At 40.0% G+C, this 72,089-nt stretch overlaps 6 protein-coding genes across 6 annotated transcripts in view; 1 reads left to right on the top strand and 5 right to left on the bottom strand.

The window, feature by feature from the left end:
* Positions 1 to 452, bottom strand: part of LOC122033320 (uncharacterized GPI-anchored protein At4g28100-like) — a 3,289-nt gene extending 2,837 nt beyond the window's left edge. The window contains exon 1 of the mRNA XM_042592327.1: positions 1 to 452. This exon is cut by the window's left edge and continues 1,721 nt beyond it. The gene's annotated coding sequence lies outside the window, so the exon portion shown is untranslated.
* A 25,128-nt stretch (positions 453 to 25,580) lies between these two features.
* On the top strand, positions 25,581 to 38,459 carry LOC122034117 (uncharacterized mitochondrial protein AtMg00810-like). The gene is made up of 5 exons (XM_042593244.1): positions 25,581 to 26,080; positions 26,155 to 26,259; positions 26,552 to 26,615; positions 38,043 to 38,313; positions 38,383 to 38,459. Exons 1-5 carry the CDS (start codon positions 25,986 to 25,988, stop codon positions 38,457 to 38,459), a joined length of 612 nt encoding a protein of 203 aa, XP_042449178.1. The 5' UTR covers positions 25,581 to 25,985.
* Positions 38,460 to 39,305: 846 nt separating this feature from the next.
* LOC122035157 lies at positions 39,306 to 39,739 on the bottom strand. The gene has a single exon (XM_042594554.1). The coding sequence runs from the start codon at positions 39,670 to 39,672 to the stop codon at positions 39,412 to 39,414; it is 261 nt and encodes an 86-aa protein (XP_042450488.1). The 5' UTR covers positions 39,673 to 39,739; the 3' UTR covers positions 39,306 to 39,411.
* Positions 39,740 to 49,065: 9,326 nt separating this feature from the next.
* On the bottom strand, positions 49,066 to 50,158 carry LOC122035018. The gene is made up of 2 exons (XM_042594380.1): positions 49,669 to 50,158; positions 49,066 to 49,574 (listed from the first exon to the last, which is right to left on the bottom strand). Exons 1-2 carry the CDS (start codon positions 50,119 to 50,121, stop codon positions 49,215 to 49,217), a joined length of 813 nt encoding a protein of 270 aa, XP_042450314.1. The 5' UTR covers positions 50,122 to 50,158; the 3' UTR covers positions 49,066 to 49,214.
* Positions 50,159 to 50,748: 590 nt separating this feature from the next.
* Positions 50,749 to 53,544, bottom strand: LOC122034116 (receptor-like protein EIX2). The gene has a single exon (XM_042593243.1). It carries the CDS (start codon positions 53,542 to 53,544, stop codon positions 50,749 to 50,751), a length of 2,796 nt encoding a protein of 931 aa, XP_042449177.1.
* A 7,394-nt stretch (positions 53,545 to 60,938) lies between these two features.
* Positions 60,939 to 64,054, bottom strand: LOC122035323 (sugar transport protein MST3-like). Its single transcript, XM_042594735.1, has 4 exons — positions 63,853 to 64,054; positions 63,424 to 63,746; positions 61,733 to 62,362; positions 60,939 to 61,644 (listed from the first exon to the last, which is right to left on the bottom strand). Exons 1-4 carry the CDS (start codon positions 63,983 to 63,985, stop codon positions 61,171 to 61,173), a joined length of 1,560 nt encoding a protein of 519 aa, XP_042450669.1. The 5' UTR covers positions 63,986 to 64,054; the 3' UTR covers positions 60,939 to 61,170.
* Between the last annotated feature and the right edge of the window lie 8,035 nt (positions 64,055 to 72,089).

Genomic DNA, 72,089 nt, shown 5'->3' with positions numbered 1-72,089 from the left:
TTCCAGAAACGGAATAGGGAGGACTACGAAATAAGAAGAAATCCAGCCCCCACCAAAATCAGCACAGAAGGCAATCTCAGATCCCACAATTAATCACACGGGGCGGCTGTTTTGTGTGATTTCTCTACTCGAGATGCAGATAAAAAAGCAAAAGGGCATGTGGGTAGGGTAGGTGAAGCTGTAAAACAACGAATTAAACAAAAGGCAAAATAAAAAGAAAAGAAAAGAAAAGGTAGCACAAGAAAGGAGAGAAAAGTTCAATGACGGTTTAGCTCGAGATGCCCAGTGGATCAAGCCAAAAGTTATCTATTCTAAACTAACCTTGGGTGCATCCATCATCCATGGTCTATCTTTATCTCCTTTCTCTCCAGCGGTGAGTGGGTTTTGGTTGCAGGATAGCAGCTGCTTTTGTGCAGGTTGGGCGTCAGGTCATGGGAACGAATCCCTCTCGAGTTACTCCTTACGTAGTGCGTTGCACTAGTAATGAACATCCAACAGCAGGCCAACAAGACATATGCTTCGTACAAAGCAAAGGCACAGTGTGAAGTCTGCAACTCCATTCATCGACTCCATCATTTTGTCCTTTGCTGCCGCGCATCGCGTAGGCAGTGCATATGAAACCACGACAGGTGAGTGGCGAAGTGCAGCCCCACAACAATCATGCACCTGACCACTATGTACTATTCAGTAGAGGATCACCATCAACTAGAAAAGTCGGCATAACTTTATAAAATAAGAAGAAAAAAAATGAGCTGGATAAGAGTCGAAAGTGACAGCGATCGTAGGAAAGATATCTCTCAAAAGCTGAATTTAGTGTTTGGTAAAACTACAATCACAGAGTGCGTGAGTTATTTTCCTTAGTAGTCTAAGGTAGTATGGTTAGTTATCTATTTGTAACTCGATATACATTTAACTATAATGGTTCCTTCAAAGCTTCCATGGAGGAAAGAAGAATAGAATAGATAAATGGTAAACAAAGTGTGCAGAGTTCGTGTTCAACATGGCGGTGAATTCATTGCAAATTCAGATGCCAAAAGCCACTGACTGGACTCACTGCTATCTGAAGGAGACACACATAACACGATATTTCTTGTATTTATTGGTAATTTCTAATCTTTATTTTGTTCGTTCTCCCCTAGAGGATGTATTAGTTCAGTTGCTGACTGGAACTATAGAGGATGATGAGAAAAATAAATAAATAAATACAAGAGTCGAGAATACAAAAGGAAGTTAAAATAAATTTTCACATAATAGATTATAATATTATCCTATTATTTTTCCTCCACTAATATTAACATCATATTACAATCATTATCATATTATTTCTCCACCACTAACACTAACATCATATTACAAATATTATTGTCCTCTCAGATGGATCTAGTGGCTAGCACATGAGGTGTTGTCACAATGAGATCTGGGGTTCGAATCTCGGTAAAGCCGAGGTAAATACCTCCCTTATGTGCTAGTCACTATTCCAAAGGTTAGTAGCCGCCCGTGATTTACCTCCTCCGTGTTGGTCCTGGGACAAATTGACGGGGGCGCTCGGGGCGAGCGTATTCGCCTTTTGCCACAATATTACAATTATTATCCTATTATTTCTCCTCTTTTAACTCAATTACTAATTAAAACATGTCAACTCATCAATCCACTAACACACTAATTTTATCAACAATCTCTCCCTTAAACTAATATTCCAAATATTATAATCAATTTAAAAAGAGACAGACTTGTAAATTCCATATAGAAATACCAAGTAGCTTTCTAAGCTTTTGAAACATAAAAAAATTGAAAGACTTGATTAGAATATCAGCAATTTGATCTTTGCTTTTGTAGTAAACAAGATTAATAATTTCATCATTTGTGAGATTTCTCAAGAAATGATACCTCACATTTATGTGTTTACTTCGACCATATAGCACTGGATTTTTAGAAAGTTTTACTGTCAGACTATTATCACAATAAAGCAGAGTATGTACATCCTCTTTGAAATATAATTTTGTAAGAATCTTCTTTAATAAATAGCTTGACAAGCATCAGATGCTGCAGCAACAAACTTTGCTTCTGTGGATGATAATGTTGGTCCCTTGTGGGTGGCAAGAGGAGGTAAATTGTCTTGTAAAAAAAAATAGACACCTTCCTTAACTTATAGCTTGATTAATAAACACACTTGTATAAAAAAAACTAATTATCAAACAAAACAAAAAGAGGCAGATCCTTTATTAGGTTTGCAATCAGAGGATTGTTAATCCAAGACGTTGAAAGCTCACTATCAAATCTCTTTCAGACGGAGAAGCCTCTACAACAGTTAACACACTTAGTTACAAAACTAAATAGAAGAAGAATTGTTTACAAGTGTTTTGTCTAGCTACTGGGATCAGGGCTATACTTATAGCTCTGATCAGGGCGCCTGGAAGGGTTTCAAATGTCTGAATGTGGATAGAACTTTATCAATGTCGCAACGGGTTGTGACAAATGGGGTTTCGATAAATTTTTCGGTCCGGACGCCCGAACGGTGTTGATACAGCTCCCCCAGGGCGCCTAGGGGATCCGGGCACCTAGACTTGGTCCAAGCGCCCCGGAGAGTCAACATTTTGTTAACTGTCCGTTTTCTCCCTGATCCAGCTCCGTTCACTTGGATGATTTCAGCCATCCAGAATAGGGCTCACCTGAATCCATTTTCTGGCCTTCTAGAGCAATCTTCCACTCTAGTTTCTTGTCCCTCGGAACCGCTGCGCACTTCCTTTACATCTGCCAATGTAGTCTTCTGCAGTGCCTCGTCTCTCGGACGCACAAAGCCCCTCAACTCTCTTTCGTGTCGTTCTTCTCGCTAGCTGCATCTTTCACTCGACCTCCTATGCTACTAAGTTCCTGAACATTTAAACACAAGGCATGAAAACACAACAAGACCTAACTTGACTTGGTTGATCATATCAAAACTATCACAGGATATTTACAATCTCCCCATTTTTTATGTGAACAATCCAAGTTAAGTTAGGATAGAATTAAAAGCAAATAAGATGAAAAATGGAAAGTATAAATTTTGCAATTAAAAATATGCAAAAAATCAAGATATTACCCTCCCCTAGACTTAACTTCTACTTCTCCTATCACATTAAAAATAGGCGTAAACTATGTACATAACTTGAAAGAAATTTAAAACAAAGTCTAAGGGATAACACTACAGTGACTATCATCAAAAAAAAAATTTTAATTTTAAAAAATTTGGACTTGTACTAAAAAATTTAAATTTTGAAAAAAATTTAATTTTTATAGCGGTAAAATCGACATAATCAACATTGTGAAAAAAGATTTCACTAAGTTATGAAATTGATTTAAGCAAAAATAAAATATTTTCTAAAAAAGTTATATTTTCAAAAAAAAATATTTAAAAGTAGTTTCCAATCTCAAAAAATCATGAAAAAGTTTCTGAAAAAAATGTAATAGAGCAAGTATTTTTACTGAAAAACTAAATTTTCAAAAATAAATTTTAATATTAAAATTTTTTACTTGGATAAATAATTTATAAAAAAAATTCACAACGGTCAACAAATTTTAGAAAAAATTTCTTAGATAGAGAAAATGATAAAATTTCATAGAAAAATAAATTTTACAAAGATAACCCTGCGAAATAATTCTAAATTGAAAAATATAAATTTTGTTAAAAAATTCATAGAAAAATAATACTCATCCATAAAAAAAATTTTGAATTTTTTTTTCTGTAGATAAGTAACGAAATTCCCTTTATTGAAAAAAAAATTAAATTCTAATTAATTTTTAACAGAAATCATAAAAAAATAATTTATTTGATAATTCTAAGCAAACAACAAAAATTAAATCAATTAAAAGTATGATGTGCATCAAAATTTAATTTAAGCATGATTTTGCAACCCAATATAAGTTCCTACCAACTGGTTAATCAAAATTTTCCTAGGGATATATTTTAGTGATAATTTTCTAATTTGGCCCTTATAATATCTAAGATGTCAATTGAGTCCTTGAAAATTTCTAAAATTTGAAAGCATAACATTTGAACATGTAGAATTTTTCATTTTTTGTATTTGTTCTTTTAATTTTTTATTTTTAGTTTGTCGAAATCTTCCAATCGACAAGATATTACTAAGGTTCCTTTTAATTCATTATTAATTTCTTTTAAAAGCTTTTTATTATCATTCTCTAATTTACAAGAACTTTTCGACAATATTTTTATAAATATAAATAATTTATCAAGAGGAAGAGATCGTATCAAACTTACCTTGTCGATCTCATCATCTGAGACTCCCCCTGTAGAGCTGCTCTCCTCTGATGTTGCTCCCCTTCATCGATACTCTTGATACTCATTTCGGATGAGCTTACTTCATCTTTTTCTTCTTGGTGACTTGTCATCGGCGCAAGTACGGTGTAGTCTTTGATTTCTGATTTTGATGAAGTTTCATCTCATGTCGCTTTTAGGTTCTTGTGTCTTTTTTGGGTTGGTCTTTTGTCCTTACTCTTGTTCTTGTCCTTGTCCTTGCTCTTCAATTTTAGGCAGTTGTCTTTCACATGCCCTTCTTCATTGAGTGGTAGCATCTTACCTTTCTTTTCCTTCTTTTACCCTACACTTGATTAAACCTATTAGTTTTAATAAAACTTTTGAACTTCCTTCCCATGGATGTCGTTTCATTATCATCGTGAGAGTTTTCAGATTCTGATTCATCCACTTTTGCCTTTAGGACAATGTTATGCTTTGTCCTCATTTTCAGATATGTATTTCTATATTCATGAATTTCAAATGTTGAAAAAAAAACTCCTCTAAATCACTTACCTCTAAGTCCCTAGAGATGAAATATACATCTACTAGAGTTAACCATTCAGGAAGCTTAGGAAATGCATTAAGTGTGTGTCTTAGCGAATCTCGATTGGTTACCTTTTCTCTTGGATTCGTGAGTCTGGTGATGAGTTCCTTGATCCTTGAGTAGAGGTGTGCGACGATTTCTCCTTCTTCTAACCGGAGGTTGTAGATCTGGTTCCGAAGTAGGTCCCATCTCGCGAGTTTAACTTCAGACGTACCTTTGTGTAGCTCTAGGAACTTCTCCCAAAGTTCATTTGCTAATTCGTAGGCACCGATTATGTTGACTAGTTGTGTCTTTCGCTTGACCTCCTGCTCCTAAGTTCCTGCATACTTAGACACAAGACATCAAAACACAACAGTACCTAACTTGACTTGGTTGATCACATCAAAACTGTTGGATCGATATGCACATGAGGAGGAGTGAATCACGTGGTTTTTAAAAACTTTTTTTTCTCATTTTTAAAATCATGAGTGCGAACGCAGTGGAAAGTAAATAAGAAATCGAAAATAAAAATCACAAGAAAACATAGTCGGTTTACTTGGTTCGGAGCCTTCGGTAACTCCTACTCCAAGACCCAAGTCCTACGGACCTACCGATGGGTAATCCACTAAAAACCTCTTTCGGTACCTCCTAAAGAAGGAATCAAATACAAAAAGGATTAGAACAAGTGCAATACACTACATTTGTCCTTTTGTAAAAATTAAGTACACAAACAAAATTCGTTACCGACACTGAAGGATCTAAACAGGAGCGCTCGTGTGTCGTTGTCGGTCTACCGGCCGTGATCGGAAGTCCTTAGAACAGTCATCCGACTCAGTAGCTTTGCAGAAGAGTCGTATCAAAAGCCTGGAGCAGTCGGAAGTGTTAGGGTCGATTTGTGCTAAAGGAGGGGGGGCGGGTGAATAGCTCATCGCGCTTCGTTACTTACTCCTTGATGATGATATGCAGTAGAATGTAACTAAAACAATGCTAACACTAGGATTTACTTGGTATCCACCTCAAGATGAGGTGACTAATCCAAGGATCCACACACACGATCACTCTCCACTAAGAAAATACTCTTTCATGGTAACTACCGGAGGTGGAAAAACCTCGTACCAGACTCACACAACAAGATACACTCAAACAAGAAGAAAATACATAAGTGTATAAATAAAAACCTTCTCTTGCTTGATCTTGTTAATGTAGATCGCCCCTGGACCTTTTGGAAGTGCAACAACACTTCTCTTCTAAGCTTGAAGTCCGGTGGTGAGTGTCGGAGAGAATTGCAGTAAGATCGGGAAGAAGAGTTGCGGAGAAGAAGCTCGCCAAACCCATCCGATTGGGCATGCTCCCGATTGATTGCCACGTCAGATCCACACCATCTCAGTCGTCCATCGCTCACTACCTGCGCAACGATCACATCCCAATGGATCAGCTGATCGATTGGGGAGGCTGAATCGATCGACTGATCGATTCAGCCTTCTTCTGTGCTCTCGCGTCTGCGCGAGAAAACTTACCCCAATCAATTGGGGAGCCCAATCGATCGGCTGATTGATTGGGGAGCGATCTGTGCTCGTGATTTCACTTTCCAATCTATCGGTCGATCGATTGGGCCAGCCTTCTTCGCAACACACTTTCAATCGATCGGTTGATCGATTGAATCATAGTTCAATTGATCGGTTGATCGATTGACTTCCCTTTGACTTGCTTAACTCAAGTCTAGGGTCCCTAATTCTAACATCCAGTCAACCATGACCTGTTGGAACTCCTCATGCCTAGCATTTGGTCAACCTTGACCTGCGGGGACTTCTTCGCCAAGTGTCCTGTCAACCCTTTGACCCACTTGGATTTTTTTCCTCATGTCAAGTGTCTGGTCAATCCTTTGACCTATTGGGCTTCCCAACACAAGTTTTCGATCAATCTTGAACCACCTGGATCTCCACATGCCTGGCTTCACTCACCAGGTCTTTCCATCTACCTAGCTTCACTCACTAGGACTTTTCATCTGTCTGACTTCACTCACTAGGACTTTCACCTAGCTTCACTCACTAGGGTTTTCACCTGGCTTCACTCACCAATATTTTCCCACTACCCGGCTTCACTCACCGGGACTTTCACCTGCCTAGCTTCACTCACTAGGTCTTTCACCTGACTTCACTCATCAAGATTTTTCAACTGTCTAGCTTCGCTCACTAGGTCTTTCACATGACTTCATTCACCAGGATTTTCTCTTGTCTAACCTCCAGTTAGGACTTTTTCAGTCAAGTATCCGATCAACCCTTTGACCTACTTGATCTTCTTCACATCTAACTAGTCAGACCTTGACCAGAGGGGAATTGTATCAACAATCTCTCCAATCGGACGATTGCATCTACAATCTCCATGTATTGTCAAACATCAAAATCCAAACGTCAAGACTCAAGTTTGAGCCAACTCAAACTTAGTCAACCAGTTCAGCCTTGACCTAGGGATATTGCACCAATAGGAAGCTCAACGGATGCACAATAGCTCGTATATTAGTGTTCTTTAAAAGCCTTCTCGAGACTGCCTTAAATAGGGCTTGGAAAGGGCCTTCCATAGTTGTTGAAGGCGCCTTCAACTTGGTAAATTTGATCTCGAGTAGCCCGACACTTATCCGAGACTACGTCCAAAATTTATCCTGTGGAAGGCGCCTTCACTACTTGAAGGCGCTCAGACATTATTCATCCGAAGGAAAATTTTCTCCTTTGTCCTGCAAAATAATGTTGGTCCAAATAACCTGCAACACAAGGATAATAAGAATTAATAATAAAGAGTAGTAATTAGGTCCTTAGTCATCTCACCCGATCTAAGTTTTCAATCAAGGAATTCTATAATTTTGTGAGATAAGTTAATTTTGATTTCAGAGTTTGGTTTAACTTTATATTAGATTCAGGTTTAGCTTTGGGTTCAACAAATAGACATTCTTTAGATAAACTTATGGGCTATGGTGAGTCACCTGAACATCATTAGAGTAACCATACCTTTGAGGTTTTTCAAATAGTCTCATCCACTGAACTTAGTATAAAATCTTGGTGTAACTAGTTAGGATTCGTAAGGGGTAGCTTCGGTTAGTTCCACTAAGACAAATGACCAGGTTGAAGCCATATCTTCCTAGACATGCATAGACAGAGTTTTCCTAACCTATTATCATCCAAAACTTCACCAGTACATTTATCAAGTTAATCTGTTGTCCCTATTTTAGCTAGTCCTAATTACCCAGCCGAGTAAGTTATTATTTTGGAGGTGCCAACTAATTTGGAGCCTCCCCCTAAATTGTTGAGTTTGATTTTTTAAGTTTTGGGTTTGTGTTGATTACTTTTGTAATTATAGTGGACTTGATATTAATTTGATTTGTTTGATTTTATTTTATCTTCTGAATTTAGGTTTGATTTTGCTTTGTTTTTAAGTTTAGAATTTAGTTTTGAAGATTTATTTTGGTTTGAATTTAAGGTTTTAGTTGGATTTGATTTTATATAATGGATTTCATTCTTAGGTACATAATCTTGGTTAATTCCTACTTGTGTGGTTAGGCACGATTTTGGAACCCAAGCTTTAATTTGGGTCTTATTTGATTAACTAAGGATATAAAAGATTTGTTGGTTGAGCTGGACTTGTATCCGAGTCTGAACTTGTTGTACACAGTTCTTTGCGACCCAAGTATCATGTTGAGGTACTTGGATCTAGTTGTGAATTTTTATAGTAATTCTTTTAGTTCAATTATTTCACTTTTCAGTATGAATTATCCTCCTCAAGTTTTGCAACTTGAGTTGAGATTTCAACTTGAATTGGTTCAGTTGTTGAACTTGATTTTAATTGTTCATTAAGTTTGTTATTTTCTTTTATTAGTTAATTTATGTAATTTCCATATTTAGTTAATTTTATATTTAAACGTGCAATAATTTTAAAAAATATTTTGCTTAAAATAAAGCATACCTCATCGGAACCTTCAGAAATGAGTGCGGACTCGTGGCTCGATTCAGGTTCAGACTCGTCTTCCGATTCGTTCTATGATTCTAATTTGTAAGCCATCAGCGCGAGATAGTTGGTGTGCTTTGGTTCTCCGCCGTCCGATTCATCTCTGGACGATTCATCCCACATCGCTTTGAGGGTCTTCTTTTTCTTCAGATTCGAGCAGTCGTTCTTATAATGTCCCTTTTTGTTGCACCCGAAACATGTGACATTCATTTTGTTGCTATTTGATGTTGAGTTGATCTTCTGCGGGTCACTTTTTGAGAAATTCTTCTTTCTCCTGGTGAACATTTTTCTTACCAAGTTCACCAGGTGTTCTTCATCATCTGAGTCTTGGTCACTCTCAACTTCTGATTCTGGTTTGGTTCTAGTCTTCTCTTTTGATGTTCCTGCAATAAAAGCAATACCTTTCTTGATTTTGGCGTCAGTCTGTTCGTGTAGCTCTAATTCGCAAAAAAATTCATCTAATTGTAATTTAGACAAGTTCCTCAAAATCTTATAGGCATCCACGATGAATGCCCACAATGCATTTCAAGGAAACGCGTTTAGCGCATACCTTTTTAAGTCTCGATTCTGCATTTAATGGCCGATTGTATGGAGCCCGTTTAGGATATCTTTTATCCTTGCATGTAGTCGACTCGCAGATTCTCCTTCCTACATTGTTATGTTAAATAATTTATTCAAATAAAGGTTGCTTTTTATTACCTTTGCATCATTTGTTCCCTCGTACAATTCGATGAGTTTATCCCACAGCTCCTTCGCATTTTCATATTAGCCGACGCGGTTCAGTTCTTCCTTCGTTAACCCACACTGGATTGTGTTGAGAGCCTTGAAGTCGATCTGAGCCTTCTTCTTCATTTTCGGATTCCAATGTTCTGGGTCCATTGGAATTCCGACGTTGTCGATAGGAGCCTTGTATCATCTGGTGATGCTGAACCACTGATCAAAGTCGGTCTTCAGGTATACCTCCATCAGCTTCTTCCAGTATAGGAAGTCGTCACCGTTGAAGAGGAGAGAACGGACGGTGTTGTATCCCTCGTTTTGAGCCATGAATCTTGCACACAAAGAGAAAAAGAGAAAGAGGGTCCCAAGACTTGGTCTTGATTAGCAGTGTTTGAGATAAAAAAAAAAAATAGAAGAACTCGAGAGGTGTTGCACCAACTTTGAGTTAAAACCAAACGAGTGAAAAAAAATTATCTTAATAGGTAAAATTTTACCAATTCAAATAAAAAAACTGAAAACATTTTCCCCCTGCTTGATTGGTGGTTTGCACCAATTCAGAGCAGAACCTTGCTCTAATAATTGTTGGATCGATATGCATGTGAGAGGGAAGGGGGGGATGAATCACGTGGTTTTCAAAAACTTATTTTCTCATTTTTAAAATCATGAGTGCGAATGAAGTGGAAAGTAAATAAGAAATCAAAAATAAAAACCACAAGAAAACACAGTCGATTTACTTGGTTCGGAGCCTTCGGCGACTCCTACTCCAAGACTTAGGTCTCGCGACCTACTGATGGGTAATCCACTAAAAATCTCTTCCGATACCTCCGGAAGAGGGAATCTAGTAAAAAAAGGATTAGAACAAGTACAACACACTACACTTGTCCTTTTGTAGAAATTAAGTATACAAAAAAAATTCGTTACCGACACTTAAGGATCAAAATGGGAGCGCTTGTGTGTCATTGTCGGTCTACCGACTGCGATTAGAAGTCCTTGGAACAGTTGTCGGGCACAATAGCTTTACAACAGAGTCATAGCAGAAGCCTGGAGCAGTCGGAAGCTCAAATAGATATGTAGTAGCTCGCATATCAGTATTCTTTAAAATCCTTCTCGAGACTGCCTTAAATAGGGCTTGGAAGGCGCCTTCTATAGCTGTTGAAGGGGCCTTCCATAGCTGTTGAAGGGGCCTTCCATAGCTGTTGAAGGCACCTTCAACCTGGTAAATTTGATCCTGAGTAGCCCGTCACTTATTTGAGACCGCGTCCAAAATTTATTCTATGGAAGGCGCCTTCTATAAATAGTACGAAGGCGCCTTCAAGCAGTGAAGGCGCCTTTGAACACTGTTCATCCAAAGGAAAATTTTCTCCTTTGTCCTGTAAAACAATGTTATTCCAAATAACCTACAACACAAGGATAATAATAATTAATAATTGTTGGGATGTATACTATAAGCCTAACTTTTATATGAACATTTGTTTTGAAATATTTTGAAATAAGAATCACTTTGGTCAAATATTTACATTTTATATTTATATATATGTCAATCCAGTTATCCATTTAATTTATATTGTAGATAACATGGTGTGTGGTGCCACACAGAAGATCATGTTATCGGTTCCTTATAAATTATAAATAGTAGCTCACAACCAGGATAGATTGGGACAAACCATTGGAATAATTGTAGTGTAATTTAGTATTATTCTGTCTTGACTATAAAATTATACTAGTACACTATGTGTGTATTGAGCAAGACCATTTGAGGTTGTTCGATTTGTACTGACTACATAAAAGAACAGAACCTCTGTTATTATAGATGTGCGCCCTCTTAATCCCTATTAATAACAAGCACGTATACTTAGTATTTATTTCTTTAACTTATCAATGGGTGAGATTTATTCGTTAAATCAATAGGCCCGATGAGTTGGGAAATAGTACTATTTCTATGGTGTGTTGTTGATTATAGAAGAAATATGTGTCCTAATTATTTAGGTTAATGATGTCCCCTTGAGAAACTCATAAGAATTATCATGTAAACCCTGCAGGTGGACTTAGTCCGGCATGATAATAAAGTTGAGTGGTACTACTCTTGGAATCATATGTCAATTAATTGAGTTGTCAGTAACTCATTTAATTAATGGACATACGATATCTTAAACACGGGGAGATTAACGCACTCATGATAAGAAAGAGCCCATATTGTAATATGGGATTGGTGCGGTAGTTCAATAATAACCCTTTAGTGGTATGAGTTATTATTGATGGACTTGAGTTGAGTGTTCGGGCCGAACACAGGAAGCCCAAGCCCATCAGAAGGCCTAAACCAATTCCTCCTCTAGGTCCCTGTTGTAGCCTCTATATAAAGCCTCGCATCCACCCATCCAAGGAGTTGTTGGTTTTGGTTTTTCGGCACAACCTCCTCTTTGCTTTCTTAGGGCCGACGACACTTCTTTGCTTTCCTAGGGCTGACGATCCTCTTCCCTTGCTTAGGGACGGTGCCACCTTCACCCATTGCTAGGGTCGGCGGCAAGCTCTTCCTCACCTTGCCTAGGGCCAGCGGAAAATCTTCCCAATCAAGCTAGGGTCGGCGGTATTCTCCCATCTATTACTTGTGGCCGACGGCTTGGAGGAGAAGAGGAAGAGGAGAAGGTGCCCATTCTAGAGCCTCCTTTTGTAGCCGGCGGTTTGGAAACAAAGAAGAGAAGAATGGTGGTTTTGTTTTGGTAGATCATCGCTCATATGACATCCAAGAAGAGGAGAGAAATATAGCAGAAGATCAAGAGGTCTTTAACTACAAAGGAAAGGTACAACTAGTTCTTTAATTCCGCTACATAATTAGTTTAGTTTTCTTTGTATCGATCTTGAATACCAACACAAGAGGCCAACGATCTTGTACTTCGATCAAGGTGTGCTTTGATCCGTCAAGAACTTGCTTGATTGATCAAACACATGTCTGATTGAATATGCGAGTTGCTAGAAAAAGTTCTGTTCTTGTACAATTTTTGTACAGGAAAATTTAAACAGAACGAAATTCCAGCGCCTTCAATAATAAAGAATAGTAATTAGTTCCTATCCTCCCAGGATCATGAACTAATCAAGGTCTCAGTTTAGGGATCCTAAATGGATCTAAACTAGACTGACGCCTACTGTCCCTCAACCGGGACGCGTCCTCACAAGGTCACTCTTCTCTAGTGACTTACCTTAACTTATCAATTTGTCAAACATCCGGTCAGTCCGTCGACCTATCTGAACTTCATCCCAATTATCCAATCGACCCGTTGACCTAGCTGGACTTCTCGCCAGATATTTGGTTAGCCCGTCGACATATTTGGACTTCGTACCAGCTATCCGGTCAGCCCGTTGACCTAGTTGGATTTCCTGCCAGATATCTAGTCAGCCCGTCGACCTATCTGAACTTCTCCTGCACACTTAAGCAAGTGGTTAGATCACAACAAAACCTAACTCAACTTATTTATCATTCATCAAAACCTGAGTTAGACCGTTAGTACAAATTGCACCAACAAAAACTACCACGGGATACTTACAGATAATATAACAATTGAATATTTTTTCAAAGAACATGAAATAGCTCTTGTCCCCAACATGAAAATATACCCAGATGTACTTTTTTGATCATCTAGATCTCCTACATAATCACTATCTGTAAAACCAAACAAATCTGACATTTCTCCCTTTTTGTAAAATAACTCAAACTCATTAGTACCTTGTAAGTACTGAAAAATTCTCTTTACAGCTAAGAGATACATTTCTATAGCACAATCCATGTATCTACTAATCATACTTACAACATACATAATATCAGGTCTTGTCGTCTTTAAATACATTAAACTCCCCACTATTTGTTTGTAAAGTATGACATCAACCTTCTTTCTTTCAATATCTTTATGTAACTTCACTCCAAACTCAAATGAACTTTTTACAGGATTTCAATCTTTCATATGAAACCTGTCTAGAATTTCTTGCATTTATCTTCCTTAAGAAATAAAAATTCCAACAGAAGCTTGTACCACTTCAATACTAAGGAAATAATGCATTATAACAAGATCAACAATTTTGAATGCTTTCATGATATATTTTTTAAAATTTTCAAATATAGATGTACTATTTCCAATGTAGATTAAGTCTTCTACATATAAACAAACTATCAATAATTTTTCTCCATCATCAATTGAAATAAAAAGAGTATGTTTATAAGAGCATTTTTTAAAACCTTCCTTTCAAAAAATAAGTTTCTATACCATTATACCAAGCTTGTGGGCTTGTTTTAATCAATATAGAGCTTTCTTTAATTTATAAACTTTATACTCATTATCAAATTTCACATAACCGGGAAGTTGATAGATAAATACCATTTCTTTTAAATCTCCATGGAGGAATGCTAATTTTATATCCAATTGAAAGATAGGCCATGAATTTTGTGCTACCATCGCTATCACCACTCTGATTGTATCATGTCTTGCTATTGGAGAAAAAACTTCTTTATAATCAACACCAAACTCTTGCTTATAGCACTTTGCTACCAAGTGTGCTTTGTACTTGTCAATCTCACCATGTTTGTTTAGTTTTGTCTTGTAAACTTACTTTACACCAATTGTCTTTAGCTCTTTAGGAAGATCACATAATTCCCATGTATTATTTTTTTCAATTGCTGTAATCTCATTATCCATAGCATTTGTCCATTTTAATTCTTTAACAGTCACTTCAAAAATAGTAGGATCACAATATGAAAATAAAAAAAAATGATAAACTCATTTAGACTTATTGACTAGCCTTGTGGTGATCGGACCGGCCCTACGAAATTTTTCCACCTGCCATCAAGGTTAATCAGGAAGCGCGCGCGGCGGGCAGCCCAGCATTCTTTGGTTACTCACACCATTTGGAGAAAAAATTCCTGCAAATATGCTATAGTTGAGGATAGAACTATTGGTGCCTAGGTGACAACTTGAATGTCCTACCGTGACACCATAGCCCCAGGGATAAAGTAAAATATATAAGAGGATCATCACCTTGTTCAATTCTAGTCTCCTCATAATTAGACATCCATATTAGTCTTCTTCAACACATTGTGACCTTTGTGATTATGCTTCAACTAGACTTTAATATGCTATAGGAATATTTTTAAAGGCTTTCTTATGTTGCTCATCGTCCATATGTTGTTGTACTTTCTCATCATCATCAAAATTTTTAGGGAAAATTTTTTTAACATCATTTTGATTTCATGGCCAAGTGCCTTTTTTCATCAAAAATAATATCACAACTTAATGGTTTTCTTAGTGCAGGGATTATATAATCTATAAGCTTTTGATGAATTACTCAGACCAAGAAAAATACATTTTTCATCTTTGTTGTCTAGTTTCTTTCTCCTTTCATCTGAAATATGAGCATAAGCGATACACCCAAAAATTCAAAAAATGATCAACAGTAGGTTTTCTTCCACTCCAAGCTTCCTCCAATGTCATATTTTGAACAAACAATGTGGGACTACTATTCAATATATGGATGCTCTAATTAACTGCTTTTGGCCAAAAAATTTTAGGAATACCACTTGTCATCAGAAGACTTCGCACTATATTCATAATAGTATGGTTCTTCCAATCGCATACAACATTATGCTGGGGTGTGTAAGCTATTGTAAGTTGTCTCTTGATTCCATGATTCTCACAAAAATTTATAAATTCATGTGAGTTATATTCTCCACCATGATCTGTATGCAGAACTTTAATAGAGTTGTCAATTTCTTTCTCGACGAGTACTTTATAATTTTCAAAAGTTATAAAGGCTTCAAATTTTTCTTGCAACAAATAAATCCATATTTTGCGACTATAATCATCAATAAAGGTAATTATGTATCTTTTACCTCTATTAGAATGCGGTGTCATTGGCCCACAAATATCTGAATGGACAAGTTCTAATGTCGCCTTTGCTCTCCAAGATTTTTCTTGTTAGAATTGATTACAGTGTTGTTTGCTAGCAATACATTCTCCACAAACATGAGAAGGAGTTATAATTTAAGGAAGATCAATCATCATATTCTTTTGTTTTAATGTTTTCAATCCACCAAAATTTAGATATTCATAATGAAAGTGTCATAACCATACCTCATCATCAAATTTTGCTAAAAAAATATGAATGAGATGTAGTATGAAGATAAAGCGGAAACACAAGATTTGTGGTCATGTTAGCTTGCACAATTAAACCCAACTTTGCATCTTTATTCCAACAAACTTCTTCTTTAATAACAATTTTATATCCTTTTTCTTGTAATTGACTCACACTAAGTAAATTAGTCTTTAAATCTTATGCAAAAAGAACATTAGAGATAGTATGGGTAGAATCCTCTTTTGCTTGTATAGTTACCTTTCCCTTTCCCATAACAAAAATTATAGAGTTGTCGTCAAATTTAATAGAACTGCGAAAGGATTCATCTAAGTCTGAAAATGTATCCTTCTCTCTACACATGTTATTGTTGCAGTCTGTATCTAAATACCATATATTCTGTTGAGTTTTCTCTTTCTCGTGGCATATCATTAAAAGAGGCACTTCTTCTTCTTATGTAAAGTTAGTCTAATCTTCATTTTGTTTCTTCAAATTAGTATAACATTCTGATCTATAATGGGCATACCTATGATATCGGTAATATTCAACATTAGACTTATCTGCTGACTTTATTCTATTAGTTGCAGAATACATCCTCTGTAACGACCCGCTTTCTACTAACTAGGCTGTGAGGCCAATCGTTACATTAATTCATGTGCGGAAAGCTGATCTGATGAAAATTTTGCTGAACTAATGAATATGCTTCTGTTAATCGCTATACTATCTGAACTTAATGTTTAAACTACCCCTTGAATTGCTGTGGCTATGCTAGAAGGGGTGTTCTAGGTCTTTGCTGTCATCTGGAGCTTAACTAAAGTGTTTTCAGCTAGTACTAGGCCTCTGATCGATCCACGGATCGATCCAGCGTGCTACTGTGCACGGAGACTAATTTGGATCGATCGGCTGATCGATCCCGGTTGGGCAATCGATCCAGTGATCGATTCAGGACCCTACTGTACGCGGGAACTAACGTCTGGATCGATCGGCTGACCGATCTAGTATGTCCAATCGATCCAGTGATCGATTCGACGACGCGCTGTACGCGGGTTCAACTCGGATCGATCGGTTGATCGATCCACAAACCTTCTGTTCGCGATAAAACTCGGTTGGATCGATCGACTGATCGATCTAGACGCATTCTGTTCGCGGGGTAAGCTGCCCAATCGATCAGCTGATCGATCGAGAAGCCTCCAATCGATCGGCTGATCGATCGGGGTTTCTGATTTCATATCAGAACCTGATTTCAGCCCTGGTTCGAGCAGAAATCTCATATACCAACTCTAAACTAACTGAAACGCATTCTAACAACAATTAACTAGCATTCTAAACGTGGCATGGTGCATATTTCACTAGTTCATGACTTTTAAGCAAACTGAAATACGAAAACTAAAAGTAACAAGGTTCTAATAGTTAGACTTGCTAAATCCCTAAGATCTTCATTCCAAACTCCTTTTTCACATACACATCTTCGTTGCATTGCCCTCCAGCCTCCGCTAGTCCATCTTTCCTTTACCTTTATCTGCAGTATAAGGAAAAAGTATCTGTAAGCTTTCGCTTAGTAAGAAACCATCTATCTCACAAAACATGCATACGATGCAATTTATGATTTGAAAACATGCTATTTGAAATATACGCTGAACAGGTAAAAGCATGGCATGGTATCATACAACATAGAAACCAAAACTAATCATAGAACTATCACATATATCAATGATGAAACTAAGCTGAAGCATGAACTGAGCTAAAACTAAAACTAAGCTGGAACTGAGTTTTAAACTATATACACAACTGATTTGTGAGTTTTGAAAACTATTTATCATAGATAGATTAAAATACATAATCATGCTGCTGTTTGGGCCCGACAACTGTACTTGCTAAGCGAGCATCCCTAACTAGACCCGGGTTTGCAAGTCCCGAATTTAGTAGGGTTTACTAGGTTATCTAAACCTAGGGACGACTGTGGGAGCCCAACCCAATGGATATCTAATCCAGTACAGTGCCACTGCTAAAATAAAATACTGATTATAGCTGAGTTCTTCTTATATTGCTATTTCTAGGTTATCTGAACCTAGAGTTAGGTTATCTGAACCTAGAGGCGACTGTGGGAGCCCACCCATTGGACCGTAGTCCCATGTAAGCTGTACTAAGGTTAAACAAACTGAATGAATGCTTCTATCGCATTTAGCTAAGCTAGTAAAATGCTTAAGTTGCATTTTAACCGTGCTAATAATTTAATCGAACACTTGGTATGCGCTAATTCGCATCCTTTGTGCCGAAAATCTACATACTACTAAAATGAAGCATAAAATTCACACGGAAGCTACTTATACTGCAGGTGAGGGGTTTCTTACCTCCTGCGCTAGTTTTCTTACGAATCTAGTCGCTAATTTTCCGGTGGAGACGATCTTCTCGACGATCTCCTTGCGTCTACGTGTTCCTCTCGCGGAGAGAAGCGTCCTCGTGTCGGAGTCGTCGCCAGAAAGTCCTCCTATGGCCCTAGGGATGGAACCCTAGGCGTGCTTGTGGTTGGCGCCGAGAGAAGAAGGAGGAAGAGAGAGGGCGGCGTGACTAGGGTGAGGGAGGAGAGAGTTATGTTAAAATAAAATAACTCTTCACTTGATTCCCTATTTATATTAAGGAATTAATTCGCCTAACTCTAACTTAAATATAACTGATCCCCTTTCTTTTCAGCACGGCCCTGCTGGGTTCTCCTGGTTACTAGATTTCACCTTAAGTCATAGAACCCAATAGGTCTCGGGTTCAATTCCCGCTTAAGCTATTTTACGATTCTATTTATTTTTGCTATTTCTGCTATTCTAAAAATTCTGTAAAAATATCCTAAAATTCCAAAAAAATCATAGAATATTTCTAAAAGTATTTCGAGAATTTTCGGGCATTACAATCCCCCATACCTTATAAAAAGTTCGTCCTCGAACTTAGAATAACTCTGGGTACTTCTGTCTCATACTAGCTTCTATCTCCCAAGTTGCCTCTTCTGCTGTGTGATTTTGCCAAATAACTTTTACTAATGGTACCTCCTTATTCCGCAATTTCTTAACTGCTCGGTCTATTATCTGAATAGGCCGACTATCATACCTGAGGTCTTCGCGGACTAGTACCGACTAGGGCTCAATCACCTGGGTGACATCTGGGATATGCTTCTTCAGCATAGAGACATAAAATACATTATGGATGGCTGACATCTCCTGTGGTAGATCTAGCTCATATGCTACCTTGCCAACTCTTTTAGTGATAAGGTATGGTCCCACATATCTGGGACTTAGTTTGCCCTTCTTCCCAAAATGCATTACACCCTTCATGGGAGCCACTCTGAGAAATACTGAATCCCCAACTGAAAACTCTAAGGGTCTGCGCTGTGTATCAGCATAGCTTTTCTGGCGGCTCTGAGCTGTCTCTATCCTCTGGCGGATCTGCTGTATAGCTGCTGTGGTATCTGCTACTAGATCTGTCTGAAGTTCTAGTTCTTTCTGTTCACCACTCTCATACCAGCAGATTGGAGATCTACACCTCCGCCCATAGAGAGCCTCGTAAGGTGTCATACCAATAGTGGCCTGATAGCTGTTTGTATGCAAATTCTGCTAAACTCAGATATTTGCACCAACTTCCTTTGAAGTCTAGGGCACATGCTCGGAGCATGTCTTCGAGTACCTGATTTACTTGCTCCGTCTGACCATCTGTCTGAGGATGGAAAGCTGTGCTGAACTTTAACTTAGTGCCCAATGCTGTCTGTACACACTCCCAGAAGTGAGAGGTGAACCTACTATCTCTATCTGATATAATGGTCCGTGGGACTCCATGTAGTCTGACGATCTCCTTGAGATATAACTGAGCTAGCTGTTCCATGGAGTAGGATATCCTGATAGCTAAGAAGTGGGCTGATTTAGTTAACCTTTCAACTATTACCTAGATGGCATCGAAACCATTCGTGGTTCTGGGTAAGGCCACTATGAAATCCATGGAAATATCTTCCCACTTCCATTCTGGAATCTGAATAGGCTGCATAACTCCTCCTGGTCTCTGATGTTCTGCCTTGACCCTCTGACAGGTCAGACAGGTGCTAACATATCTAGCAATGTCTCTTTTCATCCCGGGCCACCAAAAACGTTTCTTTAGATCTTGGTACATCTTGGTGGAACCTGGATGCATCGCAAAGGGAGTCCTGTGAGCCTCGTCTAAAATCTTCCTCTTTAGTTCCTCCTGATCTGGAACACAGAGTCTGTCACCGAAGTATAACACCCCACTATCGGACACTCTGAGTTCTCTACTCTCTGATTCTGCTAACCCTTGCTTGATCTTCTGAATTTCAGGATCCTGCTCCTAAGCTGTCTGAATGTCACCAAGCAGGTCAGATGCTAATGTCATAGTAGAGAACTGTCCCACTATAAGTTCGAGACCAAAATCTGTAATCTCTTGCTGTAGGGGCGGTGACATGGCTGCTAGGTGTTGGTGCAGCGGAGGCCGACAAGAGGGGGTGAATTGCTGAAAACATAAGATAAAAATACCCTCCTCGGATTTCAACTCAGAAAAGCAATAGTAAAATAATAACAATTAAATTAACAGAAGTAAAAAGAAACTCAGCAATTAACCTGGTTACAACCAAGGAGGTTGTTAATCCAGGGCGATGAAAAAGCGCACTAGAAGAATCTCCTTCTCTAAAGGCGGAGAAGCCTTTTACACACTAACGGCTCAGAACTATTGCTAGGAATTAAGTACAGAGTTGATTGTCAAAGTTGTTATTGAATTCCTAACTCCAGGGGCCTTTTTATAGCTCCTGGAAAGTCTATCCTGAGGGTCCAAGGCGCCTCCAACAAGGTTTAAGGCGCCTCCAGCTCGGTCAGCGGATAAAACTTTATCCGCAGCGCAAACGGTCAAAACAGACTGTTGAAGGCGCCTTCAAGGGCGCCTTCAATGTGTTTAAGGCGCCTTCAAGCTTCTGCTACAGTAATTTCCAGCCTCTTTTGACTCCTTTTCTTCTTCGCTTTGACTTCCGAAGCTCCGTTCTTTTGGGTGATTGCGGCCAACCGGAATAGGGCTCACCCGAACCCAATTCTCGGCCTTCTCCTCGAGCAGCCTTCCGTCCCGGCTTAACGTCACTCGAACGCCGCGCACGCTCTTCACGCCCACCAGAGTACTCTTCCGCAGCTCTCTCGTCCTTCGGACGCACTGAGCCCGTCGGCTCCCTTCCCGTGCCGTCCTTCTCGCTAGCTGCGTCTTCTGCTCGACTTCCTGTGCTCCTAAGCTCCTGCACACTCAGACACAGGGATCAAACACAGCAGGACCTAACTAACTTGGTTGATCACATCAAAACTACCACGGGGTCCAACAATCTCCCCTTTTTTGATGTGCATCAACCCAAGTTCAAGTTAGGGTTAAAATAGACATAAAGAGTAATTTTAAAGAAAAAATTACTAAACTAACAAGTTAAGCATAATTTTTACAATTTGTAAAATTGCAACACTAATAATAAAAGAAATTTTAATTATTTTTTTTTAACTCCCCCTAAACTTGTACTTTTCTCTCCCCCTTTGATCACAGCAAAAATGGGGTCCTAATTAGAGGAAACTTTAAAACAAAATTCAAAGTAAATAAATTTTCAAACAGAACTTTCCAGGAAAAAATATTTCTAAAAATGAATTTATAAACAATATTTTCAAAAATGTTTGATTAAACTTTCAAAGCATTATTTAATTCTAATTTTTAAATATTTTTTCAGAAAGTTAATTAAACCTTTCATTTCAATATTTCAGCTTCCAGGTCGTGGCGAGGCACTAGGCCTTCTTGGTTATTGGAGCAACAACCACTTCCTTGACAAAACTTTATAAAGAAATTTACTGTTAAATTTTCTTCTCTGAAAGCGCTAAGTCTAATATTTCTACTATGATTAAATATTATGATTTTTTAAATTTCCATTTTAACTTCTCATAGGTTCTTAATTCATAGTTTTTTAGAATTATGGCAAAAAGTATTGAGCATGCAAAAAATTGTACATTTTCTATTATTAATTTGTCAAAATCTTTTAATTGACAAATTGTATCTTTTAACTCAATATTCTTTAATAGTTTTTCAGTTTTTAATTTAAAATATTCTTTCGACGAAATAATTTGTAATTCACGAAAACCTTTCGGCAATATTTCAATTGAAACAATTAATTTGCCAAGAGGTGGAGACCATACATGACTTACCTTGTCGGCGGTTGATTCTCCCCCTGTTGGGTTGTTTTCATCTTCTGATGTTTCTCCCCCTTCATCGATACTCATTTGTGATGAGCATTCTAGGTCTTCAAGTTGGAGTTCGGTTACTGGTTTTGTCTCGGCACTTACCTCAGTTTCGGACTCTTCTGACGTCGGATCAGTCTCCATCGAGGAGCCGGATTCAACTTCAATTTGTTCTTCGTGGAGTTTTAAGAACTTTTCCCAAAGTTCTTTTGCGCTATTGTACTCTCCGACTTTGTCGAGATCTTCATTTGGTATTGTGGTTAGAAGATGAAATTCAGCCCGTGCATTTGCCATAAACTCGTCACGTTGCTTCTCGTTCCAGAGGTATTTCTCGAGCTCTTCTCCGTTTGCTTTCTTTGTTGCTTCATAATTAGATTTCATTATTAAATAAATAGAAAAATCAGAGTTAAGGTATACCTCCATCTTTTGCTTCCATGAAGCAAACTCCCCCTCGAATGCAGGTGGGTATTCACTGTCTCCGGCCATCGTTTTGATCGTTGTGCGTTAGTCGACGGTTAGTCCTTCTGAGCGGTCTGGCTCTGATACCACTTGTTGGTGCAGCGGAGGCCGGCAAGAGGGGGTGAATTGCTGAAAACACAAGATAAAAATACCCTCCTCGGATTTCAACTCAGAAAAGCAATAGTAAAATAATAACAATTAAATTAACAGAAGTAAAAAGAAACTCAGCAATTAACCTGGTTACAACCAAGGAGGTTGTTAATCCAGGGCGATGAAAAGGCGCACTAGAAGAATCTCCTTCTCTGAAGGCGGAGAAGCCTTTTACACACTAACGGCTCAGAACTATTGCTAGGAATTAAGTACAGAGTTGATTGTCAAAGTTGTTATTGAATTCCTAGCTCCAGGGGCCTTTTTATAGCTCCTGGAAAGTCTATCCCGAGGGTCCAAGGCGCCTCCAACAAGGTTTAAGGCGCCTCTAGCTCGGTCAGCGGATAAAACTTTATCCGTAACGCAAACGGTCAAATCTGACCTGTTGAAGGCGCCTTCAAGGGCGCCTTCAAGCTTGTTTAAGGCGCCTTCAAGCTACAGTAACTTCTGCTACAGTAACTTTCTGCTACAGTGATCTCCTGCCTCTTTTGACTCCTTTTCTTCTTCGTTTTGGTTTCCGAAGCTCCGTTCTTTTGGGTGATTGCGGCCAACCGGAATAGGGCTCACCCGAACCCAATTCCCGGCCTTCTCCTCGAGCAGCCTTCCGTCCCGGCTTAACGTCCCTCGAACGCCGCGCACGCTCTTCACGCCCACCGGAGTACTCTTCCGCAGCTCTCTCGTCCTTCGGACGCACCGAGCCCGTCGGCTCCCTTCCCGTGCCATCCTTCTCGCTAGCTGCGTCTTCTGCTCGACTTCCTGTGCTCCTAAGCTCCTGCACACTCAGACATAGGGATCAAACACAGCATGACCTAACTAACTTGGTTGATCACATCAAAACTACCACGGGGTCCAACACTAGGGATAGTAAGGTAGCATCGGACTTTTTGCTAAGTGCGTCTGCTACCTTATTGGCTTTTCCTGAGTGGTAGAGGATATCTATGTTATAATCTTTGACCAGCTCTAGCCATCTACGCTGTCGCATATTCAGATCCTTCTGAGTGAAGAAGTACTTCAGACTCTGATGATCCGTATACACTCTGCACTGAGCTCAATACAAGTAATGCCTCCAAATTTTGAGAGCGAACACTACTGCTACAAGCTCAAGGTCATGAGTAGGGTAATTCTTCTCATATTCCTTGAGTTGTCTGGAGGCATAGGCGATCACCTTACCTTCTTGCATCAGTACTACTCCTAGTCCCAACTTAGAGGCGTCACTGTAAATGTCAAAGCTATCTGTGTTGGCTGGTAGAGTCAAAATGGGAGCACTGATCAATCTCCTCTTTAACTCGCTGAAGCTGTTCTCACAGTCCTCTGTCCACTGAAATTTTCTATTCTTCCTGGTAAAAGCTGTCAGTGGGGAGGCTATTCTGGAGAAATCCTCTACAAACTTTCTGTAATAACCTGCTAATCCCAAAAAGCTCCTGATCTCACTAGCATTCTTAGGTCTTTTCCAGTTACTCACAGCTTCTATTTTACTGGGATCTACCATGATACCATCCTTTGAGATGATGTGACCCAGGAAGGACACCTGATCTAACCAAAATTCACATTTCGTGAACTTGGCGTACAGCTGGTTCTGCTAAAGGGTCTGCAATACTATTCTCAGGTGCTCTGCGTGTTCTTCTTGAGTTCTTGAATAGATAAGAATGTCATCGATAAACACAATAACAAATTTATCTAGATAGTCCCTGAATACTCTGTTCATGAGGTCCATGAAAGTAGCTAGAGCATTTATCACGCCAAAGGGCATGACTACGAACTCGTAGTGTCTGTATCTAGTCCTGAATGTTGTTTTGGGTATATCCCCTTCTTTAACTTTCACCTGATGATAACCTGATCTGAGGTCTATCTTAGAGAACACTGCTGCTCCCTTTAGCTGATCAAACAGGTCATCTATTCTGGGAAGAGGATACCTGTTCTTGATGGTGACTTGGTTCAGTGCCCGGTAGTCTATGCACAGGCGCATGCTCCCGTCCTTCTTCTTCACGAACAATACAGGCGCTCCCCATGGTGAGTGACTAAGGCGTATGAAACCTTTGTCAAGCAACTCCTGTAGTTGCTCATGAAGTTCCTTCAGTTCTGCTGGAGCCATGCGGTAAGGTGCTTTGGAGATAGGATTTGTACCGGGAAAGAGCTCTATCTCAAATTCAATCTCCCTGTCTGGTGCTAGGCCTGGTAACTCTTCAGGGAAGACTGCTGGGTAGTCACGTACGACTCAGAGCTCTGCTAGCTGTTGGTCCTCGTCCTGACTGGCATTGACTACATGTGCTAGGAATCCCGTACATCCTGAATCCATTAATTTCTGTGCCTTCAGAGCTGAGAGAAATTTCTTCGCTTTTCTCTTTGGTTCTCCACTATACTCAAATTATACTCCTGCTTCAGGTTGAAATATGACTTTCTGTTTACGGCACTCGATAGAGGCACCGCATCTGATTAGGAAGTCCATTCCAAATATGACATCGTAATCAGTCATATCTAGCACTATCAGATCACAAAAGAGTTCTCTGTCTGCTATAATGACTGGCACTGCTCTGAGCCAGTGCATGGATGCCATAATTTCTCCTGAAGGTAGTGTTGTCAAAAACTGACTACTGAGTACCTCTGGGGGTATCGCTAACTTTTCGGAAAATGCCCTAGATACATAAGAATGGGTTGCCCCAGTATCGAATAAGACAGTTGTACTTTGCTGTAAAATACTAATCTGACCTGTAACAACTGTCGAGGCATTCGCTACGTCTTCTCTGGTTAAGGAGTAGATCCTTGCATTAGTCATAGCTGGAGGGGCTTCTAGTCTGCCCTGGCTGATGTGTGGACCATCTAACACGGCCTGCATCTGATGTAGCTGTGCTGGCTGTCCTCCATACTGTATCTGTAAAATACCGGGAAATGACGAATAATGCTAAGGGAATTTTCCGGAATTTTTAGAAATTTTTTTGGGTATTTTTCGAAGCTTGTATGGACGAGTTAACCGGGACAAAAATGGGGTCCGGAAAAGCCTGTTTAGGCTACCCATTTAAGCGAGGAAATGTTTTATTTCTTCTTGTTTTCTTTTCTCTTTTCTTTTATTCCCTTCGCTGTTTCTGCCCTGTCGCGACCCGAGCCCTAACCACCTCGCGCCGACGCCTTCCTTCTTATTTTCTTCCTCTGCCGGCACAACCACAGGTGGAGCTTCTCATCGCCGGCCGACGAGAGCCAACCGAGGGTCTCCGTTTCTCTCTTCTGGCCGACTCCGGGCTTTTACCCTAGCGCCGACCACTGACCTTGAGCCCTAGATTTGTCTCGGCCGTGGAGATCAGGACGCGCCGCAGCCATCTCGCGTCGCTCCGATCACTACAATTGGTGCCGACGCTTGCCGCCCATCCGAGGCCCTTCCTTTGATCACCAAGAAGAGCCCCTTCCTCTCCTCTTCCGCTCACCGATCAGCCGACCGAATTCTTCTGCTCTAGATCTATTCCGCGTGGTCTTCACTGTGCCCTGCCGATGCTGCCATCTCTTGACCCGAACAATGCCGACCTCCTCCATGCTGTGTTCTAGTTCCAGATGCAGAGTCTGTTCTTCCACTGATCTGGAACAAAGATTTGGGCTTTTTAGTTTACTGAGGTGGATCTTGATGAATTGTTGATTTGGTTTGCTTGTTCTAATTCCAGCAGCAACTATCTCTTGGCGTGGATCAGTGAGTACGAGGGTAGTCTTGTGCTGTGGATTTTGGTGGATCTGGCAGTCATTGACTTCAGCAAGTTTCAGCAACTTCTTGTTCTTGAACAAGGCTGTAAATTGAGGTAAGTGTAGGGATTTGATATGTGTTGTGGATAATGGATTGATTTAGGTATGATTTGATTATGTGGTCATGTGTAGTTTGAATTGGAGGTTGTAAATGGTTGTTGAGTATAAATTAGGTATGTGTTGAATTGGAGATGATATGGATTGCTAGATGGTTAGTATATCACTAGTCGATGCATGATTAGTGTGATTAGATTTAATTGCTTAGAATCTAGTCTTGTGGATTTTATTTAGCTATTTAAATTCTTATGAATTGTAGCTAAATAAAATATATTTATATTGGTGACACAGGACTTTGACGCGAGACGAGTATCTTGACGTCGTGTTCGGAACAGATTGGACTTTTCTATTGGAGGCGGGTACCTCTTGACTTATCTTTTATGATATCGTCATTTGGATATGCATAGTACTTTATAGCTGCAAACAATGAACATGTTTGTCTTTGGTATGTCACTGTTTGATATCCATAGCATGTTAGGTTTATCGCCTGTGACGCATCCGTGCTTATATCATGTGATTTATTGCCATGAGTACTGTATTACCATGAGTATCTTAGTTTCTAGAATAAGTGACATATCATGTTTTACTGAGGTTAGGACTAGGTTCTGGACTTTTGGTTTCAGTCATGTGTATCGAGATTGTCTGATACTTAGGTTTTATGCCATGACTGGCTTGTGTACCTCTATTTGTATATCATATATGATTCGTGTACCTAGACCTTGATTCTTGATATGTGCATATTGTTGGTACATATGTTATGGAAGGAGATATGTTTAGGATCTAGGTTGCTATACCATAGAGGACCTGTATGCCCTAGATCCGTGGATTGACCTACTGATACCGTGGGACCCATATTTTGTATATATGGATATGGTTATGTTGATCAGTTTTGTTATGCATAGTGACATGCATCATGATTGCATGTTGTGCGATTGTCGACTCCACTATGGTTGAGCCCAGCGCCAGTTACATGTACTGCACACACCCCCACTCATGGTTTAGTGGTATATCAGGCAGATGTGTGGCGGTTCTGCTGTTTGGCTCCGTTGGTCATATGACCCAGCGTGGTAGCCGACAGTCAGTTCCGCTCTGTTTGGCTCCGCTGGCATTTAGTGTAGCAGCGTAGTAGCCAGCAGACGGTGGACTCTGTTTGGCTCTGTTGGTCAGGTGACTCAGCGTGGTAGCCGGCAGAGATACCTTCCCGTCATCGTGTACCGGGAATTGAGAGCATTGAGCTCCCCCATTTATGATTTGGGGTCACAGGACAGGAGTACTCCGACAGCATCCCGTCCACTCGGTCACTCATCAGGAGTAGTGACGACAGAGTGCACGGTTGTCACAGCCCTACCCACTCGGTCTCACCATTTGTGTGTGAGATGACTGACTGGCGTCAGGGGTGACCAGGACGCATCATTAGCATCATATGCATTGATGCATTTATATTCTTATGATTGTGTTTGCTGCATTTGGTTGCTGCATTTTGGTTGGATGCATACTTTTGACCTGCATACAGGATTATTGACACTTTCGGTTTGACGACCCTTTTGTCTGGATAGGAGTTCCTGGTGAGTACAGCTTCCTCAGTTACCTTTCAGTTTTGCACATTCCCTATATATGATTAGGAAGCTGTATTCCATGTTTGTTGCTGTTAGATATATCTTACTACTCATGTCCATTGGTATTCGCTGAGTTGTTGAACTCACCCCCGTTGACACTATCTTTTTCAGGTACCAGGTTATTTATGGTGTCGCTTGGAGCATCCTGTCTGTTGGTCCCCACGTCACATCAGAAGACTTATCGGTTTCACGTATGTTTTTGTTTGTTTTATGTATCAGTTTGTTTAGCTCTGTACTCCGGTTTTGTTTTTTGGAGTATTGATGTCGTTATGTGGTATTTTGTATTTGTTGTTGGTTGTGTAAGCCTAGCCGGCTAGCAGTTTTGTGTTTGGTTTGTATATGGTTTCTATCGTTTTCCGTTGTGTTTTGGTTTTGGTACAGCCGAGTGGGCTGCTTTATTTTTAACTGCGTGGTTGTGTCAGCCAGAGGCTGAATTTGATATTAACTGCGTGGTGTTTGTTTTCTTTTATTGTTATTATTCCAGCCGCATGTGGCTGAGGTATATAGTGCTTGTAGAAAAGTTTCAGATTGTCCGCCGTACAGGGGAGATGCTGCCGAAATTTCTTCGGACAGAGACTCCTCCGGGGCGTGACAGTATCGGCTGTGGTTGAGGAAGACTTGTCTTGTTCGGGCATTGCTTAGCCATATGCCCTTCCTGTCCACATTCAAAGCATCCTCGTGTGCCCTTACGACAAACTCCTGGGTGAAATTTCCCACAAGTAGCACATTTGGGATAACTAGGTTGTTTGCTGGCTGGTCCTCCCTTTGGGTAACTCCCTGGTTTGCGCTTGTTGCTGGAGTTCCCTTTCCAGTTAGAGTTGTGGCCCTGTTGTTTCTGAGTACCTGAGCCTCCTTGCCCTTTGGACTCTGAGAGGACTTGCTTCTGCTGCTTGATATTGTTCTGATAGTGCTCGGTGGTCAGAGCATTACTGACTAGTTCTTCGGTGGTTTGCGGCCTATGAACGCCGCCAGCCACGTTCATTGCTATTTCCGGCCTCAGCATCTTGAGCATCAATCGGACTCGTTCTTTTTCTGTGCTGACTAGTTCAGGGCATAGACGAGCCAATCTATTGAATTTCTTCACGGCTTCCTCGACTGACAGGTTGCCCTGACGAAACTCAGTGAACTCGTCGTAGTGACGGTTTGTGACCGGTATGTGAAAGAACTCCTCGAAGAATTCTTTCTCGAAGTCAGCCCATGTCATCTGGTTCACTGGGCGCTTTGCTCTAATTCTCTCCCACCACATGCGTGCATCTCCTGTCAAGCAGAAGGAGGCGCACTTCACCTTTTCATGCTCTGGCCAGTCCAGAAGCTCCATCGTACTCTCCAGTGTTTTGAACCAGGCTTGAGCATCCCACGGTTCACTGGTGTCTGAGAAGTTCTCGGGCTTGACTCTCTGCCACTGGATCAGATAGGCTTCTCTCTTTGCCTCTGCTGCTGGGGCTACTGGTGCTGTAGGCTGGACTGGTGGAATCTCTATAACTACTGGGGTTGCTATGTTTGGTTCCGGGGTGACAGTGGGAGTGTTCTGCTGTTTAGCCTTTAAGGTGGCTATCTCCTGTTGTTGTTCTGCTAGCTGCTTCTGTAACTGAGCCACTACTGCTGTAAGGTCTGGGGGAGGCACTGAAATGTCTGCCTCATGCTGGGGCTCAGTAGCTGGTGCCCTTCTAGCTGGGCGTCCTCTTGCCATTTCTAAAGGAACAAAGGACAACATAACTAAATGTTCATGTCACATAGCTAATACTATCATGTTTGTTACTACTACAGATAAGCATACTTTAGTTATCTACAAACATGGAAGCAATAAACATAACAAAGTGAGAGGTATTTTTACTTGGAAGCTGCAGGTTCAATGCTGATGTGTGTGCAGGAAGTATGGAACTTTGCTCTGATACCACTCTGTAACGACCCGCCTTCTACTAACTAGGCTGTGAGGCCGATCGTTACATTAATTCATGTGCGGAAAGCTGATCTGATGAAAATTTTGCTGAACTAATGAATATGCTTCTGTTAATCGCTATACTATCTGAACTTAATGTTTAAACTACCCCTTGAATTGCTGTGGCTATGCTAGAAGGGGTGTTCTAGGTCTTTGCTGTCATCTGGAGCTGAACTAAAGTGTTTTCAGCTAGTACTAGGCCTCTGATCGATCCACGGATCGATCCAGCGTGCTACTGTGCACGGAGACTAATTTGGATCGATCGGCTGATCGATCCCGGTTGGGCAATCGATCTAGTGATCGATTCAGGACCCTACTGTACGCGGGAACTAACGTCTGGATCGATCGGCTGATCGATCCAGTATGTCCAATCGATCCAGTGATCGATTCGACGACGCGCTGTACGCGGGTTCAACTCGGATCGATCGGTTGATCAATCCACAAACCTTCTGTTCGCGATGAAACTCGGCTGGATCGATCGACTGATCGATCCAGACGCATTCTGTTCACGGGGTAAGCTGCCCAATCGATCAGCTGATCGATCGAGAAGCCTCCAATCAATCGGCTGATCAATCGGGGTTTCTGATTTCATATCAGAACCTGATTTCAGCCCTAGTTCGAGCAGAAATCTCATATACCAACTCTAAACTAACTGAAATGCATTCTAACAACAATTAACTAACATTCTAAACGTGGCATCGTGCATATTTCACTAGTTCATGACTTTTAAGCAAACTGAAATACGAAAACTAAAAGTAACAAGGTTCTAATAGTTAGACTTGCTAAATCCCTAAGATCTTCATTCCAAACTCCTTTTTCACACACACATCTTCGTTGCATTGCCCTCCAGCCTCCGCTAGTCCATCTTTCCTTTACCTTTATCTGCAGTATAAGGAAAAAGTATCTGTAAACTTTCGCTTAGTAAGAAACCATCTATCTCACAAAACATGCATACGATGCAATTTATGATTTGAAAACATGCTATTTGAAATATACGCTGAACAGGTAAAAGCATGGCATGGTATCATACAACATAGAAACCAAAACTAATCATAGAACTATCACATATATCAATGATGAAACTAAACTGAAGCATGAACTGAGCTAAAACTAAAACTAAGCTGGAACTGAGTTTTAAACTGTATACACAACTGATTTGTGAGTTTTGAAAACTATTTATCATAGATAGATTAAAATACATAATCATGCTGATGTTTGGGTCCGACAACTGTACTTGCTATGTGCGCATCCCTAACTAGACCCGGGTTTGCAAGTCCCGAATTTAGTAGGGTTTACTAGGTTATCTAAACCTAGGGACGACTGTGGGAGCCCAACCCAATGGATATCTAATCCAGTACAGTGCCACTGCTAAAATAAAATACTGATTATAGCTGAGTTCTTCTTATATTACTATTTCTAGGTTATCTGAACCTAGAACTAGGTTATCTGAACCTAGAGGCGACTGTGGGAGCCCACCCATTGGACCGTAGTCCCATGTAAGCTGTACTAAGGTTAAACATACTGAATGAATGCTTCTATCGCATTTAGCTAAGCTAGTAAAATGCTTAAGTTGCATTTTAACCGTGCTAATAATTTAATCGAACACTTGGTATGCGCTAATTCGCATCCTTTGTGCCGAAAATCTACATACTACTAAACTGAAGCATAAAATTCACACGGAAGCTACTTATACTACAGGTGAGGGGTTTCTTACCTCCTGCGCTAGTTTTCTTACGAATCTAGTCGCTAATTTTCCGGTGGAGACGATCTTCTCGATGATCTCCTTGCGTCTACGTGTTCCTCTCGCGGAGAGGAGCGTCCTCGTGTCGGAGTCGTCGCCAGAAAGTCCTCCTATGGCCCTAGGGATGGAACCCTAGGCGTGCTTGTGGTTGGCGTCGAGAGAAGAAGGAGGAAGAGAGAGGGCGGCGTGACTAGGGTGAGGGAGGAGAGAGTTACGTTAAAATAAAATAACTCTTCACTTGATTCCCTATTTATATTAAGGAATTAATTCGCCCAACTCTAACTTAAATATAACTGATCCCCTTTCTTTTCAGCACGGCCCTGCTGGGTTCTCTTGGTTACCAGAGTTCACCTTAAGTCATAGAACCCAATAGGTCTCGGGTTCAATTCCCGCTTAAGCTATTTTACGATTCTATTTATTTTTGCTATTTCTGCTATTCTAAAAATTCTGTAAAAATATCCTAAAATTTCAAAAAAATCATAGGATATTTCTAAAAGTATTTCGAGAATTTTCGGGCGTTACATCCTCTATCCCTTCTTTGAAAATAGCTTTCTTGATGTTGACTTTGTTATTGGTTCCCACAATCATTATTGTTTCTACCTCCACTTCCTCAACCTCTGCCTCTTCCTAATCCTTAATCACTTCTACCATTCGAGTGATTTTCTGATAAAGTGATTGTGGCAATCAATATGATTAATTTTCTGCTCATGAACCAATAATGAACTTTGTAATTTATCAATTGAAAGTAGACCTACATCATTTGCTTCTTCGATGGCACAGACAACAAAATTAGATTTAGTATCATAGATCGAAGAATTTTTTTGACGATGAGAACATCATTTGTCTTGTCGCCAAGGATCTGCATTTTGTTGACAATTGCTATCGTTCTTGAAAAAAAAATATGAAACTAATTCTCCTTATTTCATTCGGAGCATTTCGAACTCCGAATGAAGTGCTTGAAGTTGTTGCCTCTTAGCTCTCGTCATACCTTAGTACTTTTTTTTCATAGAATGTCAGATATCTTTGATGGTATTCTTGCAGAGAATGAATTCCAAGATTGAGCGGTCAATAGCTTGGAAGAGATAATTCTTTATTTTAAGAATTTTCAATTATACATTTGTTAGCACAACACCTTCTGTCTGTTCTACTACTCCAGAAATCATGACTATTCAATATTTTTTGGACTTTAAAAAATTCTTTATGAACATGCTCCAATGGTCATAATGACCATCAAATTGAGAAATAACCGGTTGTATAAAATTTTTAGAAACCATAATTTTTTTCGAAAACTTACTTAGATACCACTGATGAGAAAAAAAAATAAACGAATAGAGGACACAATAAGGATAAAATAAATTTTCACACACTATATTACAATTATTATCCTATTATTTCTCTCCACTTATACTAACACCACATTACAATTATTATTTTATTATTTCTCCTCCACTAATACTAGCACACTAATTTTATCAACTGAGGGTGATATATTACAATTGATACCAACTCAAAAGCACATTTAGTATTATAAACAGCATGAGATGCAGATGTGTTTTAACAGTGACTATAATCGACTTGATGGTATCTCGGTCTCGAATGCATCAAACAGAGGCATTGACAGAGAATCGTCCAGGAGTGATGCGGTGCAGTGAACCATAATTACTTGAGTCTAAAACAAAACATTAACAAACTGCTATAGAAGGACAATATTCTTGAAGAAAAAAAGCTAGGAAAAGTTATGCTACTCCCTTTGGATAATCAAAAACATTTAGTGAGAGTAAGTGAAAAATATTATATCAGGTAATATTGAATTTTGGGTAAGCATTATAAAAATTTTATATTAGTCGTTAGGATAAATCAGTAAATACTCATGACAGATGAGCCAAAAGCCCAGCATATCATGATTACGCATCTCATTTAAAAAAAAAAAATCTTACAAATATATCACAATTACGAATTTAACTACAGATACTTAGATGATAATTTGATGTCCTTCTATTGCACAATAACTCCGAGGCCATTTAGTGAGCATAAGTCTATCATATCGTATGGTACACTAATCGGAACAATAGTCTTATTCTCTGCTTTGATCAGATAATATTGCATAGTTCTGCATAAACATCCAGGCGCTCAGTTTCGAGCAATGGCCCAAAGATCATGATTTGCACCAACTCTAGACATATCCAGTACACTTTCGATAACGATCTCCGACCAATACAGGGATTCATCTAAAACACCACAAAACAGGACTATAAACAAAGATTCATTTGAATTTGATTATTTTACCACTAGATCACGTACCTGTGTTTTGTGGATTCGACATGCCAGAAATTAGGCAAGAAGAAGATTAAATATTACATTGGAGCAGTCCACGAATCGAGCGAAGCCCACGAAGTGTTCAAGAGGAGAAGGTATCGATGATTGTGGTGTGAAGCGGGTCACTGAGGTGGGTGACCCAGTTGTTGAGCGGCCGCTTTCCGGTGGCAGCGGCCTGCACGGCGAAGTCCAAGAAGCCGACCATGGCAAGGCGGGCGTGCTTGATATCCGCCAGCTGCAGCGTCGTCGCCTTCTTCTCCGGGTCCGCCGCTAACCCAATGACAATAATAAAAAATAATTTAAAATTGATTTCAATCCATTAAAATTAATTATATCTGACGTCATAATTAAGATGAACATGAATTAAATAATAAAAATAATACTTTCAAATATATTATATTTATTGATATTTTCGTAATATATATCATATTTAATTTTTTTCATTATTATTTAAATAATTTATATAAATAAATCTATCACTTAATTACAGATTAAAAAATTATTTTCTATTTTATTTTTTTTATTAATTTCAACAAAATATGAGAGTCATCTTTATTTCCTTCAATTTTCTTCTTTCAAATTTTTATAACAGCAGTTACAAAAATAATAACTTTGATGATGGTAACAATAGCTTCTATAGTAATAACATTTCTTCTCCCTTTATTAACAATATTTTTCAATCGATGATATTAATTTTAATAACATTAATCGTAGTAGAGTAGAGTTAGTATTTATTTATTTTATTCATTTCTTCAAATTTTTTCCGTTCTGTGAAAGGAGGGGAAAAAATCCAGAGAGGAAAAAAACACCAGAGAAAAAACAGCAAAAAAGTAAAAAAGCAACGAAAAAAAAACAAAACCAGAACTTTATATTTGACTGAGATCCTATCATCACAAAATAGCCTTTTATTATTTTTATATGATTCCTTCTTTTTACATTAAATTTAATCATGATAATTATTTATTATAAAAATTATAATTTCTTCTGTTGCTTAATGTTCATAACTTATTTGATCATATTCATAGTACTTCATTCTCACTTCAAAGAGATATCCATTCTAAGCTATTTGATTTAATAATAATCAATTAGTTTTGACTTGATTAATTTCATCAATTGCTGAGTATATATTCCCTATACTCATTGGTTTTAACATCTCTTGTCAGGTTTGGGAAGCTCGTGATTATTTTTTTACATCTCACTCTCAAGTACAAGTTCTTCAACTTCGTCTACAATTACAGTTTGTGCAACGAGGAAATGTCTCTATCAATGACTATATGCAATCAGTCAAGACCATTGTCAATAACCCACCTGTAATTAGGCATCCGATCTCTGATCCAGAACTCTTAATGCATGTTCTTGTAGGTTTGGGTCCTCAATATGATAGTTTTGTTCTCAGTGTGACAACTCGCATGGATCAAATATCACTCGAAACTTTTCATGGTATGCTATCTTCTCATGAAAGGTTTCTACAAATACAATTTTAAAGGATGTCAAATTCTCTGTCTTTATCGACACACATAATTAGCCTCCACAACCTAATCAACATAATCAGCCTCCTCCCCAACATGGTCATCAAAATCAAATTGGATGTTTCAGAGGTCGAGGCCAAGGTCGAGTGATGTTTCAGAGGTCGAGGACACTGTCATATTTGCTTCAACTATGATTATTATGCTCAAAATTGTTATAAAAGATATGATTCAAATTTTCGAGAAGGACCTGTATTATCAAATCGACCCCCTCCCTCATCTTGACAATCTAGTACTCAATCATCTCATTCTGGAACATTCTCACTCTCCATTCCTCCTAATGCAACGTCATCAATTTCTGAAACCCATGATGACATTCGAATTCTGGAGCGACTCATCATGTTACACCCGAGTATGATATTCTTACAGAAACTTCTCCTTATCATGGACCTGACATAGTACAAATATGCAATGACTCAAGTTTGCAAATTGCTCACATTGGAAACATATCCTTTCATTTATGTAGTCGTACTTTTAGCATGCACAACACTCTTCAGGTTCCTTCTATCACTAAAAATTTACTTTCCGTATGTTAATTTACTCTTAATAATAATGTGTTTTTTTTATTTCATCTTCATCATTGTCTTATAAAGGATCCCACGACAATAACTATTCTACTTCAATGGGACAATAAAAGCAGTCTTTATCATCTTCAACCCAACTCTCTCAAACCCTTTTTTGGAAAACGCACAGACAAATTCTCTTAGCATGCACGTCTTGGTCATTCATCTCTACGTCTTATTCAGGGTATTATTAATCGTTTTGATTTACCAACATTTTTAGCATCATCATCTTATTTATGTCAAGCTTATATGAAAGCAAAATCTCATAAACTACTTTTTGCATCCTCTATTCACAACTCTATTTTTTCTTTAGAAATTATTCACTCTGATGTATGTGGTCATGCTCCATTCTTTCTAATCAGGATTTTCTTTGCTATGTTATTTTTATTGATAACTTTAGCAAGTTCACTTTGGATTTTTCTTATGAAAAGAAAATCTGATCTCTTCAATATTTTTTGTCATTTTCAAAAACATGTTGAGCATTATTTTGATCGTAAAATACTATCCCTTCATTCTGATTGGGTGGAGAGTTTCAAGCGCTTCATCGTCATCTTACCTCTTTTGGCATTCTCTATCGAATCTCTTGTCTCCACACTCCTAAACAAAATAGATCCACCGAGAGAAAACATGTCATGTGGTTAAAACTGCCTTAGCTTTTCTCTATCATGCCTCAGTTCTATTTAAATTTTGGAATGATGTCTTCCAAACTGCAGTCTATCTTATCAATCATTTATCCATTCCACTACTTTAAAACAAGTGTCCCTTGGAAAGATTTTATAATCATCCTCCAGATTACTTTTTCTTCCATATCTTTAGTTGCGCATATTATCCTTAGTACGACTATACTCTAAATATAAGTTAAACCCTCGCTCTCAACAATGTGTTTTCTTTGATTATAGTAATTTGTATCATGGGTACCGTTGCCTCGATATTTCGACTGGGCGGATATATATTTCTCAACATGTTACTTTTTATGAATCTTTTTTCCCATTTCCATATGCTACCTCAGACCCTCTTTCAGATAATCAAGGAACTTATCTAATATCACTGAGTAAAATACTAGAATCCTCACAAATTGCTCCATCATGATATATTGAAAGTACAAGAGGGGATGATATCTTGGATCATGCTCCATCTCCATAAATTCCAATAGACTCAGCGACTAATGATGATCTACTCTCTAGTTCTGATTCCAATCCTCAGATCACTCATCTCTGAATAGCTCTGATGATGATACTCCTCGGTGAATGCTTCCTCTAAGTAATATTTATGCACGATGTTAACTAGTTTCCACTCATTATCCTCTTCCATGTGCTCTTATTACTTCTTTAAATTTTGTTGAACCTTCTAGCTTTACATAGGCAGTCAAAGATCCAAATTAGCGTGCTACGATGACTACAGAGGTTGATGCTCTTCTTCACAATATAACCTGGAGCTTAGTTCCTCATACACTATCTATGAATATTGTGTGCTCTAAATGGATTTATCGAATTAAGTATCTTGTAGATGGATCTATTGAACGTTACAAAGCTCGCCTTGTTATTAAAAACTTTAATCAACAACCAGGTATTGACTTCAATAATACCTTTAATCCAGTCATCAAAACTACAACTATCAGATTACTACTATCTATAGTTGTTAGCTCTAATTAGCTGATATAATAATTAGATGTTTCTAATGCTTTCCTTTATCGACACCTTGAAGAAACTATATTTATGGAGCAACCACCTAAATTCATCCATCTGTAACTTCCAATACATGTGTGCCAACTTTAGAAATCTATATATGGTCTTGGCAAGCACCTCGTGCATGGTTTCATCATCTATTTACTTGGTTTTATACTCAGGAATTTTCTGACTTAAAAACTGAGTCTTCTCTATTCTACAAATATAATGAGGAATTTTCAATATTTATTCTGATTTATATGGACGATATCTTAATAATTGGTAGTGATAAAAATATTATTACTATTTTACTTCATCTTCTTCGTCAAGAGTTTCCTACTCGGGATCTTAGCAATGCTTGTTTTTTTCCTTGGCATAGAGTTTCTTTTACATTTTGAAAGTTGTCTTCTCTATCAGAGCAAATATATTACTGGACTTCTACAACAAACTAAAATGGATGGTTCACGTCCTATCTCCACACCAATCATTGAAGATGGTTTCACTGCACCTTTATCCTCGTCTTCAATGGCTGACCCTCAGAACTATCGAAGCATTGTCAGTGTCTTACAATATGTTACCATTATACGACCCGATATTGCTTTCGTTGTCAATCATGTCTGTCAATTTATGCATGCTCCTATTGAACACCATTGGGAAAGTATTAAGAGAATTATTCGATATCTCAAAGGTACTATTCTACATAGTCTTCTTTTATATCATCAGTCATCATGAGAATTGATTACCTACAATGATGCAGATTGGGTTGGATCTCCAGAAGATAGACGTTCTACTAGTGGTTATGCTGTATTTCTTGGACGATATCTTATTTCCTAGCTTTCAAAGAAGCAACCTACAGTCTCTTGCTTAAGTACTGAAACTGAATATAAAATTATAGCTAATGCGATGACAGAAATTATTTGGCCATAATATCTTCTTTTAGAATTATATTTTTCTCCACTGCTATGTCTAAAATCTGGTGTGATAATATTAGAATTATTTATCTTACGGTAAATCCTATTTTTTTTTGTCGAGATTAATTTTCATTTTATTCATGAACATGTGACAACTCGATAACTTTTAATTTCTTAATTTATTATATTTAACATGATGATCAAGATCCACATTAATCGAATAGTAAAAATAATATTTTTAAATTAAATATATTTATTGCAATTAATTTATTGCTATCTTTATAATAATATATCGTATTTACGGACAACTTATTTAGTCGATTGCCTTTAGTAAATTAAAGATTAAAGAATTATCCTGCTCTCTTTCAGCCTCTTCTCCTGGTCCGACTCCGCGTTCCTCTGTAACTCGATGTACCCGATGAGCGATCCATATCAGTGTCGTCATGTTAAAGGGTAGGAGAAGCGCCAGGTACGACGACCTAGTTCCACCTAAAGCAACAATTTTTAACATGAATTCATTTCAAAGATTGGATTTTTTTTTTATCGATTGGTGTACAATAATTTCAAAGATTGAATTCATTTCTGACCTCATTTTGTGTAGATCGGATCTGGAAAATTGTTGCCCCTTATACGATGCTACAACACCTCCAACCGACTAGAGATGGAACCATATCGTTGGTTGTTCTTCTACTCAACAGAACACTAATCTCCAACCATCCTATCTAGGCACGACTCTTCATTTACTTTGGAAGATAAGCAATAGAAGATATATAATCAAATTACTCCGTGGTTATCAGTGCAAAATTATACAATCGCACAAGTTGAACCTCTGTTCAGCATTCTATCACTCTACATAACTATCTGGTTTCCAAACACTAGTTGGGTCCCCAGCAGCTGAGATACATCACTGACCTCAGTGACTCCTCCGACTGCTTGGCTCGCTCGCTGCATCTCCCATCAGAGACGGCGGAGGACATCCTCGCCGACTGCGACAGCGACCTCATGCTGCTCTTGGCGTGCTGCTGCACGGACCTCAGAGCGTAGTTCCATCTGCACAACCCTGCTTGATCCTTGAGCGCCTCCACTGCGCCAACGCTTGCTGCCACCAAAACCGAAGCTTTCTTCACCGAAGCCATGCCCCTCTCTCTCTTTTTATGAATTCTGAAAACAAGCACTTGTTGTTGCTCGGATGAGGAAAAAGGGCGAAGCATTATATAGAATTGGCTCGCTCTCAGTTTCGGCTTTCCAGTACCCAGAAAACAGGGGGCTGTCTTCCTTTTCCGCTGGCCCAAACCTGTGGTTTAAGTCTATCGGTTCAATTCTTCATCCTGTCTTTTTCTAAATTAATCTCCAAAATTAAGCACATGTCTGATCACAAGAGTATCCCCATCTAACTTTACCCCAAACGAGATGAGAATTTTCCGTCCATAAACTAATCAGATGCCTCATGCCCACAGACAACGGTGGGATTCAATCAATAAACCATCCTCGCTAGAAAGACTGACACGTGCCAGTATTATTATACAATTAGAAAACGGCAAACGCAATGACGTATGCAGCATCGGAGCGTGGGGCAGATCCTGACCATCATGTCGAATCGTCCAGAATTAAATCTGCCCAATCGATGAGCGATAAAATCCTGGTTTGGTAAAGAGGAACGATTTTATTACCTCTGACAGAAAGTGCGTGTCTGCAAGCACACACCAGGCTGAAACAACCGGCTAAAGGGAAAAAACCAGAAACCGCTATTGCAACTCTCATGGTTTTGAGAAAACAGCCCTTCTTCTGCCTATAAAATGAACCCCTACCCCCATCTCAAAACCTCCTGCCATCCGCCCATCGAAACCTTCGCGGAACATCACAGCTCCGACGAAATCTAGAAATCTCTACAGAGTCGAGCGCCATTGGCAGCGACCGAACCGAAATCGCAGCGATACAGGAGAAGAGGGCAGAGAAAATGAGTCATCTGACGCGTGTCTGGATGGCGGCGAGCGTGGCGGTGATGCAGGGACACTCCGAAGGCGGGCTCAAGTCAATGTCCGTCCGCTGCTCCCTCCAAAGTGCGAGCAACCACGTCGTTTCGGCCTCCGCGGGCGCCGCCGCGACCGCCTCCGGGTTGGGCGTAGGGCGAGCGCTGCGAGGGGCCGGCGCGGAGGACCGGCGGAATCAGGTCGACGACTCGCTCCAGAAAGTCATGTACCTCAGCTGCTGGGGTCCTTCCTAGGGCCTCGATTAGCCACGGCGCATGGTTTTTTGGGGCGTGATCTTGAGCAATGTTGTCGATGAACTAGTGTGAATATTATGTATGTGTATTTTGATGCTCTCCGAACGAAGAAATTGAGAAGACGAAAATAAAAATAAAGATCGCCAATTTCATTATGGTCTGAGCAATGAGCAATGAATGGTTGGGCTCCAGATCGCAATAGCAGGACAAGTCTGCGCTAAGCGCGACATTGGTAGGCGGACACTTGGAAGCATCGTTTGTGGAAGACGCAATCATTAATAGATGCAGTAAAAGCCAAGGCAGCGAAAAGGACGGCGAGTGTGACGGGCGTGGGAATGGCGGGGAGTGCGTCACGTGAGACGCGTGGTTTGGGATGGGGCTCTGGCGCATGACGTGCGGCCAGGTAGGAGCATGGACGTTGCGGTCCCCGGCGGCTCGATCTGCTGCCGAGCCCGCGTCGGTTGCATGTGACCAGCAAATAGCAATGCTACGTGGTGGAAGAAAAGATCGTGCTGAACCAGCAATGCGGCATGTGTCCGTTTACTAGTACGATGGCAAATTCTTTAGCCTAATTCTTTGAGATTTTTTTTTTAAAATTTTGTTAAAATATATTTAAAATCTCAAAATACAAAAATAATATATATGAAATATTAAAAGTCGGTGTGGTCATTCATCCTGTGCATTTATTAAAAAAAATTATATTTTATCATACATATAATTAAAAATCTACGCCACTATCACCTCTCGAATTAAATTTAAAAAATAATTTTAATAAAAAAAAATGAAACATGAAGGAGGGGGCAGAAGGAGCTGCTGTTGCCGAAGGGGAGGTAGCACCCTCCATGCCACGTCTACGATGAGAATAGGAGGATGCCTAAGAACAATTGTAGCGTGAAAATTCTCGATATAAACTCCTTCGATAGTATATCAGTCTCATATTAAAAGTAAAAGTATATATATATATATATATATATATATATATCTTTGCCATAAAAATCTTTTAATAACTTTTTTTATAAGTCCCACTATTAAAAAAACCTTATAACAACTTTTAAAAAACTAAAAAAAATTATTTTAATATTAAAAAAAGGCGAAGAACGGCTCCATACCCACAGAGTCGATCGTTTAATCGAAGGAGCTCCCTCTCATTATCGGAGAGAGCTCCCACCCATGGGCCACGTAGGTATAGGGCCGGACCCATAGTTTGCAAAATCGCGATCCGGATCGTAGGATCGTACGATCCTACGATCCGGAAACCCAAAATCGATCCAGGATCGTGCAGAATCGTTTTTGCAGTAGGATCGTAGCAGGATCGGTAGGATCGGAGCAGAATCGGTAGAATCGGAGCAGGATCGGAGCAGAATCGGTGGAAGCTTTGAGAGGTCATAACTTTTGACTCGGATTGAACCACGGGGCCTATAATATATCAAATTAAAGCTCGTTCAGAGATCTTTAATAAATTTCAAAGTTTATCCTTAACCATTATCTTTTTTTCATCTTATTAGAATTTTAAATTATTTAAATATATGTTTAATTATTTTTGAGTTAGTTTTTTATCAATAATATTCTGTCATTTATTTTTCTCAAAATAATAAGTTTTTAGATGTCTATTGTCTAGTATTGTGTGGCATTAACCAGTCTTTAGAAGATTATTTCCGGCATTCATATTTGAATCAAAGGATTCAATAGCTTCTGTTATATACGTTAGATGCTTTGTTGACATTTAAATTGAATTATCTTATAAATCAAGGAAATATTTTTGACATTGTATGTGTTATTATTATTGTGTTAATAGATATTTTATATTATTTCATTTTATGATATGAAAATATAAATATTATTACTATGCGAGAATGATAGTTGAATTACAAGTTAATTTAAATTTGTACATGTAGTAATGTAATTTGATGTGTTGAGTGTAAATAATTACATATATATATATACAAAATTAGTTATTTATTTATATGTAAATGAGTTTTTTAGGTATTTTTTCTAATTATTAATCATGTATGATAAAATTTTAAGGGTTTTTGGTAGGATCGTACGATTCTACGATCCGATCCTGACCCTAAATCGATCCTGCGTAGGATCGCGATTCTACAAACTATGGCCGGACCTATAGTGTAACAAGTGAGGCAAGTGCGCCCAAACAAATTTGGGGCATCAAATTTTAAAAAAAAAACTTATTAGTTTGATATGTTCATGAGCTTATTTTTAAGAAGTTCATAAGTAATAGTTGATAAATAATTCATATCTAAATTTATATCCCACCAAAAATTCTATCTTAGTTTTAAACGTGATTATGTAGAAAAGAAATTGATCGATTAAAAAAACGTTAAATAAGAGAGAAGAAATCAACGGATTCATCAAACATTCACACGCTAAAGAGAGGGAGGAGCTTATTTCTTTTCTCTAAGAGTTCAAAAAAATCTAGATTTGATCAAAACTTGGTTGTAGTTGAACATATTGTAAGTGAAATAGGAATTGAACCTATTTTTTGAGAAAAGTGCTTCATTCGAAAAAAAAAAAAAAAAAAAAAAAGACAATTTGAAAAGGTACCTCAATCTTCTAAAGAATCTTTTTGAGTTAATTACTTCATATTTATAATTGATCAAGCTCTTTGATCACTTGAAATTTGGTTTGAGCAATTTCAAAAGTACGAAAAAACCTTTGGATTTTTATTTAGTTTGGAGAAGTTGTTGTCTATTGATGATGATGATCTCTTGAGCTCATATGTCAATTTTCAAAATTCATTAACACATGATGGGTGTTTCGATGTTGATGGATCAGATTTATTTCTAGAACTAGAGTTATTAAGACACTCATTATCTAGAGAAGCAACAAGAGCAATTGGTGTGCTGAATTATTTGAAAATACTGGATGATTGTTATTCAAATGACTACATCACTTATTGAGTTTTGTTGACTACACCAGTTATAGTTACATCTGTCGAAAAGAGTTTTTAAGTTGAAGTTGATTAAAATTTATCTTCGATCAATTATGTCGCAAGAAAGACTAAATGGGTTAGCTATATTATCTATTGAGAAAACAATCATTGAGAAAGTTGATTATGCAAATTTAGCCAATACTTTTAATTCAAAAAATGCGAGACAAATAATATTCAAGTACTAGTTCGGAACATGAATTTTATATTTTGCTTGATTTTTTTTTAGTATTTGCTTACAATATTGTTTTTGATTATATATTTTATCTATATTTTATTCTTAGATTTCATGTTTCAAATATTATTATATTTATATTGATAAAAAATATATGAATATTAAACTTTGAGGGCACTATATTTTGTGCTCGCCTCAGGCCTCAAAATCTCATATCCGACACTGCATAGGTAATAGGAGCTCCAAAGGAGCTTCCATCATGGATGCCCTAAGAGCATTCATAATGGTTGGAGTTCTTAGAAAGATCGTTTGTTATATCCTCATCACGTCAAAAGTAAAAAATCTTACATATCTCTTTAGTATAAAAAACCTCTCAACAACTCGTTTATATATATATATATATATTTCTCTCCATATTTTACATTATATATAACTAATAATAATTAAAAATACATAAATATTACACTACATAAATAAAAAGATATAAATTATAATAATATATAAAAATAAACTTAAACACGCCTACACCCACATCTCTCTTTATTTTTTTTCAACCATTTTCTCATATATATATATATATATATATATATATATATAAAGTTGTCTTGGTGTCATCTCGCTAGTTTTAAGTACCCCATGATAGTTTCGATGTGATCAGCCAAGTCAAGTTAAGTCATGTTATGTTTTGATCCTTATGTCTAAGTGTTCAGGAATTTAGGAGCACAAGAAGTCGAGTGAAAAATACAGTTAGAGGTGTAAATGAACCAGGTCGCTCATGAGCTATTTGAAGTTCGATTCAATAAAAACTTATTTAAACTCATTTAATAAGGTTCGTTAAGACAAACAAACCAAGCTCAAGCTTTACAATACTTGGCTCATTAGCTTATGAACATGTTCGTTAATAAGCTCATGAATAAACTTTTAAATGAAAAATAATAGTTTTGATATTGAATTTATAAATTTTATACTCTACTTATGAAAAATATAGATAAATATATTAAATTTATTTATTAAAATAAAATTATAAATTTTAATAAGAATATTATAATCTTATCTAAATATATAATTTAGTTTTTAATGAATATTTATATTTATTAAGCTCATTTAGGATCGATAAAAGCTTGAATAAGCTTGTGAACCATGAATATATTCGTTAAATAAAGCTCGAGCTCAGCTCGATTATAAACGAGTCAAACTCAAACATTCAAGAGTTCGGCTCGGCTCAATTATACCCCTAGATGCAGCTAGCAAGATGGATGACACGGGAGAGAGTCGACGAGGTTCGGTGCTTTCGAGAGATGAGACGCTGCAGAAGAGTACGCTAGCAGACGAGAAAGAAGCGTGCGACATTTTCGAAGGACGAGAAACCGGAGCGGAAGGTTGCTCGAGAAGAAGATCGAAAAATGAGTTCGGGTGAATCCTATTCTGGATGACCGAAATCATCCAAGCGAATAGAACTGGAACAGAGGAGAAACGAACAATCAACATGCCATTGACTGTCCGAGTGGCTGGATGCCCAGGGGCATCCTAGGGCGCCTCGGCAAGGCGCCCCTGGGATGCCCCTCGGCATTTTTGAAGGACGAGAAGTCGGAGGAGAAGGTCGGAAAATGAGTTCGGGTAAGCCCTATTCCGGATGGTCGAAATCACCCAAGCAAACGAAACCGGAATAGAGGAGAAACGGACAGTCAACCTGCTATTGATTGTCCGAGTGGTTGGATGCCTAGGGGCATCCCAGGGCATCTCGACAAGGCGCCCCTGTTCGAAGACTGTTCGAGCGTCCGGAGTTGTTCCAGGCATCCATACCAGATAAAGTATTATCTTTTGTCGTTGCGTAGTTGTTTGCAAAGAGATAAGATTTGTCACGCTAGGGGTTGCCCGTAGAGGATCCGGGCATCCGAACCGTGCCACATCAGCAAACAGTCAGTTTCAACCAGTAGGCTATAAATAGAGTCTTAGCCTTCTCCTTTTCAAACAGTATACTTTGTACTTCAAGTTTTTTTTTCCTATTTTTCATTTTCGAGCATCAATTTTGTGTACGAGGCTTCTCTGCCTTCGATGTTTTGTTCGAGAAGGAGATCTTCTTATGATTGCAATCCTATGACTACAAACCAAGTAAAACTTTGTGTGTCTCGTACTTATTTTAATTCTATTATATTTTGATTAAGTGTGTAATTATGTTAAACTCGATTTTTTGAAAAAGATGTTTGTTGTTTTATTTTGTGCAGGGCAATTCACCCCCCTATTACTGGCCGCAAGAAACCAACACTAATATCCTTCATAAAATTTTTTTAATTCTTATAAAAGATCTAGGTTTCTCGCAAAGTCAATTTTTACATTTGATATTTTTTAATATCTTGTCATTCTTTATTGATGTTTTGTTTCATTATGGCATCCTCTCTGACTTTCAATTTACCCTTCCTCTTCGCTATCTTTTGCCCTATTAAACGAATGTTGACTTCAGAATCATCCACATCAATACTCGTATCTAGATTTGATGTTAAAGTGTTTCTCTTGATTTGGATGTCCTTGCTTTCTTGCTAGAGTAATGAGCAACTGATTGTAAAGCATATTTCTCATACTCTGAGAATATTCCACACATGCATATATATATTTAAAATCCTTGTTATTATTGTTGACTTTCCACATATTCAACGTGTTTTTCAACACATTCTCGTCACTCCAATCACTTTAACGATAAGTATAAAAATTATTATAGGCTACAAAAAATTCATTTACCAACGTTGCAAACCTATAGTAATGTGATTTTAACCGCTGATGGCTTCTCGTCATGGATCCAGTGGACTAATGTTGTTGGTGCAATCAACCTCTAGGGTTTCGATGTTTGACAATATACCTAAGTTTGGTCAATTGACCAAGGATTGATCCAAACATGACTTGATGTTTGGAAGAGAGAAACCTAGTCAGGACTAGATGACTAGCAAAGGTAAATCCTACCTAAAGGATAGGCAGGTGAGAAGTCTACTGAGTGACTAGTCCTAACTGGAGGCTAGGTAAAGTGGAAGTCCCGGTGAGTGAAGTCAGACCCTAGTGAGCGAAGCTAGGTAGAGGAAGTCTTGGTGAGTAAAGCCAGAGTCTAGTGAGTGAAGCTAGGTGGTGGAAGTCCTGGTGAGTGAAGTCAGACCCTGGTGAGTGAAGCTAGGTAGTGGAAGTCCTGGTGAGGAGTGAAGTCATGCCCTAATGAGTGAAGCTAGGTGGTGGAAATCCTGGTGAGTGAAGTCATGCAATGGAAATCCTAGTGAGTGAAGATGGGCAGCCCTGGGGGAGGTAACCCTAGGTTATATATGACCGCGTGGTCGACCGGACCAGCGAATCTTGAAATCTGTTAAACATTATCTTACTTTACTATTTTATCTATTGTGCTAACTCAGTGTTGCAGGGAAGTCAAGCTAGGTCAATGAGTCGATCGGATAGCTGGCATGAAGTCCAGACAGGTCGACAGGCTGACCGGATATTTGGTAAGACGGTAAGTTAAGGTAAGTCACTAGAGGAGAGTGGCTTTGTGAGGACGCGTTCCCCGTTTGAGGGAACAGTAGGCGTCAATCTAACTTAGATCTATTTGAAAAATCTAAGTTGAGATCTTGACTAGATTCTGATCTCAAAGAGACAGAATCTAATTATTACTCTATTTACTATATTGTGCTAACTTTGTTTTGCAGGGTAGTATAATGTTTATTGCCTCAGACTAATCTTTTTCTTGCAGGAAAAAGCTTTGTTAGAAAAAGTGGTCCGAGCACCTAGAATGGATCCAGACGCCCGGAGCTGGTACGGGCGCCTGGAACTGGTTCGAGCGCTCGGAATGTAAAAGTCTATCTCATCGCAAACGTGGACCGTATTGATTGGTTGGGCCGACATCACAGTCTAGGCCCCCGGAGCTACCTATATAAGACCGCCAGAGCATGAAACATAACTTTCTACCACGATTGCTCTATTGCGCACTGCTCCAAAAACGTTCCTGCGACGCTACGAAGCACCTTCGACAACCTGCGACTCAGTTTTAATTTCCTTATTGTCGGTAATTTAGTTTTATAGTTCTTGTACTAATCTTGTAACTCTTTTCACGAACTATTAGTGGATTACCCAACGAAAATACTCGACGAGTGTGGACCTTGGAGTAGAAGTCGACGAAGGCTCCGAATCAAGTAAAAACTTGGTGTGTTAGCATTGTTCTTATTGTTCTGTTTCCGCTGCTTACTCTATTAAGTTTCAACGATCACTATTCAACCCCCCCCCCCCCCCCCCTCTAGTGAACTTTACGATCTAACAAATGCTTGTTGTAGTAATCAGATATATATTTGTAAAATGTTTTATCCTTCTAGTCATTACTAATGACTGTATTGGTGCTGATAGTTGCCTATGACTTTGCAAGGACCACATCTTTGTCAAGAGACCAAAATCTTCGTTTTGAATTATCTTTCTCCAGTTCAACTTCACACTCTTCTTGTGATAAGTGTGATGGCCACTGAGTTGTTGGAACAAATTCATTATCGCTGATAGATGAGTCAATAGCAGCCCTTCTTGATTCATTTGAAAGCATAACTAATGGTTGAGTAGAAGAAAATACGTAAGGAGAAAAGCATCTCAAATTGGTTGCTCATGGCTAACCAATTTTTGGGTGGATACATACCAAATGAATCTCGTGCGGCGTTACTTGGATTCATCAAAAAATTTTGAGAATTTTGAGGATATTCTAGAACATATAAAATATTTTAAAAATTTAGAGGATATTATATGTAAGAGAAAAAAATAAAAATATTGAATATTTGGAAGAATGTGAGTATGAAAAAATATACTTTCTTCCGTATTTGAAGAATTGAAAAAATTTATAAAAGAATTATTAAAATTTTCATCAATCTCGAATTCAAATAGAGAATTAAAGGAAGGAATAAAAAGTAAAGAGGGAAGAGAATGACGAGATGAATGTTAAAAATTAGATTAAAATTTTATTTATTGATTTTTTAAAATTAAAAAATTAAATTTTAATAAAGTAAACTAGGAAACTTTTTCACCATAAAAATTAGTATATATAAAATAATTGTTCCATATTAGAACGGTGAAATACAAGACCTGTTCTCCGATCGATGAACAACGCATTCAAGCAAGAACATTACCACTGCGTCGTCAGATATGTAAATATTGTTTACTGATGAAAAATTTCGTCTCTTTTTGAATTTTTTTGTCAGATTAATTCCATTCTTTAGGAACAAAAGACAGATCGAGACGCAGCCAGTTTCCATATCGAACACATAAAAAAGCTTTCGAAAAATCAATCGGTTTGCAACATCAACCCCGATTTTATTTTGAGGATGATTTATAATTAGATTGTGTCGGGGATTTGGATTTGCTGAACGCCAAATGTCTGGAGCGACTCACTCTGCATGAAGAGAAGCACGCCGCACTTGGCGGCGTTGAATCCCTCCCACAGCGCGAACTCCACCGCGCCGGAGACAATATTCTTCGCCGCGACGTCCTCGACCGACACCAGCTTCTCCAGCCGCCGGACCACGTAGTCATTGTTCAGCATTCGCCCTTTGTTCTCGCCGCCGTCGCAGTCGGTCACCAGCCCGCTCTCGTAGAGCGCCACCATCACGTCCACGCCGCTCCCCTCCACCTTCGTCCGCAGCGCGCCCATGAACGACACCTCCAGTTTGTCCGGCTCCGGCTTCGCGAAGCTCGCCTATGCCGGCATCGCCCAATCAGAATCAAATCATCTGACAATATCTTATAAAAACAGAGGAGAATTAGGCAGGGGAATCAAAGTACTCCGCCACCTGCATAGTGGGGGAAGGGAATCTTGGGGAGGAGCGGAGCGCGGCGGCGACGGCGTCGAGGTCATTGCCGACGCACTCAGCGCGGCCCTGTACGACCACGAGCGGGGTGTAGAGCGTGTCGAGGCGGAGCGCGTCGACGTAGGCCTTCTGGCGGACGGTCCAAGTGCTGGAGCCAAAGGGGTCGCGCCAGCCGCGGTAGTCCCAGTACTCGACGTGGAACGCCAGCACCGCCACGAGGGGCAGATCCTCGCCGGCCTCTCGTAGATCCTCGCGGCCGAGCCGCGACACGACCGCTTCGGCCTCGGGCGAGGTCCCACAGCCCTGCGACGCGAACAGCTCCAGAAGCACGGGCCCCATCCCCCGCCGCTCCTCGGCTTCGTCGTCGTTGGCTTCGGCCGACGAGGACGCACCGCGTTTCCCCCGGCCGAAGCACGGGAAGAGACGCAACACCATGGTTGGGTGGTGGGTGGTGGAGCCCAACGATGAGAGAGAGAGAGGGGGGGGGGTGTAAGTTTGAAAATTGTATTGATTATTATTAGCACAGAGACTAAATTTTTAAAATTGGGCTCGTTGATTAATTATCATATGTCGCTCGGGAAACAGGAAGCAGTGTCCTCCACTGGTGCGATGTTAAATGTTCTCGTGGTCAACGGTTCGATGATGCTGAAAGAGAATGATTTATACAGTTGGAAAATGGAAGGGGACAGCTGATGAGAATAGAAAAACAATAATAAATTAGGGCCATGTAGTAGATGGGTGGGAGAGGAACGTGGCGGTGGCGACGGGCGAGGATGGAAGGTGATCCAACTGCCAAGTCGTTAAGGAACATGAAACATGGTTGTTTTAAAATTATTATACCGGTGCAATCAATTCCCAAAATTGTGAAAGACCAACTACATATTACTAAATGAACTACGTATTAATCTATTTTTTTTATATATTAATTTACATCCAGTTATAGTACTTAAAGCTCGATAAATTACTTTCCAAGTCAACTGAGAATTATTACTATTACACACATTTTCCTACATTGCAGGAAAATTATTACTTTGACACGATATATTATAGAAACATAGAAAGTTAATCTCGACGGAGTAATAACTCCAATCGCAGTAAGACTCCATCATGCAAACTATCCACCATATGAAAATATCCGTACCTCCATTTCTTATTGAAGAAGAGGATGCCACAGAAGGTCCAAAATCCCATTACAAGTCCGAGCACGATGCTGATCCAAATCCACAACCACTCAGATCCTTCTTCGTGTGCATTAGTCTCATGTGGCTCACCACTCTGGTTTACTTTAGTATTGGAACAAAGCTTTGAAATTGGCGGCCCACACAATCCAGGATTTCCTGCATAGATGGATGGATCGTCGAGAGATTGGAGTTGCTGAAGAAATGGTATCCTTCCTGACAGATTGTTGTATGACAGATTTAAATGGCTCAAGAAGTGCAATGATGGAAGGGTCTCTGGTATGTTGCCTGAAAGTTCATTGTTGGACAGATCAAGAGATTCTAGCGACTCCATCCTTCCAATTTTTTGAGGAATGCTCCCGTTCAGGTGATTCATGGACAAGTTCAAATTAATTAGCCCTGCAAGATATCCAACTCCTGCAGGGATCTCTCCGACTAAGTTGTTGCATGAAAGATCAATACTTCTGATAAGGTCAGAAATGTATGAATAGTAGAGCATTTGGCCCTTCATTGCTAGTTCTACTTCGAGGTACTCCAGTTCTTCATTCCGAACTTGAGACGTTGATGCCATGGCACTGAAGTTCCAAATGTTGGGAGGTATGGTTCCTGACAAATTGTTGTGTGAGAGATCCAACATTTGAAGTTTTCCGGAATGTGCTAGTTGCTGAGGGATGTAACCGGAGAGATGGTTGGAACCGAGTATGAGAAATGCCAGTGATGATAATGTTTCTCCCATCCATGTCGGTATGCTCCCTGAGAAATTATTGTTGGAGAGATCAAGTAGCACTAACTCGGAACATGTCTGCAATGATGAAGAAATGCCGCCTGAAAGACCATTCTTACTCAATCGCAGTATCCGTAGGGATGTTAGAAAACCTATCGTGGTCGGAATTTCTCCGGAAAGAAGGTTGTTGTCCAAGTTTAGTATCTCTAGGCCATAGAGGGACTCCCCCAAACAATGAGGAATTTCACCTGAAAACTCGTTGCTTGAAAGATCAAGAAAAGAGAGCATCGTCCATTGACAGACTGACGAAGATATGGCTCCACTAAACTTATTGTCGGAAAGTGAGACAGAGTCAACGTATGGCCATATTGGCAATTGGCCTGAGAAGTAATTTCCGTCGAGCACTAAAGTTGAGAGTTCGACTGGTAATTTCTCCGGCAATGGACCTTCTAATAGATTGTCAACCAATCTTAACATATTCAAATTGGTATGCTCTGGAAAATTGGGCAGCTTGCCTTGTATATTGTTGTCGGAGAGCTCCAAATAATCAATAGTAAACTGAGAAATATTCCACACCCAATCAGGAAGAACTCCTGCAATCTCATTGCCAGACAAATCTAAGGAATTAATACGAGTTTGATGTCGTAGCCATGGTGGAAAAGAAGGTCCCAAATCACAATTTCCGAATCCAGCAACTTCAAGTTGAAACGGAGGAATCCAATCCTTGTGGACTGATATATTAAGGGAGTTGGAAGACAAATCTAGCAGTTCCAACTTTGTTAGATTATCTAAGTGGACCAGCGACAGGGCACCTTGGAAGGAATTGCCGCCAAGGTCTAATTCGGTGAGATTGCCAAACTTTCCTAAACTTCCAGGTATGAAACCATGAAGTAAATTCTCATTCAGATCAAGAGTAGTGAGACTCGTCAATTGCTGAATCCAACGGGGAAAGTTACCTGTCAGTTGATTACCTCCCAGATTCAACTCCTCCAATCTCCGTAGTTGTGCCATAGAACCAGGAATAGAACCCTCGAGCTCACGGTTGAATGATAAATCCAGGTGAGTGAGAGAGGACAGCCCCCCAATTGCATCAGGAATACCACCACGAAAGGCACAATAACTAAGATCAAGGTGTGCGAGGCTACTAAGATTCCAGAGCCACTCTGGCAAAACAGAGATGAGGGAGGGATTACCAGACAGATCAAATGTGATAAGAGAGGTGAAGTTATCAGCAAGGCTGGAAGAAATCGGGAAGCTGTTAATCCCACACTCTGACATTCGCAACACCTTAAGGCTAGCCGAAAGAGTAGACGCCACATTGGTGAGGGCCAAGTCCAAGCCGCTGAGGTCCAGGTGTTGGAGAGAAGAGAATTGAGTGAGCCAATCGAGAGTGTCAACATGCGAGTCCAAAGCAAATTGGAGATCAAGGTAGCGGAGGCGTGAGAGGTTCCCTATCTGAGGAGGAATTCCTCCGGTGAAGTATGAGGAAGAAAGGTTGAGGTATCTCAGTTCCTTAAAAGAGCCTATGAATTGCGGGAAGAGGACTCCGTGGAAATCATGGGAGCTGAGGTCCAAGTACTTCAACTCAGTTAAAGCAAGCAACGACGAGTTGATCTCGCGAACCTGCTGCGGAGAGGCATTGTAGTCGTATGCTGCGGGAGGATCATCCGGTGGCGGACTGGAATTCCTCAGCTTCAGCTTGATCACATGGCCGGTGGTGGGGTGGCAGATGACTCCCGGCCAACTGCAGCAATCGCCGTGAGCTCGACGACCCCAAGAAGAGAGCCGTGCACGGAGAGTGGGGATGTAGTTCATTCCGGCTCTGAATGCGAGGAGCGCATCCCGCTCGTGGGAAAGACACCCGCTCGTCGCCGTGAAAAGAATGGCCAGAAGGCACCACGAGAGGAGAGGCCGCGATAGCAGCAAAGGATTCATGGCGGCGATCGTAGCGTTCATCACAGCAAAGGACCTGAACTGAACGAGAGTATACATACTAATTAACAATTAACAGAGGTTTATGTTTTAATAAGAAATTGGAAAAGAAATAGTTGATGTGATAGGACTGGAAATTTGAGGATGAAGAACCTGAGTCACGTTTTAGTCAAGTCGTGTGGGCCTCCGCCTTGTGGCTTTGGTTTGTCAAGTCGTCGCCTTGTCATTTTCCCAGTCGGAAAGAGAGAAAATGCGGCACCATGAATTGTCTTTCGCTAGTCCTAACATTATAAAATTATTTAAATTATATATATATATATATATATATATATATATATATATATATATATATATATATATATATATATATATATATATGATCTCAAGCAAGATGAATATACTTTGATTTTCTTCATTTGTAATACTTATTAAAAATAATATTTTTATTGTCTATTCTCTTGACAAAAAATTGTCTCATATTGTGTAAATTTTTTACAAGTTCCTTTCTTAATAACTTTTGATGATAAATTATTTAAGTATTATCCGATGGTGTCCTTTATTAGTTAGCTCATGCTTTTCCGCTCTCGATTTCCTCGGAGGGATTTAGTGATTAGCGCATGAGGTATTGTTATCATGAGATCTGAGATTTTGAATCTCGGCAAAGTCAAGATAAATGTTTCCCTTATGTGCTAGTCACTATTCCAAAGGCTAGTAGCCGCCCGTGATTTACCTCCTCAGTATTGATCCTGAGACAAATTGATGGAAACACTAAGGACAAACTTGTACATATTCATCTTTTTACCATCATACTTTTACACTCTCGGTGTCCTAAGTCAAAACTGTAACAATCTACCTTATGACTAAGATACGGCGGCTTGCCAAGCAAAGTGCACTAGTAGGGTTTAGCATTGTAGGTGTGACTACTTTGATGATCAAATCATTATTAGGTTAAGATTTAGAGCTTGCTTACATGCCCGGTTTCAGACATAAGCTTTGGGCCCTGATTTTATTGAGACCCATTATTATTAACTTTTTAAAAAATATATTTAATAATTACAATTTAATTCTGGACAAAATCGTTGTTGAGGATTCCATTTTAAACGTGACCCTTCGATTTTCACGCCAATAGTCAACAGAACTCATTTATCAATTACAATGGAAACTTTAATTAATAATATATTAATTATAATTACTATATTCATCTACAAATCTATCTAAAGCCACCATCCGTCCACCACCAAATTTCATTTTCTTTTCATCATATTATTCTTTCCATATTTTAATTCACTGCTCTCAAATCTCATTCTTTATATTTTTTTTTCTGTCTCGTCGTCTCGTCGATGATTCTCTCAATCTTGTCACCAAATTTCATTTTCTTTTCATACATTATTCTTTCCATATTTTAATTCACTGCTCTCAAATCTCATTCTTTATATTTTTTTTTTCTGTCTCGTCGTCTCATCGAGTAATATTTTTTTCGATCTTTTCTTTTTTCTCGAAATGATTTTTATTATTTTGTATAAATAATAAATTATTGATAGAATGAACTCAAATATCGATGGAAAAATAGATTATTAGTAATTGTATGAAATTTTTTTCTCATTTTTTCTGTTTAGATGCAAGCAAATTACGATTAATACAAATCTGATTTATCATTTATGCAATTAAAAAATTATAAAATATGATTCATAAATTTTTAATACTCTTTAAGTGCACTTATCTAATTTATTCTTGTTAAGTGCAGTTTTTTATATACTATGATCCAGAGTTATCAATTCAAGTTCTGTTACAATAGAAAGATGAAGAGCTCATGCAAAATAATATATAAGACTAGTTGTATTTTGGAACATAGAAAAATCAAAGGTAGACAATATGTTTTTATTTAGATTATAATTTGATTCAAATGTTATGTAGACTTTAATTTTGTTTATTGAGTGTAATTAATATATTAGGAAAGGAGTGAAAAAAATAAAGTGCTAGAAAACAAAAGATAATGAATCAAACTACTGGAAGGATATTTTTTGCTCAAGTGCAACACAAATTGATAATTCTTCTTATTCATGTTATAATTCTATGTGCATTTGAATGTAGAAACAAATAACTAAATATATTTTTAGGAAAAAGAAAAGGGGCAACCTCCAACACGAGTCGAATTATTTCAGGTTTGCTTTACTCATGCCAATGGAAGTCCCTCAAGTAATGTTGTAGCAGAAAGATTGATAAACTACTTTATACTCTTCAATTTATTAATTTAAAGTGCTTTGTTTTAATTATCATTATGTGTTAAATGAGTATCAACATGTCATATGTTTATAAAGGTTGTAATGAATGAACTAGCAAATCAATTTTCTGAAGATTCTAATAATCTAGTGAGTCAAAATGATATATTTGCTCAAATTATCGGACCAGATAGACCTAGCCGAGTATGTATGCTTGGTGATGGTGTTAGTCCATCTGATTTATGGGGAGAAGTTCCTAATCATGGCACATGCAATCAACTAGTGATGAAACAAAAGATAAATTTAGAAAAAATGGATGAACAAGTTAAAAAGTAAGGCCAACATATTGTAATGTTAGAAGCAAAGATGTCTGATCAAACAAACCAAAATCCTATTTCAAATTGCAATAATAGTCAACACACATCATCAAGTAGTAATCCACAAACTTCTATTCCTTCTCGTCCATCTTTACGGGTAGGGGTTGTTTAATTCCTTTTTTATTATTATTATATATTCCACACATCTTTAAATTTTTATTCTCTTTTGCACTTTCATGTAACTTGGATGTTCTGTCTTGATCAAAAGTTTATTTGATTCAACAAAAATTATGGCAAAAGGAGTGCTTCATAGCATGGATCCAAATATTACAGTAGGAAGACAGACACTAGGACCAAATTGGTGTGAAGTACAAGTACAAGTTGTCCTAGAACCAGAAGAGAGTTAATTAGACCTTATGATTTTTTACAGAGGCTTGAGCATACACTTGGAGGAATGATAGCTTGGTCATATCATTTGGTATGCTTTTAACCTTTCATTTAAATATTATTAATTTATTATATTTATTGTGGTATTATAATTTTAAACAAATATGAAATGTATTTACAGTTAACAGTAAACGAATACTACTATTAGGTGGATTGATACTTTGCATTTTTCTCATTTATGGTATGATATCTAATGTTTTGAATTATTTTATTAACTTTTTATTTTCATTGTTTTATTTCACTAATACAAATATATGCATTGTATTTGTAGATGGCAGGTACATGGATTTTGCTTACAATATGATGGTTGAAGATGGTCCAACTAATTGTGTTTTTATTTCATAAGACTTTGTTAGTCTAAAATTTAATAGTTTGAATGTAGTGTGTAGATAGTTTTGGATGTAAATGACTTATCATTAGTATTGTAATTTTTAATTTGATTCAAGTTAGTGTTAGATGAATAAAAATTTCATATTAGCACTTTTAATTGTATTTTATTTTAAATGATTGATGTATTGTGATGATGTATAAATTTTGAATTTAGGTTATATATTCTAAATAATTATTCTTGTAGTGATAATTTTCAATGTCTTTATAAATTATTATAAATGATAATTATTAATGTCATTATAGCTTATTTAAGGTGACATTTTAAAATGATTTTATAAATTATGATTACTGACAACTTTTACTGTCCTTATAAAAATTTATAGGACACTTATAAATGTCAAAATAAATGAGTTTAGGTAACATTTAAATGTGCCCTTATTATGATAATAACAAGACATATATAAATGTCATTTAAATAGGATTTTTATTGATATTTTTATATTGTCGTTACATCCCTACATTGTGGCATTTTTAAAGTTAGTATTGATTTTGTATAACGACATTATAAAATGTCAAGAATGCAAGGATGATCTAAAATGACATCACTTTATAGGACGTTTTTCGGTAATGTCATTAAAACTTAAGTGTCATAAAAAATAAACTATATGGACATTTATGCGGGCCCTTAAAGACCATTATTCTTATAGTGAACTCATGGATTAGAGGAGCAATGCACTTAAGGCTAACACATTGGAGGTGGACCTTTCTAACTTAATATCTATGATTTTAAATGTTGTTAACGGTTTTGGTAAGCTATGAACACTCAGGTAACTCATATTTAATTTAGATAAAATATGGTTCAATGATATTTGGTGTTTAAATATGCGAAAATATCATTACTGGGTCATAGTGATGTTCACATATTAATAATACAAGTAACTAAATAGTCTGGTAACATAAAATCTTGTTTAATATATACATTTAACTGTCCATTTTTTAGAAATACATTAAACAGTATAATTGCTCGGGCTTTAGAACGGCAGTTGTATTTCTTTATAAGGTTTTGTGTGGCCCATTAACTTGACTATTCAAAACCCGTATATAATAATAAAAAATTAATCGATTCATTTTATTTCACTTGCTCCCTTTTCTTCATGGAAAATCTTATCCACGATCCAATTTCTTGGATAGGATGGAAATAGCTTCTTGTTCTATTCTCACTTTTCCCCAACCATATTTGAAGCCAAATCCACAAAATATATGACTGTGCGGTCTAGAAGGTAGAAGAAAGATTTAACAACTTTCTTTAACGTGATGTTATTAACTAGATTTCACATGCAATGAGCGAAAATAAAAAAGTAAAATTACAGAAGGCCATTAAGTGTCAGGGTGCTGGAATTTAAGCCACTCCACAAACCAAGGATTAAACTTTACAACCCACGTCGACTTGACTAGATTCCATCCACGATCTTATCCAAATCAAATCCACAAATGATGATCATTAAATGCTAGTAGTGGTTTTGGGAACGCAGGCCAACTTGTGACTAAATCTCCTCAACCTGTATCTTGCCTTGTTTTCCAACTTTTCATGATCGTCAACAATTGGATACAGGAGTTGATGGAGTCGCTAGCTTTCGGGGCCTTGGAATGTGAAACACGGGGACTTCTTGGTTCTTCGAGATCGTATACTTTCAGAATTTACTAAGAATATCTAAATGGGTAATGTTAAATGGTCAGAATCTGACCAGTTAGAATCAATACATGCAAGTATATACATGGGTATTTTAGTAATATCATATGTATACATTAATTACATGCATGTATTCTAATTGGAGGATAAAAAATTCTAACTGACCAGATTCTGACCAATAAAAATTATCGTATCTAAATTATTATAGACAAAAATTCAAAATGATATGGACTTTAAAATTAAAGTGTGACAAATTTCAAAATGACTAGGTGTGATTTTAAGATATTTGAAGATATTAATTTGTATTAACATTAGGGAAACTTTGAAAACAAAAGAAAAACAAAATGAAACATTGGGGAAAAATCATCTTAGCTCGAGCATGATAATTACTCTATTATTATTAATCACGTGCTTGCAGATTAAGCTTCTTTTCAAATAGGAAATTAATAGCACCTGATGTGGCAGAAAGAAGGGCCTATATACATGTGGTAGGGCCAAATCAGTCAAGTCGGTTAGTCGAAATTCAAGCAGAGGTGGAGATTAAAGTAGACCCCAGATTCAATCTTAGGGGACTCAGTCCACTTGACCCCTCAAACTTAGCCAATTTGACTCATCGAAATCGGTCCACTAGATTCCTTGGATTCAATCATGCCGACTTCTCAGAATCAATCAACCAGACTCTCGGGATTGTCCCATTAGACTCCAATTCATCAAAATAGGTCCACTGGACTCCCTTGACTCCTCAGGATTTGCTCACCAAACTCCAACTCTTTTAGGTTAATCTCTCCGACTCCTTTAGGTCAGTCCACCAGACTCCTACTCAAACTCAGTCTCTTTAACTCCTCAGGATTGACTCATCACTAGACTTCATCTTGGGCTCACACCCTACGTGGCCCGTGAGAAACCTAGGAGGCATGTAGACTAATCCCATCCGGAAATTGAGTCGGACAAAGGCTAGCGGTACTTCTGGAGTCTGACGAGTGTCAGGCTTTGTCTGACGGTGAATGACACGTGACGTCTTCCTATAGGTCTGAGGAGGGATCGGAGGGGCAATGAGCCCCAGACCGTTAGCATATGCCTTGATATGCGGTGATTATTCTCTGACAGGTTATTACAATTCCTTGTCTTGATTGTCGTATAGTGCGTGCCAACCCAGGTCCGTTAACCCTGGACTAGGTCCTCGTACCTGCCAACCTTGACCTGTGGGCACATACCTGCCTTCCCTAGTCTGTGTTTGTCGTCCCGTAAATTTAGATCTGTATGTCCAGCCCTGCATTCCCTCTTTTATCTTGTAAGTTCTGAACCGTACGTCCTGATCCACATATCATGTTCCGTATATCTTATCCTGTAAGTCTAGACCTGTAATCCTTAGTCCGCTTATCCTGACCTGTACATCTTGGTCTGTGTATCCTGTTATGCATGTCTTATCCTGTAAGTCTTGACCTATAAGCCTTAGTCCGCCTATCCTGACCTGACAACCTGTACGCTTTGGTCTATATATCCTGTTTTGCATGTCTTATCCGGTAAGACTTGATCTATAAGCCTTAGTTTGCATATCCTGACCTGCACGTCCTGATCCTGGTCCATGTATCCTACTTGCCATGTGTCATATAGGCCCAACCCCTAACCGCTCTGTAATCTTGACCTTTGACTGTCACGTAGGTTGGACCCTAGGCTTGACTTCTGACCGCTACGTGGGCTTGACTTCTGACCACCATGCAGGCTTGACTTCTGACCGCTACGTGGGTTTGACTTCTGACCGTCACCTAGACTTGACTTCTGACCGTCCTGTGGACTTGACTTCTGACCTCCACATGAATTTGACTTCTTACCATGTTAGTTATCTGATCCCTCTATCATGTACCATATCATGGACAATAAAATAACTACCTCATTCATGGACTCTTTCTTTCGGAGGACGTGGAGAATAATAGTACATATCTCAAAAAATGTGTGTAACGGAAGCATACGTTTCGAAACATGTGGTGAACAACTGCGCACGTTCCAGAGAGACATGCATATTCATAACCTTTTAAAGAATCATCTGCTTTAACGAGTATAGGTACGCGCACATAGATTTCTAACTTTTCTCCTCTACAACTTTTCATTTTCTCTGGCCTTGTACTAACTTGAGAGTTAGAATAATCACATCGAGTCCAACCTCAATATCTATTTTAACCTCTTACTAACTGTTTATAGGAACCTTATAAACCCCTTTATGATCATCTCCTCTGTAATCTTCTCCACTATAATTATTCTCCGCTGACTCACCAAATCATGATTTCAGACCGGAAGAACCATTAGGAGAAGCCATCAACTCAGTAGCAACCTAGAACTTTTGAGAAAAGTATCCAAAGAATTGTGGAAGATGAGAGTGAAGATAGGCGATGTATTGACTAAAAGGCAATAAACAAATCTTCACTTTTATTAGGCGCAATTCTCCCATTTTTTAGCACCAACTCAATCTGTCACCATTTATAGCTAGTATCGAATGAAACATGAGCATATATATATCTATATATATTTTGGATGATCAGGACATATACAACCACCAAAGCTTTACAGCCCTTTTACCATATATAGCTATAATTATAATGATATATAGAAGTAGCTAGCTAGTACGTACTCTTAGCCGACCACTTATAAGCTAAAATTCGGAATTGGGTTTACCCATCTCAACATTAGTAGTGCCTACGTGAATGTCATCATCTGAAATGAATCTGCTCCAAAACCAGTGGCCTTTCCAGACAAGTACCATCTCTTCAATCGGCACGTTTTTGGTCTCCGGGAGGAAGAGGGCGATGAAGGCGGTCATGATGACCACCCACCCGCAGAAGAAGTAGAAGATACCGAACTTGAAGCGGCAGAGCATGGCGAGGAAGGCTTGAGCAATGACAAAGGTGAAGAGCATGTTGACGGAAACGTTGATGCTCTGCCCCGCCGACCTGATCTCAAGAGGAAATATCTCGCTCGGAACCAGCCATCCAAGGGGACCCCAAGACCAAGCAAACCCCATCACGTAGATACAAACAAACAGGACCAGAAAACCGGCGTAGGTCTTCGGAAAGTGCCCCTCTCCACTGGTTCCCAGTGTGATTGCCATTAAAGTCCCGATCACAAACTGCAATCGAAGTCATGCATGCAGAATTACTAGCTACAAGTTGCGTGTCATCGAGGATACATAAATGCAACGGGTGATCTATTGGTACCTGACTTGTGAGCATTTGAAGCCCGCCCTCCAAGAAAAGCTTCCTTCGGCCGAGCTTGTCGACCGTGAAAATGGATACGAAGGTGGCGACCATGTTTACGGCTCCCGTGATGACGGCCGACATGAGAGAAGCGTCGTCGCCGAAATCCATTGCCTTGAAGAGCTCAGGGGCGTAGAACATGATCACATTGATGCCGGTCAGCTGCTGGAAGAAGGGGATGAGGATGGCCATGGTGAGCTGCGGGCGGTACTTTCTCTGGGTGATGTTAGCCCACGGGTGCTTCACCAGCTTCGACTCCTCGCTGGCCGCGACGAGGTCGTCGTACTCGTCGAGGATGTCGTCGGTGCCGCGAATGCGCCGGAGCATCCGCTTGGCCTGCTCGGAGTGGCCGCGCTCGATGAGGGAGTTGGGCGTGTCGGGCAAGAAGAGCGCGCCGACGGTGACGATGGCTGCGGGGACGGCGGCGAGTGCGAGGCCGACCCGCCACCCCCAGCCGCCCTTGATCTTGGCGGTGCCGTAGTTGATGAGGTCGGCGCAGAGGATTCCGGTCGTGATCATCAGCTGGAATCCGATATTAAGCATGCCACGGAGGCGCGCCGGAGCCATTTCCGAGAGATAAAGTGGGACCGACTGCAAAAGAAACAAAAACAGAGACTTCTTTTATCCACGTAAGTAATTCTTGTTTATATGAATATGAATTGGATAGTTATTATTCATCTCTTTAATCTTTCTCTATAAAAGAAATTATTTTAAAGGAAGTTATTTCTCTTAACAGCATGAATTCGAGGAAACAGAGTAGACACGTTTACGATGTGGACTACTGTGAAATAAATAACTTGTCCTGCCAAAAAATTAAAAGATTCCTAATGTTGATTGATGCCAACTCTTTACTAACCACAAGCTACCCTAATGTTGTATATCAATAAAGATAGCTAATAGAATGAACTAACAACCTCGATAAAATTAAGTTGATTAGTACGAAACAGAGTTATTATCATAAAATAAGTGTTCAATTTTGACAAAGTCAAGGAAAAAAAATCCTTCCTCCGTCCTGGTCAATTACAGCTCCTCAATTTATCTCCTCATAAATGATCGTGAGCTTGATCGTATGAGATTACTAGGATGATGAATTTCGTCTTTTACTATCATAATAAAACGAACCAACAAAAATCAAGTCACAAAATCATTTTAGTGTAACTGAGAAATGTTATGTTTTCTGGTTCTTTCAATTTCAGTTACGTTAGGGATGACAATTCATCCAAACCCGATGAAGAATCCGACATCAGACCCGAATGGAGGAGGGTATGGAGGGACTTATCAATACTCGATATCCGCCCCGAATATCCGATTAAATAATATATATACATATATTAAATAAAATTGTCTTTTTCCAAAATCAAATTACTATTTTTATTGATATTATGAGGATTTTAATCTATTTTTTAATTATATATATATATTTTAATAGATTGTTAATTTTAATATATTTTTGTTGAATGATAATAGTTGGATAGAAAGAAAAAAAATTATAACTATAGAAGATATCCGATCATTTAATGGGTATGGGTATACTCATCGAAGATTCTATATCCGATGGATATGAGAACGGAGGATATAAAATTCGACCGACCCATTATTATCCTAGTTTCAGTGTCCAAAAGTGTTGGAAATTAAAGACGATGGAGAGCAACCTGATTGGCAAAGCCGACGCCGATTCCGAGGAGGATGCGTCCGAGGATGAGCATGAGCACATTCTGGGCGGCTCCATTGATCGCCGCGCCGACGAGGAACGTGATCCCTCCGCCGAGCATAGACCACCTGCGACCGAACGCCCTCGTCACCGTCGAAGCGAAGAAGGAGGCGATGAGCGCCGCCAGGTACAGCGACGACGTGAAGGTCGTCAGCAGCTGGCTGTCGAACGTGCAGTATTTGTTGTTGCTGGTGTCCCGTTTCTTGTTCCGGTAGACGTCGGGGAAGAACTCCTCCAGGAACGAGTCCATCGTAGTCACTCCACCTACCCAACCCAACGCCGATTTCCCCACAATCACAATCATATCCAAACGATTCAGACACTATTCGAGGGGAGATGGAGACCATTAATAGACATCAAATGCTCTCACCGGAGATGCCGATGTCGTAGCCGAAGATGAGGCCGCCGGTGGCGGCGACGACACAAGTGAAGAAGACGAAAACAGTAAGGTTGCCCGGGTACTCCTTGCCGCTGCCAGATTGGACTATCGCGCCTCCCGCCATCGCAGAGGACTCCAAGAGCAGAGGAATAGAAGAAGAAGAGGCTCGAGTGGATGCGAGACGGTTAGAGGAAGCGGGTTTAAATTGAGAAGGTGGGAGGCGTTGTTGGTTATCGAGCCAATCCGCGTACCGATATGGAACGGGAAATCGCAGCCGTTGATTTGGAAATTAGAAACCGATATAATGAGTGTTTTTTATGGCCATCGGCTGTCCTTCAACCTTATCCTCTTTAGCATTTAATTGTGTCACGCTCACGGATGAAACCGGTATAATGAGTGATTTTTTTAGCCATCGGCTGTGGGCAGGCACTAAATATTCAAGTCGAGGTTCAGGTTTATTCGATAAGATAATTGAGTCAACTAAATCCAAAGTTAAAATAAATTAAGTTTTTAAAATGGTTGTTAAAGTTTAATTTAATTATTTTTTTTAAGTTTGATTTAAATTTGACTTGACTTAAATTTATTTTATTTACATATTCTTAAACTCTCAATTTAAATATTATCGATCTCACAATTTAAAATATTTAATTATTTAAAATTTTTATTTTAATTAATTATTGAATTTGATCATTTAAATTTATCTAATAGTTTAAAAAATAATATTTAGCGTTGATAAAAATTTTATTAACATGATTTATGAACGTTATTTATTAGTATTATTCATAAATATTTATAAATATTAATGAGTATAAATATTTATTTATTTAATTTAATAAATTATCATCATAAATGAACTCTTACTTACTCTAACACTAAATTTATTAACGAATCTTAGATTCATTTGCGACCTCACTCACTGTGTCTTATTTTTCAACCTTATTCTCTTTCGCATTTAATTATGTCACGCCCACTGATTCGACTGAAGAGTTTATAATTACCAAAATTAAAATTTTAATAAATGCTAGTTTAGAATAACTTCGAAATTTTAAATGTTATTTTAATTTTGTTTTAGAATTATTGTTCGATATCATTATATCACTCAACTCTACTCATGACGATCTAATCCTGATCGATCCTAAACTCGTATAAAAGAGGAGGATTGCATTAGATTACTAGCCACCGTTAAAATTATGGTAAATATTCAATGAATGAATTTATTAAACTATTATGTTAATATTAGGTTGTTCCTCGGAAGGAACGCGTTGCAGGGTCCGACTGTAATGTCTCGGCAAAGATCACTAGCTACATTTTCAGAACTCGGATATAGCGCTAAATATGTAAGAGTTCGCATTGCAAGATCCGATTGTAACGTATTAGCAAAGACTGTTACATCTCCATGAGAACTTTGGTGTAATGTTAAATAAACAAGAGTTCTCACACCATAAGTTGGATAAGGACCAATACAATAGGAAAACTAATAATCTAATATTTGGAACATGAAATATAGGAACTCTCACTAGTTCCTATGCTTTAAGTTATGGTACACAGGAAAGAGTAAAGCAAGAAATGGAGTTGGTATGTTGTAGATAGTTCGTTAAAGAATGAAGTTGTAGAAGTAGTTAGAAAAGGAGATAGAATTATAACCCTTAAAATAATAATAGCAAAAGAAACTATGAACATAATTATCATATATGCACCACAAGTAGGATTAGATGAAACTGTCGAATCAAGATTTTGGGACAACTTAGATAAAATATTATAAAATATTTTGTTAAATGAAATGATTTTAATAGAAGGTCATTTAAATGGGCATGTCGGAGTGAAAAATAAGGAATATGAGAGAGTACATGGGGGTTCTGAGTTTGCTACTAGAAATGAGGAAGAGAAAACTATATTAGATTTTGTGATAATATATTAGCTAATACATTTTTTAAGAAAAGAGAAGAACGCTTAGTCACGTTCAAAAGTGGGAATAATAAATCGCAAATTGACTCTCTTATGGTTAGGAAGAAGGATAGAAAGTTTTGTAAAGATTGCAAGCTCATTCCTAGAGAAAACTTAACTACTTAACATATGTTAATAGTGTTGGATATATACATCAAGCATAATATCTGATCCTGTCCGAACCAGAAGTCAGCAGACGCTGGGCACGTGACGCTCCAAGGCTCGCTGATGTAGGTCTCCAACTAGTGTCGAGATGCTCCGGCTATCCTGCACAGAAGTCGAGCCGGGAAGGGGATTCCCAGCGACGACCCTCCGACGCTCAAGTCAGGTAAATCACGATGAACAAGGTGGCTCCAGAAGTCTCAGAGTACATACCCCCCTTCCTGTCGATGAAACCTGAGATTCTTTATATAGAGCTGTGAAAGGTTTGGGCACGCGTACCAGGGTGCATAAGTGTCCCCTGTCCTATCCTAGGTATGCGGCTGTCAGAAAGCTTACCTGTCCTTTCCTAGGTACGCGGCTGTCAGAAAGTTTACCTGGCCCATATCGCTACAGTCAAAGCATGCCCTCGATGGGACAGCAGAATCCCCTGTCACAAGATTTGGAGCATGACACACACGTGAAACCTACAGGTTGTCAGAGAAAGAAATCCTCTGGCCATTTCCTTTGCTCCAAACTTGTAGTCCGAGCGGAAAGATACCTAAACATCCGACCGACATCCGCAGGGTTTACTTGTGCTTGGGAGACTAACAAACAGGGTGCTTTATGATCGTGATCGGTCAAAGGTCACCGGTCCATGACCTTTTAATCGAGGCCGGAACCTCGATTTGACAGGTGCCTACCAACTATGAGTGCAAACCGGCCGGACCTTCCGGGTACTCGATTCCATCGGCCGGCAGGCAGTCTCGTCTATGGCCGTCCGTCCGGCCGGACCACACTCTCCTCCGGGTGGGCGGCTGTTCCGGTGACTTCCACTTGGCGTTGACTTTGCAAGAGAAGGGGCCGCTCTTACTACCGGATCACTTGCCTTCCCTTCAAGTCTAGTCGAAGGAGGCGCATAGTCCGACTGACTGGACTGTGAGTCTAGCCGAACGGCTCTTCCATGCTAATCTTCTCCGCCCGGTCAGCGGCAGAGGTATCCTTGAATGAATCAATGATGGCTTTCGCCGGATCTCCTTGCGTTCTGCGCCAATCTTCGACATCAATGTCGATCATACCTTCATTAAATGCTCCGAATGATTGACTGCCACATGGAGCAATGCCATCAGAGTACGGAGGCGGTTGCATGATATTTTGATGTGACCGAAGCAATTCGAAATAAACGGCTAGATGTATGCATTGATTCCCGTGACCTGGATCCGACGGTGGAGGCCGACCGGCCTCACCTATAATTCCTTCTTCGCCAATTCGCCGGCTGGTTTTGGCTTTTGGGGGGACTGGCGCTTCCTGCAATCTTCCCCGAGAAGGAAATCAGGAGCCACCGAGCAAGGATGCGACGTTCCCGTCGACCTGCCGCTGCCGTCGTCTCGATCTCTTCTTCATCTTCCGATCAAGAGTGGCGGGGATCCGATTCGGACGATTTCGAAAGGAAGAGGAAGATGTGGACGCGCGCGTAGCACTGATCCCTCTCCAGAACTTAGCCAATAGCCACATGCAAGCGGCTACGGGGGTAAGTTCTTCGTTGTTTTTTTGTTTTACCTAAAATATTTCCGCTCGGCTTCTAACAACTGTGACTTCTCGTTTCAGAGGTGGGTAGAAGAGATAGCCGCCTGGCTATGGCAGACTAGGAGATAAGACAACTGCGGGCGGCAGGCGGTCTGAGCGGCTCCCAAGGCCCTTCCTACTCCGAGCTGCAAAAAGAGCTGAAGAAAGCTCAAACTCTGCTGGCTGCTGAGCAGAAGAAAACAGCTGACCAGGCCCACGCCCTAGCCGAGTCCGAGCGACAGGTCAAGTCGCTTGACACAAAGATAACTCTGGCCACCACTCGGAAGAACACAGCCATCTCCGATCTGGAGAAGAAAAACGTGGAGGCCCGGGGCCTGGAGTTGAAGATAAAGGAGCTGACGGAGCAGCTCGATCGGGAGAAGGCAGGCCGCTCGGCCGATGCGGAGAAGATTGAACGTCTGAATGAGGCCCTCACAAGCTCCCAGGCAACCTTCAAGGAATACCAGGATGCCGAGCCGAGCCGAGTCGCCGCTCTCCGACAAAGTTACATCCGATCGCCCGAGTTCTCGGAGAAAATTTGCGAGCGGATGTACTCGGCTTTCGACCTGGCAATTACGGCCACTATGACCTATCTGAAGTCGAAGGGCCTTCTTCCGGAGTCCACCAATATTCCAGCCGGCGATCAAGTGGAGCTCCTGAGCAACATTCCGAGGGACCTCTACGACTACATCGAGTAATTTTTGTAATTTCGCCGCTCGGCTGAACATGAACCTTTTTGTACTTAGGCCACTCGACCTAAGGTTCTAATTTTAATGAAATGCTTTCCTTTCGTGTACTCTATCTTTTTGCACTGTTCCCTGGCTAACACTTGTACGGTCCGCTCGTCTTCTATCACATCATACCTTGGGCATTCGAGGTGCATTCTTCCAGAATGAAGTGTTTTCCCCAGCTCTTCCGTCCGGCCGAATATCAATCTGGGATGCTAGACAGAATCGCTCGCTATAAGCCGATCCGAACCTTTTATACCTAGAGTCCGATCGGCAAATAGCTTCGGTCCGAATCGGCGGGGAATACGAATAATCGCAGTGTCGACGATATTCCGCTCGGATTATTAGATGCCGGCTCGTCTTGATTTTTAACGACGGTGCTCGGCGGCTTTCCGCTCGCGGCGCGCTCTCGATCTTTAACGACGGAGCTCGCCGTATTCCGCCGGAGGGTTTATAGACGCTGGCTCTTGATTTTTAACGACGGTGCTCGCCGGATATTTATAGCCGGTCGGCGCTCGATCTTTAACGACGGAGCTCGCCGTATTCCGCCGGAGGGTTTATAGACGCCGCCTCTTGATTTTTAACGACGGTGCTCGCCGGCGGATATTTATAGCCGGTCGATCTTTAACGACGGAGCTCGCCGGCGCGGAGGTTTATAGACGCCGGCTCTTGATTTTTAACGACGGTGCTCGCCGGCGATATTTATAGCCGGTCGGCGGCCTCGATCTTTAACGACGGAGCTCGCCGGTATTCCGCCGGAGGGTTTATAGACGCCGCCTCTTGATTTTTAACGACGGTGCTCGCCGGCGCGGATAGCTAGACGGCCTCTCGATCTTTAACGACGGAGCTCGCCGGCCGCTCGGAGGGTTTATAGACGCCGCTCGCCTCTTGATTTTTAACGACGGTGCTCGTCGGCGCGGATATTTATAGCCGGTCGGCTCTCGATCTTTAACGACGGAGCTCGCCGGTATTCCGCCGGAGGGTTTATAGACGCCGCTCGCCTCTTGATTTTTAACGACGGTGCTCGCCGGCGCGATATTTATAGCCGGTCGGCGGCTCGATCTTTAACGACGGAGCTCGCCGGCTCCGAGGGTTTATAGACGCCGGTCCCTTGATTTTAACGACGGTGCTCGTCGGCGCGGATATTTATAGCCGGTCGGCGCTCGATCTTTAACGACGGAGCTCGCCGGTTCCGCCGGAGGGTTTATAGACGCCTCGCCTCTTGATTTTAACGACGGTGCTCGGCGCGGATATTTATAGCCGGTCGGCGCGGCTCTCGATCTTTAACGGCGGAGCTCGTCGGTATTCCGCTCGGAGGGTTTATAGACGCCGGCTCGTCTCTTGATTTTTAACGACGGTGCTCGTCGGCGCGGATATTTATAGCCGGTCGGCGCGGCTCTCGATCTTTAACGACGGAGCTCGTCGGTATTCCGCTCGGAGTTGCTCTTCGCCTTTCCCCCAGCTTGGATAATGCCCTCCTGGCCGCACGGCTCAGGATCTACTTCATCGAGTATTTTGGCTCGGATAATATACCTCCGTTCGAAGGGTACGGGGCCTTCGATCTTCGAGCGTTTGGCTTGACCAATTTAATTCCGGCCGAACGGCACGGGTTATTTGCTTACAAGTCTAACCACATAAACCTCCCGGCCGATCGGCCTGGGGGCCTTCGCGCTACGATGATAATGCCTTATATTCGCTCCTTTGACTTTTCATCTCTGCATTTTAAGTATTTAGTCGAAAAATGAAATACACAGGGTGATTTACAGTGATACACCTTTCACCCTGCCCGGTAAGGCTGGAGGTGGTTCGCGCTCCACGGCCTATCTAGCTGCCGTCCGTCCTCATCCTGATAATAGCGCCCGAGCGGAGCTTTCGATGATTTTGAAAGGGCCTGCCCATGCCAACTTGCCGACGTCGCCGACCGGCTTGACTTTCTTCCGGACAAGATCGCCGACTTGGAACGATCCGGGAATTACCCCGGTTGTAGTTTTGCTTCATCCACTGACGTACGCCATCAGCCGAACGGACGCCTTTGCCCTCTCCTCTTCTACCAAGTCCACCCATGTTTCTTCGCTCGGTGTTGTCATCATCATAGTTCCGGATCCTGGCCGACTCAACGCCGACTTCGACCGGTATGATAGCCTCACCGCCATATACCAAATGGAACGGTGTGACTCCGTCCCTTCTTTTGGCGTCGTCGGATAGCCCACACATCCGGCCAACTCCCTCCCAAATGGTCGAGCCGAGCGCGCAGAATACGAAGAATTTCCCGGTTGGCGACTTCAGCTTGACCGTTGCTCTGAGGATAGGCCACGGACGTGAAAAGTTGCTCGATGCCGTAGCTTTGGCACCAATCCTCCAACATCTTCCCTGTGAACTGCCGCCCGTTGTCGGACACCAGTCGGCGAGGGATGCCGAACCGACAAATGATGTGCTGCCAGATAAATGATCTTTGCTAGCGGCTCGGCCTCCACCCACTTGGAGAAATAATCTACCGCCACTAGTAAAATTTTCTCCCGGTCGCCATCGGAAATGGACCCACAATATCCATTCCCCACCGATCGAACGGACATGAGATGGTTGATGCCTTCATCTCCTCTGCCGGTCGGTGGGAGAAGTTGTGATACTCGGCATGAAAGGCATGTAGATACTGTCCGAGCGGCATCTGCTTGTAAAGTTGGCCAAAAGTATCCGGCCAAGAGGATCTTCTTGGCTAACGAGCGTCCGCCCGGATGACCTCCACATGATCCTTGATGTACTTCCTGGAGGATGTAAGATGAGTCCTCCGAGCTTACACATTTTAGCAGAGGACGCGAGAAAGCTTTCTTGTAAAGCTGATCTCCGATGAGTGTAAACCGACCGGCTCTTCTTCTGAGGAGCCGGGCTGCATATTCATCGGATGGTGTGGTGCCCGAACGGAGGAATTCTATAATAGGTGTCCTCCAGTCACTTGGAAACGCGAGGCCTTGCCTCCGGTCGACATGCGCCACCATCAGCGTTTTTTCAATTGGCTGCTGAATGGCGATCGGCGTTATTGAGCTCGCGAGTTTGGCCAACTCATCGGCCGCCTGGTTCTCCGTTCGGGGAATCTTCTGAATAAGCACCTCTCGGAAAGTAGCTTTGAGTTTCTCAAAGGCCTCAGCGTAGAGTTTAAGCCGAACACAGTTGATTTCAAAGGTGCCGAAAAGTTGCTGAGGCCAACTGTGAATCCGAATGGAGAGTTACCCGACCGGCCCCACATGTCGGCCTGTAATCCGCTATAAGGGCCTCATACTCGCCTCATTGTTGGTGGCCTTGTAGTCCAACCTGACGGATAGGTGCATCTTTTCTTCTTGTGAGATAAGTAATATCCCAATCCCGCCCGAGTCGAGTGGAAGACCCATCCACATATATCTTCCACGAGCTTCGGGCTCGGACTTCGGTCACAAAATCAGCCAAGGATTGGGCTTTAATCGCCGAGCGGGCTGGTATCGGATGTCAAACTCACTTCTGTCGTCCACTTGATAAGCCGTCCTGACGCTTCGGATTCAACAGACTCTTCCGAGTGGACTGCTCGTCCGACAATGATTGTGTGGGCCAAGAAATACGGCCGAGCGGCTAGAACCAATGCAAAGGCCAACTTCTCGAGCCCGGTGTAGCGAGATTCAGCATCTTTCAAAATATGGCTGTTCTTCGCCGTTCGCCCTCACAAGTGCCGAGCCTACAACATGTCAGTTGACGACAAATACATATACAGTGACTCACCTCCGATCGGCTTGGCCAGTACAGGCAGGGAATTCAGATATGTTTTCAACTCTTCAAATGCTCGGTCACACTCTTCGTTCCACTGGAACTTAGTAGCTCTGCGTAGGA

The sequence above is a fragment of the Zingiber officinale genome, chromosome 11B (genome assembly GCF_018446385.1).
Source record: "Zingiber officinale cultivar Zhangliang chromosome 11B, Zo_v1.1, whole genome shotgun sequence".
In the NCBI taxonomy this organism is placed as follows: Eukaryota; Viridiplantae; Streptophyta; class Magnoliopsida; order Zingiberales; family Zingiberaceae; genus Zingiber; species Zingiber officinale.
The sequence above is the reverse complement of the archived record's forward strand: the minus strand, read 5'-3'. Positions and strand labels throughout refer to the sequence as shown.

Coding starts and splice junctions, on each gene's coding strand:
- LOC122034117 (XM_042593244.1), top strand. CDS start 25,986: ATGCCGACCTCCTCCATGCTGTGTTCTAGTTCCAGATGCAGAGTCTGT. Junction 26,616..38,042: donor ATTGGACTTTTCTATTGGAG/GCGGGTACCTCT, acceptor CTTCTCTATCAG/AGCAAATATATTACTGGACT. Junction 38,314..38,382: donor AATTATTCGATATCTCAAAG/GTACTATTCTAC, acceptor ACAATGATGCAG/ATTGGGTTGGATCTCCAGAA.
- LOC122035157 (XM_042594554.1), bottom strand. CDS start 39,672: ATGGCTTCGGTGAAGAAAGCTTCGGTTTTGGTGGCAGCAAGCGTTGGC.
- LOC122035018 (XM_042594380.1), bottom strand. CDS start 50,121: ATGGTGTTGCGTCTCTTCCCGTGCTTCGGCCGGGGGAAACGCGGTGCG. Junction 49,575..49,668: donor TCCCTTCCCCCACTATGCAG/GTGGCGGAGTAC, acceptor ATGCCGGCATAG/GCGAGCTTCGCGAAGCCGGA.
- LOC122034116 (XM_042593243.1), bottom strand. CDS start 53,544: ATGAACGCTACGATCGCCGCCATGAATCCTTTGCTGCTATCGCGGCCT.
- LOC122035323 (XM_042594735.1), bottom strand. CDS start 63,985: ATGGCGGGAGGCGCGATAGTCCAATCTGGCAGCGGCAAGGAGTACCCG. Junction 62,363..63,423: donor GCGTCGGCTTTGCCAATCAG/GTTGCTCTCCAT, acceptor TTTCTTTTGCAG/TCGGTCCCACTTTATCTCTC. Junction 61,645..61,732: donor TTCAAATGCTCACAAGTCAG/GTACCAATAGAT, acceptor CTTCGATTGCAG/TTTGTGATCGGGACTTTAAT.